This window comes from Vombatus ursinus, unplaced genomic scaffold, assembly GCF_900497805.2.
Source record: "Vombatus ursinus unplaced genomic scaffold, bare-nosed wombat genome assembly UNPS02014813.1, whole genome shotgun sequence".
Classification (NCBI taxonomy): Eukaryota; Metazoa; Chordata; class Mammalia; order Diprotodontia; family Vombatidae; genus Vombatus; species Vombatus ursinus.
In genome coordinates this window covers 2962251-3023198 of record NW_020954591.1, presented here as the reverse complement: position 1 = coordinate 3023198, position 60948 = coordinate 2962251, and the positions used below count along the sequence as shown (strand labels likewise).

Here is a 60948-nt window from a genome sequence, read left to right as displayed (position 1 = left end):
GGATACAAGTACGACATTTGGACTACTCACTTGGTATTTCTTACTTATATCTTATTAGAAAAGATGTTCTGAGAGTAAAACATGAGATCATGCCCCAGACCATTGGTGGATCCTGCTGCCAGACAAGGTTTCATAGCCTTTATCTAGGAAGGCAACTCCTATGGAGAAAGGGCCAGTCATCACCACTAACTGCTAGCCACCTGCCACCCACAGTGTAGATAAGCTGAAGCAGCAAGACATCCTAGAAGAAAGACAGGAGGCAGCATATGCTGAGTAGATAAGGCATCCACCACCACCTTGATCATCATCTCCCCTCAGACTCTGATGGGGGACCCCAACTCATGACACTTGGGAATGACAATGTTTCCATTCCAGTGCCCATAGCCTTCATCCTAGAAAATACCTGGGGAGATGCAGCTAGGCAACTGCTCCAGCAGGTCTTATCCTCAGATCTATTGAAGACTCCTAAAAAGAAAATTTTTGTCACCAAAGTCCTGTCAATCAGTTCAGTATCAGAAGCTGATAGGATTTTATCAATGGAAATGACATTAGAAAAGAAGTATTTCCATCTGCTTTGCCACTATATCCTAAGGATTATGGGACCTTTCCATGTGACTTACAGCTGAATCCTTCCATATATCTTTTCTTCCCCTATTAGAATGTAAGCTCTTTGAGAGCAGGGGCTGTCTTACCTTATTATCCAGAGCTTAGTATAGTGCTTTGCACATACTAAGTGCTTAGTAAATGCTTTATTCATTTAATCATATATATCCATGATATATTTTATTTGGCTTAACACTGGCAAGTCAGTTGATAATAAGCTATCATCTAATTAGACTCACCATGTTTTTTTCAATTCCCACTAGCTACCCATGAAATATGCAAAATGTTGTATCTAAATCATAATGAAACCCATACCCAGTTAGGACACTTAAACATGCTATGTTATAAGGCTTAAGAAAAAATATGTACACTTCTAAATATATGTATACCCATGCTTATGCCTAACTGACAATGAGGGGATGGTAGAAAAAAAAAATTTGTTTCTTTGGTAACTTCTTTATCAATGGGCATACTGGGCAAACATTAGCCATTATGCTACATTTTCTTTAATTCAATCATACACAACCAAAAAAGTCACTTTAATTTTATTTTCAAATTAATTACATTTCAATGATACACAAAAATGCCACTTGAGTTCAATTTCCATATTAACAACCTGCTATCTATCATACCATTTATTGTAGTAGTGATAGGCCTTATATAAAACCACCACATCACAGACACATTCTCAGACTCTAAACACATATAGCATTGTTAATGTGTTTGAGGACAAGATATGTGTTTCATTTATCTACAATCAGAGAATATTATTCATTCATAAAGTATAATCTTTGGACAGTTTCAAGTGAAGCTTAATAATCAAAGTAGTTTGAAGTCATTTTACTTGTATCACAGATTATGTCAAGATTATAATGGAATGTAGTTGTGAAAACCAGTAACAACCTCTGAAAATTAGCAGCTAATTATAAAATATTCTATAACTATATATTTTATAACCTAAAGATCTTAAAAGGCAATGGATACTTAACTCAGTACTATTAATTACAATCTGACATAAAAGAAACTAAATTATCTATTCTTTAAATTCCATTATTTTGAGCATGAAGATGACAATTTCTAATAACACGTATTCTAAATAATGAGTTAGACATTTAAGAGATTTAAATTTCAGTAGTAACAATGCCTAAAAACCAGTGTTTTACCCAATCTACTGCTGTTGTACAATTAAATTTCCAGAAAACAAAAGGAAAGAAAGGTTAAAATGAAGTTATAAAAGTGCAAGTGGTCAATAGTTAAATGAATATAAAATAAGTTTCAATAAATAAGCAAACATTTCAAATTGTCAATAATTTTCTTGAACTCCTGATCAGCTATCAATTTTTAAAACACAAAGTGTTTTAAAAATAAATACATTTTTATAACCATTTTCAACCATTGAGACAATGCCAGTTTCTATAAAAGATATAGCTTGTAGCCTGACAACTAGTTTCATGGAACCTTGCTTCTTTCAATAATTATTTCCTTTGTCAGAAAAATAGAACGTCTTAGAAAATGCTACCTGACAATTTGATTTTTTTAGTACTAATTCTATTAAGGTGCTTCAGATTTTAGCTTACCCACTGAAAATTTAGAAGAGAAATTTACAAATACATAGTGCAAAATAATCAGGAGGCAACTGACTTGGTTAATCCTTCTGATTACAAATTGAATTAGTTTACTATACTCCAAACTATGCATAGACATCTAATTTACTTCTTTGTTTTCTAAAATAGATCAGTTACAAAATTTAACGTTAGATTGAAGGTAGTTTTCAAAAATCTCAGCTTTACAATTGAAAAAATATTTTAAGTACATAAAACAAAACAACTTTATCCAACCTTTTTGATAATCTTTCTATAGGGGAGAAAGAAAAACGTTATTATTTTGTTATAAGGAGACTATACATACCTTAAATTTTGTGAAAAATACTTTTAGAAATAATTAGATTTTTATGATACAGGTTAATTTATAGGAGAGAAATATTACATTTTTGCTTAAATACTGACACTATATCCATTCAGTAAGGCTTTGGTGGAGTTAATCCATAGCATTGGTATCATTTACTTTTCTTCCCCAATTTGTCTTCCTTCTTGACTGTCTTAATATTAGTTTCTTTTTCATCTTTCTTCTCTGACTTGTCAATTACTTTATATTCCTCCAAGATGGCTTTTCCAGTTTGCTTTGCTGTTCTTGTCACCACCGCTTTGATACCAATGTTGTCAATATTAAATGCAGTGACACCAACATTGATGGCAGAATTCATTGCATTATCTGTAGCATGACCAGCATCAGCCCCATATCTTTAAGAAAAAATTAAGATACAGTTAAACTACAAATCTGAATTACAGCATTACAAAATAGAATAAAAAGAATAGGATAAGTTAACTTTGAAGAGAAAAATCTCAGTTTGTTTCAGTTTGATTGTTTTTAAAAGAGGATTAAATTACTTATATGAAGCCAAGCCATATTTTTTCCAAGAGTAAGGACATTCTGGGAAAATTAATTTCTTAAATGACAGCACTTTATTTTTGTGTGAAGTTATTTACCCTGACATTAAATGTAACAAAGCTTCACTACATTTTGAAACATGTTAATCAGTGAAGTTCCTTGGTTTCCTTCTCCTAACAGGTTACTGAATTCTCCCATTCTCAAAAAAGGAAGAAGTAACTTTTATTTATACTTCTTGTTCCTGCTAATACAGGCAAAATTTCAACTACAAATTGCTGTCAAATATCTGTAGTTCAACTATTTATTTCTCTGGGAAAATGCATTTTAATTTTAAACAATGTCATAAATGGTAAAACTCGTTTCTTTATCTTAAGCTCTGACATCTCCCAAGACAGAATCCCATATCCCATAACTGCCTGCTGCCCCTACTCTAGATAGAGCACTACACAGTGGAAAAACTCAAGCAAACCTAGCTTCACATCCTGTTTCTGAAAATTACCAGCTATGTGACAATGGGCAATCATTAGACTTCTCTGACTTTAAATTTCTTCATCTCCAACATAGTAATGATACTGCTTACAAATGATATCTTCCTCACAAGGATGTTTTGAAGCCTAAATGAGATAATAAATGTAAAACATTTGGCAGACATTTTTCTTTTAGCTAGATTCATGATTTCATTAGCATAGAGAGCTATCAGTGAGGAATGCTATCTGCCAATGCAGATCACCACCTATACTGCACCTTAGAATCTTAGAGAGCTGCCTGAGGATACTGAGCTCATGTGCCTTGCCCACAGTCAGCAAATCAGTATATGACAGAGATAGGGTTTGAACCCAGGTCTTCCTGACTTCAAGACCAGCTCTTTATCATTTTGCCAAATTTAACTTTCTTACAAGCTTTAAAGTTACGTGAGTCAGTTGTTAAAGACATTTCCCATTGGCATCTTAAGCTTAACTTGCCTAAAACTGAACTCATAACCATCCCTTCCAATTTTCCTTAGTACTTTTGATAGCACCAACTATCCTCTTACTCAATTCTGACACTCCTTCTCCTTTGTCTAATTATCTGCTAAGACCTAGTAATCCTACCTACATATGCCTTACATCTATCTTCTCTTTCTCACTCACGTTGCCACCATTCTAGTTCAGTTCTCATGACCTCTTGCCTGGATTATTCAAATAGCTTCTACACCAGTTTCCCTGCCTCATCTCTCTACTCCAATACATCCCTTACTCTGCTGTAAGAGTAGTATAGTCCTTCCAGTGCACAAACTTGACTGTTAATTTACTACTCAAAAGCTTTTAATGGCTCCCCACTGTTTACAGGATAAAATATAAACCCCTAAGCTGGCATTCTTGACTTTCCACAACATGGCTCCATCCGTATCTCATACTATTCCACATCATGTACTCATCATTGTAACCACATTAGACTATTTACCCTTTCCTAGAATTTACTCTTACAAGTATGCATTGGCACAGATTTCCTGCCTGGACTGGACACTCATATCTGCCTACTAAAATCCTTCTCTTCCTTTTAAGTTCAGTTTGGGTGTCATCTCTTCCAAGAAGCCTTCCTTCCCTGGTCTCTTTGCCTTGCTCAATGAATCTAATATCCTCCATTAAACTTTTCTTATGCACTATCAAGGTTTAATTTATACTTGTTTGTCTATGTGTCTTATCTCCTATTTATACTTTATGCTGTTTGAGAAGTCACTATTTCTCAATTTTCATTCTTGTATGTAACACATAGTACCTCACACAAAGGCACTTACTATTGGTTTAATTAAGCTTGTTTTTGTGGACAAGGATGTGTAGGGAAATGTGTAAGCTGAATAACTGCTAAAAAAAAAAAATGTGATAACAAATAGAGTACTGCCAACCTGGAAGGAGGTCTCTAAGCTCTGTCCTTGAACCTGTCTTGTTCAACACTATCTTTATCCATGTCACTGATAAAAGAGAAGGCAATTCAGTAGGCACATTGATACACTGAAGTAAAGCCAGAGTAGACTGACCATGGGGCTGGAAATCATATAACAAGAGAAACAAATCTCTAATAATGTTTTGCCTACACTGACCCTCCTCTGCAATGATGTTCTATTTTACAGTATCACGTTCACACTTAATCTCTTCTACTATATTGTAAGCTTCTTAAAAACAGAGACTGTCTTATGATCTTTGTATTTCCCAACATCCAATGTGGTACCCTGTCCATAAATGGCACTTAATAAATGTCTGTCCAATTTAATTGAATAAAAACCAATGTGCTGTAGGGGCTAGGAATGTTTAACCTGGAGAAGAGAAAGCAACAGGGAGAACAAGACAGATGCCTTCAAACATAAAAGACTCATGTGGAAGAAGGATATATTCTATATGGCTCCGGAAGACAAAACACTAAGAGGCAGAATATGGGACTACACAAAGGAAAGAACTTTCTAACAATGCACTCATTAAAACAGTAAAGCATGCTGCCTCAAAGTCAGAGTTCGTTGTCATTATAAATGTTCTAGCAGAGATTACATGACTAACTAGGATTCCAGCATTAATAGAAGACTGGACTAGAATACCTCTAAGGTTCTTTCCAACTTTAAGATCCTATGCTTCTCCAGTTTCCTGTCTTCTTCTTTCTTCAAAGATACTTCTAAGTGCTACACTGTCTGAGTCTAGATGACTAGGGACCTTCCTTGAGCTGGACACAGCTTCTCCATCCCTTACAAATATTGACAGAGTGTCTTCGGGCTCAGAAAGAAATCTGTTGAACTGAATTCAGAATACTAAAGAGTAGGTGGAAAATAGGAAGTATGCAGTTAACTATAAAGACTCCCTAGTCTATAATATGGTGATAATAGGGGTTGACTCTTGTTTCCCCAGCTAGAACTTGCCAATTTACCAAAGGCGATTCAGTCTACTTATCTGACAAAGTGGTTATCATAAACTGTGCAATATCACTGTGTAATAGGTAGAGTATTTGAAGGTCTCTCCAACAGCAAAGATGTATCTGAATATTGTTAATTCAATGAATTCTATAATTTATTTTATTTTTTTTAGGCAATTAGGGTTAAGTGACTTGCCCAGGATCACACAGCTAGTAAATGTCAAGTGTTTGATCTGAGGCCGGATTTCAACACAGGTCCTCCTGACTTCAGGGCTGGTGCTCTATCCACTGTACCACCTAGTGGCCCCCTGAATTCTATAATTTAAACACATCTTTCTCCATTAATATGGCATTACTCTTATGACCATATGCTTGTAATAAAGATAGCACTATAAAAATATTACAGAATCTCAGAGGCAATTTAGTTTAGTCCATTATCTTGTAAACGTATCCATTCTATGACATCCCAGCTTAAAGATTTGTAGTGATGGAGAATTCGATAACACCCAATGTAGCCTGTTCTACTCTGGAACAGCTCTAATTATTAAGATTTTTTTTTTCTTACATTAAGCTAAAATATGTTTCTCTGAAACTTCTACCTGTTGCTCCTTGTTCTGGCTTCTAGGGCCAACAGAACAACTTCCACAAGTCAGCCCTTCAGATACCTGAAGACAAGACATCTATCACATCTGCTCCCTGAGTCTTCTCCTTACCTGTTCCTTCATCTGATTCTCATATAGCATGGATTCCAGAACACTTATCATCCTGGTCATACCACAGCAGCTCAGACAAAATCCAATCAAAATTTAAGGAGAATCCAATGAAAATTTAAGGAGAATCTTAATTAATTTATTAATCAATCAAACAACGCTATACTTCCTACAGAAAGGTATTTTTTCATTAAACTTACACTTCATAAAAATGTATTTTGCTACCATGAAATCTTACTGAGTGGAAAAAAATGGCCTGGCTGCATCTCTTTGAAGAATTTAAGTGGAAAAAAGAAGCCTGACAGAGAAATTTAGAAGCTGTGCAAAAGACTGAGGTGAATTATTTGACAGATATTGTACTACAATTAACTGTGTCAGATTTAAGTTACTTATTGCTTTTCATGGTTGCTGTAGATCTTCAAGTTCCTATATCTAAAATAAGACAAAAATATCACCGTAACTGAGAAAGTAAACTAGTCATTCAATATTATTCTCTGAAAAACTGTTACAATAATCATCATTATAATACAATTGAGTATACTAGACAATAGGTAAAAAAAAACAAAAATAGCTGAAATGATTAACATAATAATCATAACATCATAAACCTGTATAAGTCAAATATAGTCCAATACCATAATCAAAACTGTAAAATCACAGAAAGTTTCCTTTAACATAGGTGACTTTTTCAGTCATATTTTTGTCAAAAAAATAAAAGATAATCTTGTTTGTTAGCTGAGTAGAACACTGGCAATCAGATTAAAAAAAAGCCTACACTTTATGTATTTTTCTCTTTTTTAGAGGTATAATGCATATGCAATTTTTAAAATGTTCATTTTTTTTATCTTGAGCTCCAAATTCTTTCCCTCCCCCTGGTTCGTCTCCCACCCGTTGAAAAGACAAGCAATATGATACCTATTATACATGTGGAGTCATGCAAAACATTTCCATATTATCCATATAACACATACAATTAGTGCAGTTTTATGAAGAGCTACTTCCGATTATGTTTTTATTTTTTCATGGGGTTGTGGTGATGGTGGTACAGGGTTTAGGGTAGAGAAATGAGCTAGCAATAGCGCTGTCAAAAATAAAAAGAAGAAAAGAGGATCAGGAAAAGCTACCTGTAGAAGAAGGTACATAAACTGAGCCTGGGAGAAAGCTACAAATTGTGAGAGCAGGAGGTGAGGAAGGGGTGCATTCCATGCAGAGGAGTTAAGCCTATGCAAAGGCATGGAGGTAGGAGATGTTGTACTAAATACAGGTAACAGCAATTAGGACAGCTGGATTGTAACACAGCACATGAAGAGTAGTGAGATGAAACAAGCAGAAACCAGATCGTGGTGGCCTTTAAATGCCCAATGGAGGGGTTTATATTTTATGCTAGTGGTAAGAGGAAGTCATTGAAGGTTCAGGGAGATGGAGGGGGTGTAGAAGGAAATGGGGTGATGGTGTGGATGACATGGTTACACTTGTCTTATTTTGACAACGTATATGTTGGTAGCACCCCCTTCCTTAACTTAAAATTGCTCTGGTTGGGAACTACTGATTTAGATGATCAAATCTGTTTCTCAGGCAATTTGCCAAAACAATTTTATGGTGGGGTTTGGTTACAATATACTATAATGATAGCTATTACTGCAAAATGACAATGATCAGGGCAACATTATGTGAGGCTAGTTTTACATGTAATTCACACAGGTAAAGTTAAAGATATTCAAACCACAGAATGATAAGGCTGGAAGGATCTTAGAGATCACCTAGTCCAATCTGCTCATGTTGTAGATGAAGAAACTAAGGCCCATAAAAATTAAGTGACACAATTGTGTTTACACAGTTTTTTTCATCATAAATAAGTTATTGCCTCCCCATTGCTTGAAAAAAACAAAACAAAACAACCTTATACCAGTAGAAAATAAAATTCTGACCCCAATACTTAAAAATAGCCAGACAGTTGCTTTAATTCAAGATTATTATAAATGATATAAGAAGTTAACCAAGTGTTTCTGTTGTTAAAAATAAAAATAAAAATCAGACTTACTTGTGTTGAACTGTATGTACAGTTTCTGAAGTAACTTTTTTAACTATGCATTTAGCTGCACATTCCATTCCTTGCCATACAGTTGAAAACCCTGAAAGAATTATTTTTAAATAAGCTTAATTAGCCACAACTAAACAGACTGCTTTCCTAGTTTAAATATACCTGAATCTTTCTGTTACCTTGAAGACTACTTGCTGCTACAACCATGGCACCTTCCAAAGGGGATTTCCCATCTTTGTCTTTTTTAAGAGATTCTGGAACAAGTTTGCCTCCATGCTTCTTGACATGTGGGGCTAATTCTCTTCCAACACAGTTTGCTATGGAACATACTCCTTCCACTAATATGTGTACAAAAATAAATATTTAGAAATCATGTTAAAGATTTTAAAATTAAGCAATTATACATGACTAGCCTTCCTATTTGAAAATAAAAGGTACAGATGAGCACAGTGGTTATAATGTCCACTGTATGGTTTGAAACTTTTGGGGAGTCTATTAATATTTATAACCCTGCTTCTTTAATGCACCTTTATAGTTTTGTTTAAAAACAATCATTCTCATTTTTATTGCTATAGTGAACCAGTGAGTTTAAGTGTTTTCAAAACATTAACAAGCACACTATGACATAACATATTTATTTGTGCTTAATTATTTAAAAATAAAACATGAAAAAAAAATCAGAAAATGCCACAATGAACTTCCAAAAATAATTTTTACTAGAATTTCAGTAAAATAAGTAAGTCCAATAGAACGTAAACTCCTTGAGAGCAGGGACTACTTTTCATTTTGTGTCCATATCCCCAGAACCTGGCACTGGGTATTATACATAAATACTTTATAAAGTTCTTGTTGAAGTAAAAAACTATTTAGGTTAGAGGATTTTAGTTATTCAGCTACCAAAAGTTATATACACTTAAAACAGCAAATACCAGAAAATATTTTCAAGTGACAGATTTGACATTTCCTATTTCCTCAACAAAGCTGCTTCATCCCAAATGTTCATTAATAAAGTCAATCACTGCAGAAATGCTTTTGAATAACTGGTTTTTTTTTCTAAAACTGAAAAAAGAGAGTATAACATAGTTACCCAGGAACTGACTGACTTTCACTGCTCCTCCTGTGGCCTGCTTTGCTATATGAAGTCCCTTGGACACAGTTGGACTAACTTCCAGTGGCTTTTCTTCAGGCTCAATATGTTCACGAAGTTTGGAGGCTCCTTTTTGGATTACCTTTCCAGTAAGTTCAGCTCCTTTAACCAAACCCCAACTCACCCAGGATGCACCTTTTCAAAGAAAAAGAAAAGACATTGTATGTAACTGGGATACCAGCTATGCGTTTAAGCCTTACTTTATAAAACCAACCAATCAACCAACAAGTACTTATCAACCAATCACTATGTGTGAGGCACCTATGCTAGGGATGCAAGTACAAAGAATGATAAAATACCCACTCACAAGGAACACATGTCAAAAGAAAAACAGAAAAGTTCAGAAGACAGAGTCAGGATAGCCTGATACCTCTAGAATTTAAGACCAAGTAATTTCCGATATTTTTTTTTCAACTAAAGAATCCTATTGGCAAAGCACATGCTTATTAATACTAGAAGAGTATAGTCCTTAGATATATCTTGCTACTATGGTTAAAAATAAGTTTTTTTTAAAGTGTTCCTTAGATATTATTACCAAGACCCAAAAGAATTAGATTGATTATTTATCCTGGAATAGGATAGGATTCTATGAAAGGAGGCTACTTAGGCCACAGGTGGCTACTATTTACTGAAGACAGACAGAAGAATCAACAGTAGCAGTTACAATGTATTGGGTACAAGGGGAAACTTGGTTTATAAAGAGTTGAGAAACCTTGGATTTATTATTCTAGAAAATGTATAATCTAATTCTCAAGATATTTATGAAAAGGATAAGCCCTAGTAATGGATCTAAGCAGCCCCATGACTTGGAAACAAATTACTTGGCTTCTCTAGAATTCGAGAAGGTTGGACTAATGATATCTAAGGCCTATTCCAGATCCAAAAATGTTACTATTTTTTACAGATCTTTACATGTCAATATAATCCAATTAAATCTATTTTGGTATTTTGGGATAGTTTTGGTTTAAATACCTGTAGGATATATAAACAACATACTACACACAACGAAGGAGTTAAAAGAACATATACAATCCTAATCCCTTACAAGCTGCCAACACAGTTATATTATCCCCCAGATCTACTAATCTATTGTAATAAGTTCCTTGGATTTAAGTATTAGTAAACCCTAACATCTCACACTATATCTGCCTCCCAAAGAACCAGAGATGACTATATAGCTGATGTCTGATTATAATATAGTATCTTACAGAGAGGTTAGGTTCTAAAGTTAGTTACAAAGCAAAAATCTGATATTGTCAAAACTGTCCTTGAAAATCTGTTCCCATAAGGTATAGTTCAGTATCTTCAAACTGGAAAGCTGGAAAAGAGATAGTGTTTTTTTTAACGGAGAGCAAATTGTATCAGAGAAGAGATGGATCTGAAAGGGTTGCTATGGAAATAAATCAAAACTGAATATTGTTTTGGGACCCAACTTGGTCCCAAGTAAGAACCAGGAGAATATACTTCCCTCCTTTTTTGGCAGTTTGGAAGCTACAGGTGTGGGATGCCACATATACTCTTAGACTTAGTACATGCTTTGGTTAGTTCTGCTGTTCTGACTTTTCCTTTTTATTATTCTTTGTTAAAAAGTATGACTCAGAATATGAAAATAATAATAGCTATCATTTGTATATAGGGCTTTAAGGTTTGCAAAGCACTTGACATATTATCTTAATAATCCTGTGAGATAGGTGCAGTTTCCTCATTAAATGAAGAAACTGAAAGTAAGAAGTTAAGTGACTTGCTCAAGTTCACACAGCTGTATTAGGCAGGATATGTATTGTCTTCCGGACTTCAAGTCAGACACTAGGGTTTCCACCTCCAAGGAGAGAGGTTATGGACAACAGGAGTAGAATTTGACACACATTTTTGGATATGATCGACGTGTGATTTTGTTTTGCTTAGTTATTTGTTATAAGAGGGTTTTATAGTTTGGGGGTAGAGTTGTAGGGAGGAGGGAGACGGTTATTAAAAAAGAAAAGGTTTGAAGAAATATTTTTAAAAGGCACAGAATAGAGCAGAAGGAAGTTCAGAAGGGGAGCTTTATTCTCAACTTGTTGAAAAGAAAAAAAAAATTATCTGAGTCCTCCCTATTAATCTATCACTTTACTTCTGGTCACTTTGGAATTCAGTTTCTTTGACTTCTAAGAGTAGGTTGACTTAGTTAAGGTCTAATTTATTAAATACAAGCAAAACTTCAGATCTTTGGAACTCTTATGCAATGTGTCATTACAAATAGCAAAAGTTTCCAAATCTGTAAATACTAACCTTTTACATATAAACACAAATTTTTAATAGCTTTAAAAAATGCAACTTTTTCTAAAATATATACTTACTTTCTGGTTTTCTTAAGCAGGCTAAAGCACACCTTAATTAAATTTTTATTCCACTATTATAAGTATTAGTTATTAATAATAAATGACATCTATATGATACATTAAGATCATTATCACAGTATCAAAAAATTTGACACTGGGGCAGCTTAGTATCAAAAAACTTGACACTAGGGGCAGCTAGGTGGTCCAGTGGATAGAGCACTGGCCTTGGAGTCAGGAGGACCTAAGTTCAAATCTGCCCTCTGACCAAACACTTGACACTTACTAGCTGTGTGACCCTGTGCAACTCACTTAACCCCAATTGCCAAAAAAACACAAACAAAAAAAAAACATTTTTTTTGGGGGACCCTAGAATGTTCTGTAGTTCAACCTCTTCTTTGTAAAGATGAAGAAATTTGGGACCCACAGGGGTGACATGACTTGCTCAAAGTGACAAAAATAACAGTGGCAGGGCTGGGATTCCAATCCAGCTACCGTGACTCCAAATCCAACACTTTTCCCACTACTGTTGCCCAGCCTCTTTTACTGTGTGGCAGATACAGATTGTATGGAACATGAGGTTGAATGAAATCCATCCTTTCTCAATGGTCCTGAATTCTGTTATTTTGAAAAGGTACTTAATGTCAGATTACCTTGAAGGAAAGAAGGAAAGGTGAGTATTATCTCCTAAATAGCTTTCATACAAAATTAATTAATAAATAAAAGGTGAATAAAGTCTTTTCACAAGTGGTTTATTTGCCCTCTAGAAAAATAATCTTCTTTTCTGTGGCTACTGATATTCTTTGATTCCTCAGGACCCCTCAAAAACATGATCAATAGTTTTTGTATTACTAAAAGATAATACACACAGGGAACTACCTTTTAGGGCAGGTAAGTTACAAAAGTTGGCACAACCTAGATTTGTTCATGGGCTATGATGGGATATTCTTTTCTATTTAGAAATTTGTGTCAAACTATTTGAGGGGGGATAACTTCCATTTATAACTTTTTTATCATCATCCTAAGTTGCTTTTGTTGCAACTGGTTTTTCTTTCCTGAAAATTTTTTGACATAAATCTAGGCTTGAGTAAAAATTTTATGTTGTAAGATTAAAAGTCTTACACAGTAGATGCATGATGAAACTATTTGCAAATGAATTCTCTTTTGTAACATCACTTTGACTAACACTGATGCATAGGCTGAATCAACAAGTGGACAATCAGAAGACAGCAAAAATTTCCCTCAAATCAACCCCTGCCTTCATAGACTAAGTACTACCACCATCTATTAATAAAATAGGTTTGGTATATTTTAAAAATTGTAAGCATCAAAGGACATCTTACTACAAGAAAGATGAAAGAATAGTAAGAAGAATGATTCACTCTTGTTCTCTGTAAACAGGAAAAAACCCCTACACATTTGAAAGCTCTAGAACAATTTTCAAATGGCCAGGTATTTTCTGAGAACACTGGCAAGTGCAATAATAGTCACTCTTTCCTTTTGCTGTTTCAGACTATTAGGGTTTAATTCACTGACACCTGAGCCAACAAGTTAGGAAGCATCACCGAAACAGACCAATGCCATTAATGTAATAAAACTGCTGCAGTAACAGACTGAGCTAGAAAGAGATTCTCTGGAATATCATAAAGTTCTACAGTCATAACTAGCTTTTTTTTTTTTTTATACATCCCAAGAGTATATTTAATGGGCAGCTAGGTGGTGCTCTGGATAGAGTGCCAGGCCTGGAGGCAGGAAAACTCATCTTCCTGAGTTGAAATCCAGCCTCAGACATGTACTTGCTGGGTCACCTTGGTCAAGTCACTTAGTCCTGTTTGCCTCAGTTTCATCATCTGTAAAATGAACTGGAGAAGGAAATAGCGAACCACTCTACTTAGTATCTTTGCCAAGAAAACTCCAAATGAGGTCATGAAGAGTAGGACATGACTGAAATGACTGAACAACAACAAAACAGTATACTTTCTATACATTCATATCTTTCTATGCCCCCTCCTTCCAAAACTATTCCTGATCCTCACTGTGGACTTCAGCCATTCTTTCCTTCATTGTTCTCCCAGTCCATTACTCCCATCTTACTCTTACTTTTCTTCCCATCTCAATCTTGACTCTATGATTAACCAATTCAATTACAAAATGTCCTCAAGTCTTGAATTTTGTTGCCCTACTGGGCAACTGTTCTATTCACTAAATCAATACTTATTAAAAGCCTCCAGATGATTCTGGGAAGATGACAAAGTAGGTCAGAACACTTTTGGCTCTCCAAATTTCCTCCACAAAAAAAGACTGGACGTCACCTCAGAGAAGCAGAAATAAAGCCCAGGGTAAAGCAGTAGTTGGCCTAAGACAACTTGCAAATACTTCAGGAAAGACCTGACCCCCAGGGGCAGAGATTCAGCAGGACTGAAGTACAAATACCTCCAGGCCAGTTCTGCAGAATCAACAGCAACAAGCGCTGGGGGCAGCTGGAGTTCAGAAGCAGCCTCAGCCATAGGAACTTTCATCTCCCAGATAGGGTCAGGGGTCTGAGAGCTGAGTAGGAGATTGAAAAGAGATTGAAAAGCCTTCCACAAATGCTAGCACAGCTGGGCTGACCCAGATGCCTCTGGGGCTGAGTGGCCAACTGAGAGGAGGGGGAAGGAAAGAAGGAGCTAGCACACACCTGGTGAGTGCAGCAGCAGAGGGGCGGGGACCCTCGTGGCACTTGCAGGAGAGCAGAGCTCCTGGTTTCAGTTCCAGAGCAGAGAAGACAGCTGTGGTTTGCAGCCCCTGGAGGGACGGCAGAGAGTAAGATCATTTGCCAGACATTGTGACTAGGGGCTCTAGCCCTGGGACAGAGATCAGAAAATAACAGTAAGGAGAAACTGAGGCTTGGGGCATTACACCCCATACCTTGAACTAGATCACACTAATAGCTGCTAAAATAATAATAATAAAACAAAAAAATAAAAATGAACAAGGAGAAAGAACCCAACAACAGATAGTTACTATGGGGATAGAGAAGATCTGGGTTCATATTCAGAGGAAGATAATGGAGCTAAAAAAGCTACTCCTTTTTCAATGAGAAACATCAAATGGTCCCAGCATAAAAGGATTTCCTGGAAGAACTTAAAAAGGACTTTAAAAATCAAATAAGAAAGAACAAGGAAAAATCAGAAAAAAAAAAAAAAAGGAGCAGTCCAAGAAAACCAAGAAAATTATGAAAAGAAAAGCAACCTACTCAAAACAGAGAATCAAAATCTTAAGGAAGAAAATAATTACTTGAAAACTAGAACTGGGCAAAGGGAAGCTAATGACGTTCTAAAACACAAAGAAATAATAAAGCAAAATAAAAAGAATGAAAAAATAGACAAGAATGTGAAATATCTCATCAGAAAGACAGCTGATCTAGAGAACACATCAAGGAGAAATAATATAAGAATAGTTAGACTGCCTGAAAATTATGATTAAAAAAAATCTTCATATTATTATAAGAATTAAGGAAAATTGCCCTAAAGTTCTAGAACAAGAAGGCAAAGCAGAAATAGAAAAAATCCACCAATCACCCCCTGAAAGAGATCCAGGAGGAATAATAGGAGCATCATAGCCAAATTTCAGAGTTCCCAGGTTAAGGAGAAAATACTGGAAACAACAAGAAAAAAAATCTAAATATTGTAGAGTTACAATAAGGCCTAGCAGCTACTACATTGAAGGACCATAGGTCCTAGAATACTGTATTTTTAGAGTAAAAAGAGCTAGGGTTACAATCAAGGCTTACTTACCTAGAAAAGTTAAGAATAATACTGAATTTTTAAAAAAAGAGTATTTAACCAACTGAGAGATTTTCAGGTATTTGTTACAAAACAGAGCTGAAGGGAAAATTCAATATACAATATATTCAGGACAAATATAAAGTAAACATTAAGGATCAATTATAAGGGACACAGCAAGGTCAAATTGTTTATTTTTTATATATGAAAATATTATAAGTTCTTTTATGACTCATTTTTATTTGGATAGTCTTAAAGAAAGGCTTGAGTTGAGCTGAGTATGACGGAGTCTTAAAATAAAACGGTATAGTGAAAGATAAAAAAGAGCAATTATTTCATAAAAATGAAGCAGAAAAAGGAAAAAAATAAAGAAGAAGCTAGTAGGGGGAGGACAGGTAGTGCTGAAACTCTACGCTCATTGGGAATGTGTTAAAGAGGGAACATAGATAATCTAGAAGGGTATGAGAGTCTTCTAAATTCATAAAGAAACAAGAGGGTAAGGGGCAGCTAGGTGGCACAGTGGATAGAGCACCGGCCCTGAAGTCAGGAGGACCTGAGTTCAAATCCAGCCTCAGACCAAACACTTGACACTTACTAGCTGTGTGACCCTGGGCAAGTCACTTAACCCCAATTGCCTTAAAAAAAACAAAAACAAAAACAAAAAAAAACAAAAACAAAGAAACAAGAGGGTAAGGGGATAGGGTAGAGTGAGAGGATAAGGAAGGGATTCTTGGAGAAGGAGGTAGGTAAAGGAATAGGAGGGCAAGGCAGTGAGTAGAAGAAAAGGAGAGGAGAGAGGAAGGACAGGAATAGGGTGAGAAGGGCAGTGAGAGAAAATAGGAAGAAGGGATATATATATAACAAATAATTATAGTTTACAATGTGGATAGATTCAAAACCTTAGAATCAGACTCAATTCTTTCTTCTTTTTCACTTCCCTATATCCAAAAGCTACTAAGTTTTCGTTATTTTATCTCCGTAATAACTCCCACTTCTGTTCCTTTCTCTCTATTCACATAGTCACCACCTTAGTTCAGATCCTCACCAGCTGTCATTTAGACTACTACCATAGCCTCCTAATTGGTCTCTTTAATTCCAATTTCTCCCCTCTCCAATCCATCCTCTATGCATCTGCCAAAAAATCTTCCCAAAGCATAACCCTGACCCTGTCACTCTCTTTCTCAAGAAGCTATAGTAGCTTCCTACTACTTCTGAGATAAAACGTAGACTCCTCTAATTTGGCATTTAAAGCCCTTCACAATCTGACTCCAGCCAACCTTTCCTGACTCACTGCACATTACTCTCCTCCAGTTATTCTACATTCAAGTCAAACTGACCTATTTGATATTAAAAACAAAAACTTCACAAGAGCAAAATGGGATAGGTATGACGAGACAAGTTAGAGTAAAAAAAGATATAGAGGTTTTAGTAGACTACTAGTTCAATGAGTCAATAGTGTGATAAGGCAGCCAAAAAGGCTAACTCAGTTTCAGGTTGGATTATCAGAGGCACAGAGTCAAATGTGAAGGAAGTGATAGATTTGCTGAACTATTCCTTGGTTAGACCTGATCTGAAGTATTGTGTTAAGTTCTGGATATTACAATTTAGAATGGACACTGAAAGAATTATTTCTTGATCCTGTATTTTATATTTGATTTTTCTCCGTGATTTTATTCTGTAATTATATTCTGTATTCTATGTAACAAAGTTATAAAGTCTCTTCTCTGTTTCTGAGTAAAGAAGCTCATGTGTGCAAAAGTTTGGTCTCTTTTCTCTTTAAAGATAGATACCAAAGACCTAAAGTTCCTCACAATGACTGTTAAAGAAAACCTCTGTTCTTATTACTTTCATAAAACATTAAATCAGCATTTCCTGCAAGGTTTGTGTGTTATCCTTGAGAAGCTGGATTCACTGACCTTGTACCATCTGTAGAAACCTCCAAATGCCAGTGTATACCTGAGTCCCTATCAGTAACTTCAGGTTGTAGTTGGGACCCATTAAATTCACAAAAGCATTCCTTAGAGACAGAGAGAGGCAGTCTAGATCTCATGTGGGGGCTATGCCCACTTTCTTTGATATAACCAAAAATGATCCTTCATCCCTGTGACGCTAACCAATGATATGATTTCTCTTCTTTGTTCTACGCTTATAAAAATAAGTATCTGAAAGGCTATCTCAAAGAAGAAGGATTACATTTGTTTGCTTATTCTCAGAGTCTTGAAGAAAGAGTAATTAATGTGGTTCACAGTAGGTGTTTAATAATATTCATTGACTGAAAGTTGCAGAGAGGTAGATTTGGACTCTGCATAGAGAAATACCTCCTAACAATTCGGAAAGGCTGAAGGTTCCAGATGATTCTTCTATAGATTGCTAAGGTTTTACTTTATACCACCTCTCAACTCCCTGTGGTCAACTGGAAGCAATCAACCAGCAAGATTATATTAAGTATCTACTGTAAGCCAGGTAATATGTAAGGCAATGAGAATACAAAGATTAAAAAAATGGTTTCTTCTCTTATATTCGATCAAGGGAAACAATATGTACACTTACAAGTACATTTAAAATATAAACAAAGTAAATAGAAGGTAATATTTTTAGGGGAGAGGAAAGGGTAGAGAGAAAGTACTAAGTGGGAAGGTTAGTGTCAAATAGGAAACAGTGATTAAGCTGAGATTCAAAGGAAGCTAGAGAGTCTACCAACAAGACAAGCTTAGAAGAACATTAAACTGAAGTGAAAAGAGAGGTCTTTAATATAAGAAAATAATGTTTAGCTAGAACTTTGTACATCGATACATATTTGTATATTAACCCTTTATTGTTCTATTAGGAAAGCTTTATGCTTCTGACAGGTGTCATTCAAAAACGATGTTTCTTGGACACTCCCACACATTTTTCCAACTGATTGAGAAAAGATAATTAAATTTTTTTTTAAATGGCATTATCCCTAGTACCTGATAAAATATTCTGAGATACTTTCTCACTCCATTCAGGTAACACTCTCACATTTTCTTCAGGAACTGGTTGGAAGGGTACAACCTGACTCAGATTAATTTCTTCACTTGAAGTACCCGTGGCCTAAAGATAAGAAAATATTTAAGGAAACGAAACAATTAATTATGAGAAAAACTGTTTAAGTTCTCTAATATTCAGAGTAAGGCAAATTAAAAGCAATTCCTAAATACCACCTTATACCAACATATTTTTAACAATAATTAGAAATATTAAAATCAATGCTGTCAGGCTATGGAAAAACAGGAACACTATTATACTATTGGCAGAGATGCAAAGTGGTAAAATTCTTTTGATAAGCAATAAAATATGAGTTGGGAAACTATGTCTTAATTATCCTACTACTTGAGTTATATACTAAAATGTCATTGAATGAAAAAAGTTCCATTCATGTAAAACTATTCATAACAGCATTATTTTTTAAATTTTTATTTATTTAATTTTTAATTTATGGAATAAAACAAGTCTTTCTATAACACAGTATAATTTTTAAAAAGATTATTACATATGAAATTGCAAATCTATTACGTGTAACTTGCTATTCCTTTTAAATATATAATAAAGTTATCACGTAAATTTTTTTTCCTACCCTCCCACTACCCTACAGATGGCTACTATTAGACACAAATATATATACATATGTAAAATCACACATACTTCTATTTATTAGTTCTTTCTCTGGATGCAGATAGTGTCTTCCTTCATATGTCCTTTGTAGTTAATTTGGGTATTTATAATAGTCAAAATAGCTTATTCGCTCAAAGTTGTTCTTAAAATTGCTGTTACATTCTCTTGGTTCTGCTCATTTCATTTCTCATTATTTTGTTCAAGTCTATTCACGTTTTTCTAAGATCACTGAGCTCATCATTTCTTATAGCACAGTAGCATTCCATCACAATCATAAGCCACAACTTGTTCAGTCATTCTCAAATTGACGGGCATCCCTGCATTTTTCAGTTCTTGGCATCACAAAGAGAGCCGCTATAAATATTTTAGAACATATAAGTCCTTTTCAAATCTTTGGAAACAGACCTAGTAATGGTATTGCTGAGTCAAAGGATAGCCAGTTTAATGTAATAACAGTAATAATAATCATACAAGTTTAATTTAATAATAATGACAAAACCTGATTCACCTGCTTCAAATGAATGCAGTATATTTGAACAGGTATCACATTTAGACTTAAAGATGAAGAATACACAGAGTACTACAATCACTAAATATTATGAAGTACCTGTTACATACTGTGCTAAGTGCTGAAAATACAAAGAAAGGCAAAAGAAAGTCCCAGCTCTCAAGAAGCTCACAGTCTACTGGGAGAAGGTAAGACATAAAAAGGAGATAAAAAAAGCGGGGAGTAGCTAGGTGGGGTATAAGAATAATGTTGCAAAGATGGGCTTGTATTCTGGGAGCATTCTGGGAGGGCTCAAAGTCATACACACTTTTCCAAAAATTATTCCAACCTATTATTCTCTTACTTGGCTCGGGGTCCAATTCATTGTGATTCTTCACTGCCTGTCCATTGTACATGTGCTGCCAGATGACTCAATGAGTTATTCATCATGTCATAATCTCGAAAATACTCTTCTTAATTTTTCCTACACGGATTCCTAGGTAACTCTCTTTGGAGGAGGCCCTATGATATGGATTGGACTAGAAGGCCAGTAAGGTATGTTCACACTTTCAAATTCTGTAATTCTGTGCAGGGAGGACGATTTTACTGACACAGTATTATCCATGAACATGAATCTAGACCAGGGATTTTTTAACTTGGAGTCCATGAACTCTAAAAAATTTGTTTTGATAACTATTTCAACATAGCTGATTCCCTTTGAAATCTTATGTATTTTATATTTTATGCATTTAAAACTATTATTCTGAGATGGGAACCAAAATTTCAGGAGACCTACAAAATGGTCCATGACCCAAAAAAGGTTAAAAACCACTGAAGTGGATAATATTACCATGGATATGGAATCCCCATTCCATTGGGACTCTACCACTATCATAGTGGATGTCCTGTACAAACACCTCTGACAAGTATACATCTCTTCTTCTAAGTCATGCCTGATCATGAGGGAATCAGTGAAAAAATTTTCTGTGGCTGCAACCATCAAGGAATATTTTATTATATTAATATATACATGGTAGATATTTTATTGAATGAAAACCATAAAAGTTTTATTTTGTAGTACTGAACTAAATGTTGTTGTATTCAATAAACAGTGAGATTTTGTATATTCTGTACCTTTCAGTTAATTGTGTCATTATGAAGATATAATCTGCTACCATAAACTCTGTGAAAATCTCCTTGTTCTTTTTGTATTTTGACCAAGAACAACCTTGACATGTACATATACTTTTCTCCTAAGGACTTGAGAAAGATGAGAAAACATAACTCATAAGATGGTATCTTGTGAATTTCCTTTTTTTTTTGGTAATGGAATCATTGATTTTTTTATTCCTTAGGAATATTCCTGATATATTAAAAATTAATCTGAGTACCTTCAAAAATGGTCACCTCTAGCTTAGATTTCTTTTGTAAATATTTTGTCATATTCAGACATTCTCTGTAACTTCATCTTGTCAAGTGACATTTTTACTTCTTCATATACTACATATGGTACTAAAGTTCACTGTAGAAATGACAGCAAATCTGTTTGAGTATCTAACTGTTGTCTTTCCAGTTTCGTATATAAATCTTTTGAGATCTTGTTTATTTAGACCTCCTACCATGCTTTCTAGGGAACCTGTTTTCCCTTGTTTCACAAAGCAATACTTTTCCTATTTCCCACCATCCTCATATACTCAAATGGATCTATGATCTCATCAGTCCAGAGGCTTCCTCCAATGCCTGACCATTCTGTGTGACTCATATCCATTTTCTTCCCAAAAGTCAAACACAAGGGGTCCACCTTCACCTTCTCCTGACATTAAGTTGGAACTAGTGGAGCATTCTGGCTGTGCAACTGTCATCACTGCTACGTGACCAGCTCATTTTCTCTTTCCGTCATACAAATCCTCAATGACATCCTTCACTTTTGTTTTTTATTGGAATGTTTCATGTATATTGCAGTTTGCTCACACCCACCATGAACTTTTCTCATCTTTCTCACCTTGCTCATTTTGAGTTCTCCGGAGGTCATATCATCTCATATCTTGCGGCCATATAGCAACACCACCAAAAAAAATTTTTTTTTTAAATTAAAAAGACAATTCTTTGCAGTTATGGCAACCTGGGATCAGTAAAAGTGCTTTGCAGTTAATTTCTAGATTGTTCTCTTCTTTTTTAACTCTGGACCTACTTCACTGTCTATCTATATTGTCTGGCCCAGATATATATGATGCTGGACATAGGATGTTCATTCACATGCATTCTGAAATCTGAGCAATAGATTAACTTCATCCATTTAGTCTTCATGTGTAGATGGACAGGTCAAATTCTTTTGAATAAGGACAGAGCTCTTCTAGGAAACTGTAATGGTGTTGGATTCTTCCACTTGCAATTTTACATGGATTGTAACATTGGAAATAAAGATTTATGAAGAGATTTATGTGTATGTATGTATAAATAGGAATCAACATGGTATGATGGAAAATTGTGAATTTGTAGCCAAGAGACCTCATTTATTAAAAATAATTGTAATGAACATATTTACATTTATATAGTGCTATCCTCATAGCAATCCTTTGATGTAGGTACAGAAACTATTATTATACCCATTGTAGACAAGGTAAGGCAGACTAAGAGATGTTAAGTGACTTGTTCAGGGTCAAACAGATAGTAAAGAAGAAAGGTAGGATTTTAGCTCATATCTTCCCACTACAAATCCAGTATTTTCTACTACCCTCTTCCGATTTTGACAGTTATCTTAAACGAGTAAGTTCCTTTACCTTCATTTTCCTCATTGGTTAAAATAAAAACATCACTTAAACTACCTACTTCCCAAGACTGTTATGAGGAAAACACTTAATAAATATTGCAGGTGTTATATAATGTGAGTTATTTTTATATTTTACAATACATAAAAATGTGGGATGAATTTAATCAAATACAAACACTTATATAGATAAGATGAACAAAAACAGAATTGTATATTAAATAGGACCTTTCTATGCACAAGTTTTTTTTAAAGAATATATTAAACAAGTTAGTAACAAAATTGTCCTGTTTATGTCCTTTTCTGAACTTCCGTGAATTTAAATTTTTTAAAATTGATGTTCTTTTCTTTCTTAGGTTCCTTCTTTTTAAACTGATTTAAAAATTTCTTCCAATTTTATCTCATTTTTACTAAATTCTGCTCTCTCTTCCATCCCTTTATCGAGAAGGCAAGAAAAACAACACCCGCTGCAAATATGTATAATCATGCAAATATCCAAAAAAGAAGATATGCTTCTATCTGCACTCTGAGTCCATCAGCTCTATCTGGAGGTAGGTAGCATGTTTCATTATGAGTCTTTTGGAATTATGGTTGGTCATTGCATTGATCAAAGTTGCTAATTCTTTCAGAGTTGATTGTCTTCACAATATTGTTGTTACTTTATAAATTGTGCCCCTAGTTTTGCTTACTTATCCTGCATCAGTTCATACTCCCTCTACCAATGCAGTTTAGTGCCTTTATAGTCTTAGACAACTGTCTATAGCACTGAGAAGCCGAGGCAATTGCCCAGAGTCACCTGTATGTATCAGAGGCAGGACCTGATGTAAGATTTTCTTAACTCCAAGGCCAGTTCTCTGTCCAATCCACCGTTATACAGCCTCTAGTGCTCTTTTATATTTGTATTATTTCTTTAGGATATATTTCTACCATGTTAATTATGAGCTGGAAAAGTTTAAACTGATCCATATTACTTGGTCCCTTAATCCTTTAAAGTCTTCCCCATAAAATTTCCTAAATTTAAAATCTAGACACAACACCTCATTTAATATTATGTTCTTTCTACATTAGCTGCTGCACTCTCTCCCCTCTTCTTCTCCTCCCCGCTTTCTGTCTCTCTCTCTCTCACACACACACACACACTCCATTACTTAAGCAAATCATCTTCTGCTTTGTGTGATAGTGTACTGGCAGCCTGCATTCATTTATTTTTTTCCACAACTCACAGCAACAAAAAAAGCTTTGTTTTCTTTGGTTTTCTTTGGGAGATTACAAAAAAACAAAAACCTCCCTGTTATTCTTTTATTCAATAAATGTATCACCAGAAAGCCTGGCCATCACAAAATAGTAAACAAACCTTATGCAACTTCAATGTATGCTCACATTGAAGGCATTTTATATAATACATACCTCAAGTACAAAAATATGCAAATAAACAATTAAAATTCAAACATGTGTGTACATACAGTCTTCTAGCAGTCTAAAACATCTGGTTCCCATCCTTCAATAATACTTATAAAATAAGAAACAAAATATAATGCAATGAAAAAAAAAAAAATACCCAAAATATAATCCTAATATAGCAGGCCCCTGGGGTGCAGGTGGATATAAGAGATAGGAATTACATTTTTTAAAAGCTAAAATGTTCTACAAATGGCTAAACTAAAGAAGCAGGTATTAATCTATAAATCTTTTTATAGAAGAAAATAAGATCTATCAGGTACACAAAAGAAAAAGCACCTAGCTTTAAAAAAATTTATTTTGTTTTCCTTTGTAAAAATAGGAATTCTTCCAAACTCTCCTCCCATAAAAATCTATGACAATGGATCATTAAAAGGTTTTACTGTTTCCCTGAATTCTTCCCCAGCTCTGGGATCCCTCCAGAAGTCTCTACCATTTGGCAATAACATTTTACTTTGTTTTTCTTTGTTAAAAGCAAATATTTTATTGTCAGATTCCTTTCAGAGAAAGAAGACAGGCAAGAACTGTAAAGCAAAGGAAAATTAAATTTTGTTTCAAATGGTAGAGAAGACAGGTTTAAGGCATCAAAAAGGGAAATGATTCATAATGATTCTCTTATTCTACTAAATTTTTTCACCTTCCTGTATACTATCTCTCCATTAAGAGAAGGAAAAAGCCTCCCTCCTTCCTTTTTTGTTTTGCAACTTTTGCTAACCAACATATGTCTAAAAAAGGAATATATTTATCTTAGGGAAAGCCTCAGAAAGTTGAATCAAAGCATTCAGAAGCAAGTCAGTCCTCACTGTCTGAATGAATGCCCACCCTAGCACAGTATGCATTAGTATCTCTCCTATCCCTACAAGGCTGTCAGCCTAACAATGTACCTACATAGTCTTATGAGGAGATATGAAGAGTCAAGGATACAGTAAAGACTCAATCCTTCTACTTGTGAACCAAGATATGTTTAAGACATTAATGTGATTTCTTTAAACAAAGAAATACTAAAGGAAAAAATCTTTCAAAACGTCTGAAAAACCATGTTCCTCTCTCATAAATATGCAGAGCCTTACCTAAAACTGTTATTTTGCTTTACCTAGATTTAAAATGAAAGTAGAAATGTTAGACATTTTAATTACCAGTGATTATTTTATAACTATAGGTGAATTATTTTTTATTAAATGGAGATGAAAATGTCAAAGATTAATGAAAACTACTTTGTGTCCCTGCAATAGGACTAAATTCCTCAAATAATTCTTTATGCCTCCCCTCAATCTATTTTAGAACACCAGGAAAAGCAAAACATAAAAATAAATGTAATATTCTCTCTCCTGAAATTATGACTATATTACTCCAAATTTTGTGTGCCTTATAGTAGTTACCATAAGAATCTATTAGCCAGTAGTGATTACAAAGGCACAGTCCTCCTATGGGATGGATTCACAGGACTTCCATTACCTTGTTTTTTATGTTTCTTCCTTTCAACTTTTAATTAAATGTTTCTACTTGTCCATATTTTGTAACCACCTCTTTCTAGGTAATTTTTCTATAGCAGACCAATCCTACTCCTTTAATTTACTTACTTTTGTCCCACTTCCTTCTTTCCGGTCACCATCCTTAATGCCCTGTTCACAAGGGACCAATTTCCTCAAATTCTTGCTAGGCTGTTCCTTCAATTGAACAAATGGTATTCTTACTCCTCCAGGGATTTGTACTTCTTCTCTGTTTTCCCTGTTCCCGCTGGCCTAGAGAATAAAGGATCAAACTTACCACGAACTAGCATGTATTTTTTCAGTCCTTTCCTTGAGCAGTATTAAATTGTGCCACACTTGTCAAAAGTAACAGACAATAGGCATGACATAGACTCAAGTTCCTTTTGTTTTCCTTCCGTCTGATTTTGTTGCATTCCTAAATGTACTTCCCTGATATTTTATTGTAACATTTGTCGACCTTAGGTTCTCAAAGGCTCAATCAGGGGATGCAAGCATTAAAAGATTCTACCAGTTTGTAAAGGCTTCAGTTATGGTCCCAGCAAGGACTGCTGTCAAATTCATAACAACTAATAGGCAGACCACTAAATGATGAATTATTTGGCTCTGGCAAACAGTTTTATTCCCTGTGTTTCTGGAAAATTCAAACCTCAAATTTTGGTGTTCACACTACTTCCTTAGGAGCAGCCATGTAACTTTACAGCCATGTCAACTAAAAAAAAAAAAAATCTCACCCCAAGACAAGCCCATGAAAGTTTTTAATAAATAAAATTAAATGCTTTGAAATTTTAGTTGAACTATCTCCCCCAGAATCAATAACAATGTACTGTACATAGTAAGAACTCAAATGTATCCTACACTAAGGTACATAATATACTTTGAAATTCAGAGAACTTACTCACTTAAAGCACATTATCTTTCTTTTCAATTTAATGGCAGCACCCAAGGAACACTAAAATGGTACTAATCTAAATTGTAGAGATTTAGGAATTTGTTTCTACCTAATACTAAGGATATTTCTCCAAAACAGACTAAATGATGCTATGAACTAATCCAATAAATAAGGGATAAACCTTACAAGTAAGAGCCAAATTTGATATTCAACTTCCTGGAAGATAAAGATGAAAAACAGGGAAAGGAAAAGGTATTAATAAGTATCTGTGTCACTGAAAAGAAAAATTTAAGAGAATTTAGGCTAAGGTCTCAGTTATCACCCTTCCCTAATTATACTAACAAAAGATTAGTACCTGAGCTTACAAAATAAAATACAGATTAAGAAAAAAGGGCAAGGAAAATTTCCAAATTTCTGGGGAACCTCTTAATGAATTAACCCTGTGGCCAAATGTATGCCAAGAAAATTCCCTTTATTCATATGTGAAAAATGAATTTGAAAAAAACATAAAATGAAGTATTCCCTTAAGTTATAATATTAAGATCAGAAAGCAGAAAGGGTATAATTATGAAGGGAATCAGAGCAATATATCAACATATTAATCCAATTGTCTTCTCTGTCCTATAGCATTCAATATAGTAAAAGCTATATGTTTAAGATAAAGAGGACTATACCAACTTCATTTTTGGTGTTGATTTGTATCATTTTATATTTTATATTCATACACAAAGAACTTGAGATTTCATTAGTCTCTGCAGCAATACAGATCTCAGCCTATGACTCAGTGCATAAATCTTTAGAAGTTGCCTGAGGCACAAAGAGGTTAAAATGACTTGGCCAGCTAATGAGTATTAAGAGGCAGGATTTCAACCCAGATCTCTCTGATTTCATACCTAGCACTCGCTACCTTTTTTATACCCCAAATGATGCATACTTATTTGTATATTCATTTGGGAACCTGGAACCCTTGGAGAATGAGTCATTCTCAAGAGCAGTGTTTTTGAGATTAATTAGGGCCTACCCTATTATAATTATACTGAATATAATTTAACTGCTTTAGGATGACTACAGATCACCAACTACAAACAACAATAATTACACCTGTAAAATATTATTAGTCATGACTTAGGGTTATTTGCTCCTACACTAAATGACTGAAGATTGCTATAATTGAATTCTTATGCCTACTTTTTCTGTTACTTTCATTGCTGTTAAAAATTTTTTTCAGGTCAATATTTCTGTCTGCAGCATCTTCTCATCCCTTTCTAACATTCTGAGGAGAATGGATATACATGGGAATGAATATACTCTGAGGAAGGGGCCCTTTTATGAATAAAATGCAAAGGCTATATATCAGATAGATTTTGCTACATTTGTTTTTGTTTAAGCCCTTTTGTTTATTTTCAAATTGACAGTTGCATTTTGCTATATTCTGGATGGATGAGGTAGCACTTTCAATTTACAATTTTGGACAGCTCCAGTTTTTGGGGAAGTTTTCGCTCACATTGACCTTGGTCAGGGCTATAATGTGCATTTTTCTAGAAATATATAAAGGATATTCAAATACAGACTCAAATAAGTATAAAGAATTCTTTCATGGTTATCTGAAATTTACTCAACCAAAAAGTATTTAGTCATATGATACCCACTTGACTCTTGATGTTTCTGCTTCCATTATCAGAGCTAGCATAAGGAAACTCCGTCATTACAACCTCTATGTTTAACTGTTTATAGGAGGTTTTGAGCCTTCATTGTTAACATATGCAGCTTAATTTTTCACATGTACTTGCCATGGGAAATATAATTTTCTGGCATAAAAATATATATATTAGAAACTAGTAGGAGTTGGTCCAATGTTCTCCTTACTATTCAACCAATAAATAAATATATACTGAATATTTAATATATACCTAGTTTTAAAAGTATGATCATAGTCCATGGCATAGAAATATACTTTATTCGAAATATCTGAGTCTGCTTAATTGGACAAATTCAGTCTAGCAGGAGTACAATAAGAATGGGGGAGTAGTCAGAATGCAACTGGGTAAAAGGTAATTCATTGCAGTACTCATTCTTTGATCATTACTATCAGGAATGAAGATGAAGGAAAAAAAAAACCTTTAGGAATACTGTCTGTTAAAGAAGCCACTGGAGACTATTACCGATGAGAAATTGATTATAGTAATGATATTAACTCCTTGGGAAGATTAAAAAAAAAACCAGTGCTGGACAAAAACTGATTTTTTTGTTCCTGTGTCATCTCAACACGTGCCCTTTTCTTCCTTCTCCAATATCAGAAATGATTTGTAGCTATCACTAAGTTGCAACCATCTTTTTTGTGTATCTTTATGTTAATAGGCTATTTATATAAACAACACACACACACAAAACAGGGTGTTCCAAAAGTCTTAGAACAGTTTTAAGCTTGGTTTATAAAGAAAATAGTCATCTAACAATGACTTGGTTTATGAAATGTAGAAACTAAAGCTCAGAGATGTCAAGTGAAATATTCACATTGTGTAGCTATTAAATGATGAAAACGGAAGTTGACCAGACATCCTGGTTCTGGGCCTTCCAAGTTTTCTGCTCCAACATGCTGCCTTTCATCTGATGTTAGTAAGATTTATATATGTAGTATTCATTACTGATTTGGGCATAGAATGGCATCTGTTACCAGACATATCACAGAATCATAGAATAATGATAGAACTTTATATTTGGAGTTCATTGGTCATCTAGTCCAACTCACAACTGAATAGGAATGAGGTAACCAGAAGACACTGGCAAGTGGCATCCAGAGGAGACTGGTAGACACAGATTTTTCCAGGCCAAAGTAAGATTTTGATATAGTGGAAGGGAGGCCAGGGATATTACCCATAAAGGTCAAGAGGATCAACCTAGTTGTGGGAAGTTCATTCATTATAGGTTTATCCTAGAATTAGGAAGTATGCTATTCACTCAAGAAAAAAATTACAAAGTTCCCATCTTTAAGAAGATTATGGTCAAACTGGAGCCACAAAGTTTACAGAAGTTAAAAACAGCAGCAATTGATTATTGGATGGCCTAAACATATGGTACTAAGTATATACATAATAGTTCAGAAAATAGGAGATCAAAGGATCTCGGAATTGAAAGAAACAACATTTGGTCCAATCCATACCTTAAGAAAATCACAACTAATTTCATCTAGCCTCTATTTAAAGACTTCGAGCAATAGGGAATTCACAAACTCCTAATATGAGTCACCTTGAACTGAATTCAATACACCAAGTGTGATGTGATTTCAGCAGAGTACAATACTTACTGGCTAGGTACAAAATATACATTAAAAAAGGCCACAGAGAACTTAAAGATGCAGAGACACAAAAATATTTGTCCTGCAGTACTTTTTGCTGTAGCAAAGAACTGGCAACAGTAGATGTACATCAATTGGCGAATGGCTGAACAAATTATGGCACAGAAATGTATGGAATACTGTTGTACTTCAAGAAATGATCAAAGGAGTAAATTTCAGAGAAACCTAGGAAGACTTGCATGAACTGATGCAATGTAAAGTGAACAGAACCAGTAATAGTATCATTGGGTTGAAGTTTAGTGTCAAAGTTTAATGACTTTTTGGTTATAATTTTGAATTATTTTTATAATATTTGCTTCAATTCAGGATGCTACCAAAGTACATTTACACAACAACTACAAAATTATAAAGGAAAAACAATTAAGAACTTAAGAACTCTGATTAATGCTTTGACTGATCACAACTCTAGAAAACTAATCATTTATCCTATCTCTTGGAAAAGAAGTGAGAGAGTAAAGTCACAGAATGAAACATGTATTTGCTGACGTGGCCAATATGTGGAATTGCTCTGCATGATTATACTTACTTGTTACAACAGAGGGTGAGACTTATGGGAGGGAGTGATGGGTATTACCATAATGAAAAAAAAGAAAGAAAGAAAGGAAAGCATGTCAATGAAATATTTTAAAAATACACAGAAGAGAACAGAAGGAAATTCAAGACTGGATGTATAGAGTTAGGAAAACAAGAAAACACTGAAATTATGAATTTGGGTAACTAACTAGAAGAATGGTAATGTCTTCAACAGAAATAGAGAAGTTTGGTGGAGAGATGGGTTTGGAAGGAGGAGACAATGGATTCAAGTTTAGATATGTTGAGTCTGAGATGTCTAATAGGTAGCTGTTGATATGGGATAAAAGCTCACGGAGCAGACTAGAGCTGGATATAGAGATCTGAGAGTTTATGTACAGAGATAATTAATTCATGGGAGCTGATGAGGTCACTATGTGAGAGGGTATAGAAAGAACAGAAGAGTTCCTAGAGTAGAGACTTGAGGGAGTCCCACAGACAGGGGATATTTCATGGATGATGAGCCAGCAAAAGGAACTTTCTTTCTCTAATTTAATTATCTAATTCTTCTCTTTATCCTTCCCCCCCCCCCACAGTTAAGTAGTTAATTAAAATCTTCCCTTTTTCTTAAAAGAGATTTCTTTACCCTATCCCTTCATTAATTCTTTTGCTGTTCTGTCTGTTCTAAACTTTTATTCTTTATCATCTTTATACTTATTCATTCCTTCTTTAGTCTCTTTGTATTCCTCATAGAAACAAAAATTCTGAAATACCAATTTTGAGTCCTGCCTTTTAAACAATTTTTATGTTTTGTCTTATAGATTTTAGCCTCTTCCTCCCCTTTTTTGTCTCACTCTTAGAAGTGGCAATCACTTTTAGAAGGACTTGGAGAAGTAGTGAGGCTGTAAGTATCACCCCCATGGTAGAAATCTGCCTGAGTCTCTGATAGTTCAGTCCACTTCTACCTTTAGTCTTCTCCAAAACCATTTTCTTTCCCATACACAATGGAATGTCCTCTATGGATTCATTACCTTCCCTCTCTTCCGGATCCTGATTGTACCCAGGAACTCTGATTTCCCTTCTTCTAAGACATGACATTACCTGTGAAGCCACAACAACCTTTCTGAAGTGGCACTCTCCAAGCATTAAATTCCTGTAGATTCTATCCACTGTCAACAAAAAGAAACTGTGGAGAGGTCAGAGAGAGAAGAGAAGAACCAGGAGAAATGAGTGTCAGGAAAACCCAGGGAGGAGACAATATCCAGAAGAGGCCTGTCAAAAGTGTCAAATGCAGAGAGGTCATGAGGACTAAGAAAAGACCATCAGATATGGCAACTAAGAGATTGGCAGTAAGTCTGGAGAGAATAATTTCAGTTAAGAGGCTGGAATGAAAACTATAAAGGTTTGAGGAGTAAGAAAAAAGGAGCTGAAGCATCAATTGATGATGGCTTTTTCAAGGAGTCTGGCTGAAAAGGAGAGGAAAGAAACAATAATAGTATGAAGAGACAGTAGGGTCTAGTAAAAGCTCTTTAAGAATGGAGAAAACTTGGGCATGTTTATGGGCAGTAAGGATGGGAAAAGTTGATGGGGAGAGGGAAGAGGCGAGGTTGAAGATGATAAGGTGAAGGTGACGAACGTGAGAGGGAGATGAGAGCGAGAGAGCAATCTGCTGGAAAAGGCAGAAGGGGAAAAGATGAAGAGGGGTTGATCTTGCCAAGGAGGACTACCTTATTATCAGAGCCTGAAAGAAAGAAGGAGAAAGTCCAGGCATCTTGAGATGGAGAATCAGAGGAGATCAGTTTCAACATTGATAATGTCACTGAAATAATCATCTACTTTCAAGACTGTGACCCGGCCAATATGGTCTGAGAAATGGAGAGAATCTATAGTTCATAAAAGAAAGCATATTTTGGGTGTAAGAAAAGACAGAATTATTACATTATAGAAAACACTGTTAGAAGAGGAATAATATAGCTTAACAGTAAGAGTAGAGTTACTATTATGGGATGTTGTTGCTGGGCTCCATTTTCCCACATGACTGGGAAAGGAAGGCACTAGCAAAGTAGATGTTTTAAGTATCTAGGTAAACCACAGAGATCATCTACTCCAATTCTTTCATTTATAAATGAGGAAACAAGCCTAGAGAGGTTTACATAGGTTATAAATATTATTTCTCTACCACACTTTAGGGGGGCATATATTTATTCTGTACATACTTACACATGTATGTGATAGAACATAAGCTCTTTGAGAGTTGAGATTGTTTCCTTCTTTGTTTTTGTATTCCTAAAGCCTTAGAAAGTTACTGATATAATAGGTGGTTAATCAATATTTGTTAAATGATATAAATACTATTTCAGTTTCCTCACTAAGGAGGCAGGGGAAATGACAAACATGGTAGGGGAAAAAACCTCACAAGGTAATATTAAAAACCAGTCGTATTTCTTTCCTGTTTTTGATCCCTAAATTCTATACGACTGTATTAAAAACAGTCCTCCGTAACAATACTTCTTCCTTCAGCAGAGATTGGAGGGGTGGGGAGGGGCGTGACAAGGAAGTATTTCATTTGGAGTCAGAGGGCTAGGTTTGAATTCCAGTTCTGCCATTTACTTATTTAGACAAGTCACTTAACCTCTGTTGGTTTATTTCCTTATTTATCAAATAAAAGAGATTGACTAAATGACCTTTAAGATCTCTTCCAGCTCTAACTTTGTGACTCAATGGTCTTCTCCAAGTTTCTACCCATGCTAGTACCTAGCCATCCCGTTAAACCAACTATCATTGCTCCTATTAACCTCACTTTAAACATTTGGACCCAATAAGGTACTGTATCCAATAAAAGAAGCTGAGCAGGAATGGAGTCTTTGTGTACTGTATAACAACTTTTTAGTTTAAAAAAAGTTTCCAGATGTAGACAGAAAATAAAAGTGAATTGTCCTATTCAAACTTATGCCTGGCTTCCCACTCTTATGACACAAAAGCAGTTTGCACTGGATACCAGAACACTTTTACGTTAACGTACATATTGACTTTGACACACAAGTTACCTGGACTCGAAGGTCAGACATTTGTTTCAATAGATCCTCAAAGAGCTCTCGATCTTCTTCAGGTAGTTCAGAAGATAAGACTACACCTACACAGGATCCTGACATCTGTAACGTTGCATCTGGAAACATATAGACTCCACTACTGCAGCTCAGCACGGGAGACTGATTAGGCATCAGAGGATACAGCCAATCACAAACCTAAAGTGATTGTGAAACATGAGTTCTATTGGTAGGACAATAACAGAAATAACAATAAGTAACAGAAAATTAACATTTCAAAGACAAGTTTTTGACATGACATTGAAGAAAGCTTAAGACCTATCACTAAACACTAAAGATAAAATTTTAGTTTGCTAGAATGATCAGTATAGTGAATGGCTAAGTTTATTAAAAAGTTAAAATATATGTATTCTTAGCCAATGCTGAGAAAAGTTAAATTTTACTAGCAAAGGGAATAGCTTAAAACGATGAGTATTCCTAGTAAGCTAAGCTTTTTATTATTCAAACCATCTCTTTGAGTAAAGTGTAAACCTTGAAGTAAGCCAGTTTATCAACAAACTACTGGTATTGTGGTACAATCATTTTATGTGGCCTCATCTAATGGATCAAATTTGGAGCTAGAACAGAAAAACTATGTCACTGGTTATGAAATCACAGCTCAAATTAAAAGTGTGAATTCATTATTGAATAGTACAGTTTTATTGCTGTGAGATATCCAAAGATTAGTAAACTTCATTCCTAAAATCCCTCTCCTTAAAAAGCAGATTATCATTATTAAATTATTCTACAAACTATCCCATTTTCTTTTATATTATTATGAATACATTTACAATTACAAAAGAGAAGATATAAAAAATCTTTTGGGACAAACTTTTCAGAAGAAAAAATTCCAAATAATTAACAACACAGACAAGATCTGCTATGGGTTAAGCTTAGATAAAAAGCACTGGGAAACCTTTAGTAAGGTCCTATTGTTTACTTACCACAAACAAAATTTACTTCATAAGCCAAGATCTTCATAAGCCAAGAAGGAAAGCTATCACTTTATAACCAAATTCAACAGTATAAGAAGAACAACTTTAGTAGTTTTTGAGACACAAGAAACTAATTTGAGCTCTAACTTCTGAACATTAATTGGGGGTGGGATGTGAGAGAAAAAAAACTGTACTCCTTTAAATTGTATTTTCCATAAATACTTGAATATGCTCCCTTTAAAAAAAACCCACCAGTCAAAACGAAGTTTGGGGCACAATTTTAAGAATACCAAAGGATAAGATCAAGGGTAGAATTTATTAGGAAAAAAAGAGTGGTGGTGGTAGTAATCATGATCTCAGACAAAGTTAAAAGTAAAATAGATTTAGTCAAAAGAGAAAAATAGGGAAACTACACTATATGTCATCTATATTAATCAGTATTGTTTTAGACTATTTAAAATAACTAGATAGTATAAGGTTGAAATATTACCGCGGTATAGGAAAGATGAGTTGGTAGACTTAGAAAAATATGAAAAAACTTGGACTTATGAAGATGTCATCCACCCTCAGAGAAACAGAGAACAAACAAGTATAGTATATTCTTACATAGATGAATATGAATGTATATGTCTATATATGAATATGATTATACCTACCTAACTATATGGACAATTCTGTACACAATGTGTAGCATGTATTTCATAGGTTTTCTTGAAATGGAAATTTATTGCTGTATATTTGGAATCTTTCTTACATTCTGCTGTGCACATGGCAATGCTTTTTTTCTTTTCTTATTTTGTACTTGACTTTTAGTACTTAAGTTCATAATATGTTTCTTTTTCTTTTCTTATTGTACATTTAAGTTTTAGTTTTTAAGTTTAAAATAAATTAATTAAAAAAAGAATACCAAAGGAAGGATTAAAAAAGAATGCATGACATGGCTAGGCAAATAAACAGAGATACATCCTATGTAAGGAATTTAAATTTTTACTAAAAGAGCTAATTTTAGAATATAGGCTCCTGTAATTAAGTATAATATTCACAAGATGACCTTACTTCACTATTACTATGTGCAAATTATCTTGTTTTCCTTCATAGCTGATACATGAAAATTGGTTCTCCCATTATTTTACAATACAGAAGCACTCTAAACTGATCACCAAAAAGTGTTTGAGACAGCCATCTTTCTTTTCTATCCCAGAGTTCATAAATATTTATTTCAGATGAAACATTTACTAAGCATAAAGTACTGGGGCCACAAAAACAAACACAAACCCCAATGACTTAAAAAAAAAAAAAAAAAAAAAAAGAATCTTTGCCTTGGTCTTTCTTAAGACCTCTTCACTGAGGCAACCTTTCCTACATTCACTATTATAGTCTCTCTCAGTTTTACTTTAGCTGTTTATTTCTTTTAATTATATTCTAATTGCAGCTTAAGTATATGTGCACATACATAGTCTGTTAATAACAATTCTTTAACTCAATGCTGATGTTAAAGTTGTACTCAGTCTCACTGAGTTTATTCATAGAAAGGACTGGACACATTTCTTAAGATCAGTAATGGGTTTTCTAGAAAAAGCAGAATCATACAATGATTTCAACTTTGTAAAGAAAGAAAACATCACATAGCAGCAAAAGTCATGATAAATAGAATAGACAGTGTCAGTGCTCCCTAGTTGAAATAATTTTCTGATGAAAGGAAGATTTAATAAAGTTGCACGGACACTTAATTGGAACCACCATTTTTTTGTGTGACTTAGCACAGTGTCTAGCACATAGGAGGTGCTTAATAAATGTTTACTGAGTAACTGGTAGTTTTGTTTCTTCTAGGATGAATGACCATCTTAAAAAAAAATCTCCCAAACAAACCAAATGCACTTCTGACTCATCCTAACCCTCTAAATTTCATGTGGTAGAGCTCAAAGGAACTAGAACTTCCAAAGTACCTTCTGTGACTATTAGCCTAGATACAGCATAAAACATAAGCAACAAAAGATAACATTGTGTCAGGTGGCTTTCCACTTTTAAAATTTTTTCTACTAGTTACCTGAAGAAATCCAGGGGGCCGATTTCGAGCCGCTTCACTGGTAGTGTCCAAGAATTTCACAATTCGAAGATATCCGGGATATGAGGGTGCACTAACTTCCCCTGTAGGAGTTACAAAAAAAATCTGCACTCCACTGGGTATTAAAATTAACTCTTCTACATCTACTCCTAGAGTCTCAAGAGGAGGTGGTCGAGTAGAAATCGAATAGTAGTCTTCACCGACAGATGAAAATTCCCCAGATTCTGTTCCATAGGAGAGAGTATAGTGCCCATCTGTAGCACAGGGTGTATAAGCAGGTGGTGCTTCCAAAGATACAGGACTAACCACAGAAGGCTGCTCCATGCTTGTGGAGGGAGAATTTCCATTAATTTCCGTTTGTACAGATGGTGAAATCAAAGATGGAGGCACAGAAGGCTTTTCTGGCTTTCCATTAGGGGGCAACACAGCAGATAATTGGGAATCTTCGGGAAGATTACTTGGAACAAAAGAGGAAGGATTTTGCTCCAGGATTCCCAACCTAGTATTGACATTTTTCAATGTTTCTTGCATCTTCTGTTGCATCTGTCTAGCAGATTCCCAATCAGAACCTGTGCATTTAGGCCCAGATGCTGAAATCTTAACTCCTTGGAGTAGATGTTCTCTTCCTTTATTGTAGTAATCCTTTGCTTTTTCCTTTTGCCCCATTTCATCTGCATTCAGTCCCTTATTAACAAATACAAAGGCCTGCTTGTATGCTTCTTTTATGATCTTAATATTTGGAGGTTCTTCACTATGTGGTTCTTGCTTTTGTGCCATCACTGCAAAACAAGAAATGTTATTATGACTTAATATGCCTGAAAGTGCTGGATACAACATATAGCTGTCTTTATTAATTGATAACTAGAATACATTTGCTGGCTAAGCATTTTATTACTGGTTTTTAAATCATGTGGTTCCTAATGGGAGAAATAAAGCAAACAGCTGCTGACCTATATGCTCAGTCAGTCAGGCAGTCAATAAACATTTGTCAAATGAGTGCTATAGGCCAGGCAGAGTGCTAAGTAGGAATACAAAGAAAGGTAAAAGACAAGTCCCTGCACTCAAGGAACTCCATCTAATGGGGGAGAAAACATGCAAACAACTGTTTACAAACAAGCTGTATAAAAGATACTTGGACATGATCAATAGAATTATAATATTAGGCCTGGTGGTCTTGAGACCATCATGACAGTCTCCTTTTAAGGAAGGCTATAGCTTATAGAATCTATGCATGGAAATCACTGTTATAAGGTAAGGTCTGATGATCTTGAGATCATCCTGATAATCTCCTCTTAAGGGAGGCTGTAAGCTTATAGAATACATTCATAGAAAAATACTGACAATATTTTTGAAGTTTAGTATAGCTGTGTACCCCAAATAATATTTTGTCTACCACGTTTCTTTTTCTCCCTGACATGAAAACACCCAAAATAATATTTTGCCTACCACTAGCTTATTTTTCTCCCTGATAACAAACCCCCAAAATATTTTGTCCTGATAAGCAAATGAGCCAGCTCCAAGGGGGCCACCCAAAGTCAGAATATAAGAACCTCAGTCTCAGAAGTATACTTTGGAAAATACCCTCCCCTCCAGTGGGAGCAACACCTTCCCACTGAATGGACCCATGTCTCTATGCTTCCCAATGCCATGTGGCTCTTACATGAGTTATACTCTATATTAGTGTGTATATGAGTTGTATATTAGTTCACCTTCACTATCTCCTTCCCCCTCCCATTTCCATTCCCCTCCCCCCTTGCAATAAAGCTTTGCACTGAACTGATGTCCTTTGTTTTACATGTTATTCTCAGCATTGGAACTCATTAAGTGGTTGTTTTCCCCTAATTTCTCTGGCTGGCCTGAAGGCCTCTCCTTAGATATGATCTGGGCACTTAGCTTATAGACAGCCACAACTACAATGGAGAAGAGTGACACTGTGAGCCCAGCTGTACAAAGCAAAGGTCAACAGAGGAACCCTACCTCTTCCACAGGAGGGATTCTCTTACGCCAGAGGACTATCACAAAACAAAGGGGAAGGCACTAAAATTAAGAGGGAATCAGTAAAGAATTTGCTGTAGGAGATGGAATTTTAGCTGGAACTTGAAGGAAGCCAAGAAAGCCAGGAGGTGGAGATGAGGAAGGAGACATGGTGGGAGAATCAGTGAAATGACTAAGAGATGGGACATGGCTTATCCTAATATCTGATTGAACAAAGATGTAGTTTTTATTTTAGATACATTATTATGAACAAAATCATGCAAAAACAGATAAAATACATTTAAAAAAATGAAGCTTCAAAGAAACTCAATTTACTTTTTGGGATGCCTCAGCCTACTGTATACATCCTTTAAAGGTTTCTTGAGAAGCATTTACAACTATAGCTTGATGTGTGTCTATAAGCTTATTAAGTCACACCATGACCAAAAATATAAGGAATGCACTTGCTTTAACAATCTAATCTAAAAACAATCTAATCAGATGACCGACTGAGAGACATGACCAAAGGATAGCCCATAACTTTGAACAATAACAGAAAATAGCATATTTTTTTCCTGTGGTTAAACAGATATTTCTTTAGCTATAAAACAAGGAAATCAATATTCATCTCAATTATGCTGTTATTGCTTTATGATAAATATTAAAGTGCAAGTAATCCCCAATTTATACTGCTCCCCAGAATTCTCAAGCAGAACCCACTTCAAACTCAGAAATCTAATGACTTTAGCAACAGTATGACTTAGCATAGTGTGTTCTCTTCTTACATACTTTTTCTGTCTTCTCCTTTCCTTCTTCCTTGAAAATAGGACTAATTATTTATTAGAGAATTAAGTACACAATGAGTACTACAAGAAGATTTTTTTAAGTCAATCTATAAAATTCTCTATATGCATGTGGAATTTTTTCCTTTAACACAAAATTCTAATCATCTATATATACCAAAGACTACATGCATATGAGGATATGGAAAGGAATGATCATGTCCTATGCTCATGGAGGCTGAAAGAAAGGGAGTCTTGGGGTAAGGAGAGACCTGGTGATGAGCCACCTCTGACAATTCTAAGTCTTGTAACAATGGGCAAGCCAATTAACGTCTATACCTCCATTTTCCCACCTATATAGTACCTATTTAGTATAGTACCGATCTCATAGGGTTGTGGGGGTCTAATGAGTTAATATATGTGAAAAGAATGTTTTGTAAACCTTAACTTTAAAGTGCTACTAAGTGCTATAAAGTCAGCTATTATTATTCTCCACGAATCAGTTCCAGCAGTATGGAAGACCCTACCCTCCCTGGCCTCTAGCTTTGTATCTCCTTTATTCTTCTGACTTTCAACTCAAAAGTCAATCATCTTTGAACTCAAAGTTCACATCATTTCCCCTACCTGGTGATACTACTGAAGGAGAGTTTGGAGGGGGGAGGCGGAGGCGGAGGCAAGAGAATAAGAGAAAGCTGCTCGGCTCTTTCCTGTGTCTTGAGAATGAATTATAATTATCTCATATTTCATGCTTCCTTCAGAAAATCCTATGAACCACAGCTATTACGTGTCTAAGACTGCATCTGGACTCAGGTCCTCCTGACTGTAACCCAGCGCTCCATCTACTGCACCACCTAGCTGCCAGTTTCCATTAAACTAGGGGTTCTTAAACTTGTTTGTGCGTCATAAGCCCCTTTAGCAGTTTGGGGAAACCCTCTTCACAATGTTTTATTGGCTACATTCGTAATTGAAGGAAATGTTTAGTTTTAGTGAGATGTTAATGAAAATGATGAAACCTAACACTTGGACTCTGTGGGGGGGTCCATGGTCCCAGATTAAGATACCTTGAACTAACCCAGGCTGCTCCTTAATGATTTTGGTTAGAACGTATATGCCATCCACTGGAAAACTTAATAATTTTTTTTCTTTTTAGGCAATTGGAGTTAAGTGACTTGCCCAGGGTCCCACAGCTAGTGTCAAATGTTTGGTCTGAAGCTGGATTTGAACTCAAATCCTCCTGACTTTAGGCCAGTGCTCCATCCACTGCCACCTAGCTGCCCCTAACACTTAATATTTTTTAACGCGCTGTAATATTGAATGACATTTGCTTAATTTTTTTTCTACAACTTTACCAAATATTCTGAATTGGGAAAATGAAAGACAAGCTTGAAAAAACTGAAGAGTTATTAAAAAAACAAAAACAAAAAACAAACCTCAACCCATATATTTTGCCTGTTAAGAGGTTCAATTTCAATTTGGAATCATGCAAGAAAAGTCACTAAATTATTTACATCCTTCGATTCAGAGATTCTCCTACTGTTCTATTTACCTCAAGAAGATTTTTGATAGAAAGACCCATAGGCACAAAAATATTCTGGAAGAGAGATGTTTGTAATAGTAAAAAGCTGGAAACAAAATATGTGCCCAACAATGACTAATGGCTCTTAGGAGATAATGTAGAATAAAGAAAGCAAAGTCAAAAGAATAATGACTACCTAAAAGGTGACAGTGAGAGGCACTAAAAATGCTCAATGTTACATACACAGTTTGGTTCAATTTGAAGGCTCCATCCCTCCTGTTTGTTTTTTTTAAACTCACGTTTTCAGCAAATTTGCTGGGTAATATATGTAAAAAGCTTTGAAAATGTTAACATACTCTTTAAATGCCATTATTAAGATTGTTTGTTGGGATGTGATAAGTGGAAACAAAATGTATAAATAAAAAATAAATTTATATAGCACTTTAAGTTTTACAAAGTGCTTTTCCATCAAGGCAGCAACCCTGTAATGTACTATTAGTCCAATCAGCCCCATTTTACAGATAGATAAATTTAGGCTTTAGGGAAGCCAATTTGCTCAAGATCACTCAGCTAATAAGTAGCAGGGCTAGGTCTTAAAACCAGGTCCTCTAACTCTAAATCCAGTGCTCTTTCCACATCCCTGAAGCTTCAAATAGATTTTGCTTAAATACTCATTTCAATATTAACAGCAGCAAAAGTTTCTCTGCTTGCTCCCACTTCAAGTTTTTCATAAAATCAATACTTTTGTTTCATTTTAATGACTAAAAGGCAGGAATGATACCTTGGAGATTCATGATATTGCATCCTCAAAATCATTTTTTCCACTGAGATTCAAATTATTTCTTAAAAGTATATATTATATGAGTACATATCTACTTATATTTTTGAGGTTTCTACTTCAAACAAAATGCAGAGCCTCAAACATAGTGAAGAAATGGAGTCATAAGTAAAGGAATGGAAGGGCACAAAGACTTAGGTACCTTATTTAAACATTCAAAATCAAAGGGGGGCTATTAGCCATGCATTGACTACAGACACAGATAAGTTGCAAGATAAATAGCACCATACTCACTAATTATGATCCAGAAAGACACAAATGTGTTAACATAAATATGAGGAAAGTATTAATTCCTGACATTTCCACTAGTTTTGCTGATGGTAATTATGCCTTTTATTTTGCTGGTGCCCTGTCCTGCAATTTTCCCCTACCAGTTATAACAATCACCAGATTGTATCCATTAGATTGTAAACTCCCTGAAGACAGAGACTGTCTCAGGCTTCTTTTTGTATTCCTACAGCTTAGCTAGGTGCCTGCAAGTTTATTTGTTGTTGTTGTTCGTCCTTTGTTCTCCAAGAGAACATCAGGAAGATGATGACATGACTTGCAAATGAATTGGATTTACGTGAGGGAGGGCTGCGCAAAGTCACCAAAGTCACTTTCTCCTCTGGAGCCATCTGGGTCTAGCGGCAAGATAAAGATCAGGAGGACTGGAGATAACCCAGAGCCAAAAAAAGTTTATTTAATTAAATCACCAAGATCAAAGTGGGAGGGGGTTTGTGAGGTTGGAGGTGGGGGGACTAATTCTTTTTTGTGGGACTCCAGGTCTCTAACGAAGAGTCAGACACGACTGAACAACAACAAAGGATCCTACTGGGCCAAAATAGGGTTTTTCTTTAAATGTGGGGTGGAGGGGGGGGGGCGGTTAGAGAGGCGGGGGAGGAAATCAGCCTGATCTCCACTGGTGCGACAGACCAGAAAGCAGTCTCCCAACTTGCTGACTACACCAGAATGGATCCGATTTCCACAATGTATTCTGCCTAAAGAGATGCCTTTGGACAGCGAGCTCAACTGCACATTCCTGGCTTCCCGACCCTGCGGGGTGGGGAGGGGGGCTGGGGCTGGGGGTGGGGGCAGGCAGCGATACGCTGACTCAGCAGTTCGGCACGCCCCTTTCTCTGCTCCCCCCTCCCCCCAACACACAGACACAGACACACACAGACACATACATACATACATACACACACACCCCCCGCCCGAGTCTCTTTCCCGCTGACTCGGCACGTGCCCGCACCGGGGGCTCTACGCCGGGAAAGCCGACAGTCTCCGGGCTGCACTCGGAACTCGCCCCGCTTTTACCTGTCAAACCTCTGGCTCCTCAGCGCCAGCTCTCAGAGAGACGGAGATACCAGCTGGATGCCGGCGGGCACTGACCGTCCAGGGCCACCTGACCCGACCAGCCCGTACCCCGCACTCTCGGGGTGGGGGTGGGGGGAATTCCTTAGTTCTCCGCGCCCCGCTCCCCCGCCTCTCGGTCAGGCGAGGCTCGTGACATCAGCCCAACAAGCGTCCTAGGGAGGGGGGAGGACAGGCTCAATCCCTCCCCTCGACACCCCGACGCCCGCGGCCCGGCCGGCCCTCTCCCAACGGCCGAGCTCGAACCCTCTCCCTCACCCAGGGCCCGCGGCTTGGCGGCCAGCTCCCCGAAACTTGAGCTTTCCTCTCGGGTGTCACCCACCCGGCGGGATTTCCCACTCGGCCATCGCCCGATTACCTCCGCCCCCTCTTGTAGCCTTTCTCCTCTCCAAGCCCTTCACCCCCAAGGACGTCTAAAACCTTCACCCCCGGCTGCTCGGGACGAGGGTGAAGACCGAGACCAGAGAGCGCGTGACTGGAATCTCCGCGCGAGAACTAGAGCCAAAGCCGGCCAGTGGCTTCGGCTTTATTTACTACTGACTCGGCCTAGGCCGCCTACAACCCCGCCCCCTCCTTTCCTATGTCCGTTTCCCCTCCTCCCGCTCCCCCCGCCACCTCCACCCCCGCGCAGGCGCCCTGGAGACTGCTGAGCCTAGCTGCGGGGCGGAGTCGTTCTGGACCGCTTAGTCCCGGGCGCTTTGAACTTGGAGTGTTAGAAATAAAACAGTGAGCGACCGCCTCGGGCCACTAGAGGGCACACTTGAGGTAGTTGTCCGTCTCCCGCTTCTCCGTTAGGGGGTGGTATTTTTAAAATAGTATTTGCTATTATTTGCTTCTTGGGTTGTATTATTATTATAATAGCTTGCATTTATATAGCGCTTTAAAATTTGGAATGCTCTTTAATCTGCTTAATACGAATTACCTATTATTGTATATAAGTTATATATATAATTTAGAAATATTCGTGTTGTATTACTATTGCTATAAATATTTTGTATTTTTAAGAGGAAATTGTCAAGTTCTAATGCCCTGCAGATTTTCTGAATGGATAATTACAACATTAAATAAAACATTTCCCTGGAAAGATCCCACAAGGTGTAGTTTCTTTTGGGGACATCAGTGCACCCACTGATATAGCTTTGTGGCTATGGAAGTGACAACCTCCCTGGGGCCCAATTTTTTCCTTCTTGTGAAATAGGTATATAAACATTATACACTTTATAAACATTAAAGTACTATGTAAATGTCAATTATCTTTACAGAAATTAAAGGTAAACTAGGTTGTGTAAATTAAGAGTATTGCCTATACATCCTACCTATCTCCTGATAGAGAAGTAATGGATTCAGGGTAGTGAATGAAATGTATATTTTTTTGGACATGGCCATTAAGAGGGTTTTTGGTTTTTGTTTTTTGCCCCGGGGAAGGGAGGTATTATTTATTTATTTATTTATTTATTTATTCATTTATTTTTTTTTTTAGTGAGGCAATCTGGGTTAAGTGACTTGCCCAAGGTCACACAGCTAGTACATGTCAAGTGTTTGGTCTGAGGCCGGATTTGAACTCAGGTCCTCCTGACTTCACGGCTGGTGCTCTATCCACTGCGCCACCTAGCTGCCCCTATAATTGATTTTTGTTTATTAAAAAAATAAAAAATTTTAAGTGGTATCTTCAGAGAGTGTCGAGGAATCTTAGTAAATGAAAAATTAGGTAATTTTTTCTAATAATTTAAAAAAATTGTAATGTCATTTGGCTAGGAAGGAGAAAGAGTAGAATTTACATCCCTCCCTCAAAATTATCTATTTCTTCAAAGTGCCTCAAAATCTGCAATAAACTTTAGATAAAAGATAGGCCTCAGTGTCCTACAGAGAAAAATTAATCTTCTACCATTGATCAAAACATTTTCAGATTCAGTCTTTTAAAGAGATATTTTAAAATTGTGTTTGAAAAACATAGCAATATAAGGCTTTTTTAAAGGGCAAAGATGAGGCTTGATTGAGTCACTTAATTACCCTGTCTCACTTGACAGGATGTTACCTGCTATGTTACCTGTTACTTTTGACAGATGAGAACAAGCAACCAGAGGTCTGAATATGGTAAAACCTATTGGAAGTTGCAGGAATGTAGAAAGAGCAGTGGATTTAGAATTAAAAGACCTGGTTTTGAGACCTAGCCCTGCTGCTTATAAGCTAGGTAACCTTAGATGAGTCAGGCTTTTATTTATCTATAAAATGGGGCATATAGGACATTAGAGGACTGCTGCCATGATGAAAAAGCACTTTGTAAAACTTTAAAGTGCTATAAAAATTTATTTTGTCAGTTGACAAAACTTTTTCTTTTTTTTGTTAAAGGTTTCTTGATACATTTTGTTTCCCTTTATGATATCCCACAAACACTCCTAATGATGACATTTGTATAATATTTTAATGTTTTCAAAGCATTTTATATATATTTACATATATATAGCAAAAATGATGAAAACAGGAGGGATGGATTCTTCAAATTTGAACCATACTATAGTTCTAACATTGAGCACTGTATTTGACTAGAGTTTGGGTGCCTCTCACTGTTAACCTTTTTAAACATTGTAGTCTTTGAACTTTTGACTTTGATTCCTTTACTGTGAATTATCTCGTAAAAACATTAGCCATTTTTAAGCAAATTTTGTTTTAAGCAAAATTTGTTAAGCAAATTCACAGATATTGCTGTTCTGGAATGGTTTTGTGTCTGTGGGTCTTTTCTTTCTGTCAATAATCTTCTTGAGGTAAATAGTCCCAGTAGTTGAATCTCTGTGCAAAGGGATATAAATAATTTAGTGACTTTTCTTTGTAATTCCAAATCAACCATAACCTTTAGTCTAGGTGCGAAAATTCCTTGATCAGTGTAGAAGTCATTAAAAGCCATTAATTAAAGGGAATATCTTTATACTGAAAGTATTGCTAGTCTTTCTTTTTTTAAAAATACATACATACAAGGCAGAGCCAAGATGTCAGAGTAAAAGCAGTGACTTGCTTGAGCTCCTCCAAATACCTGTAAAAAATGACTCTAAACAAATTCTAAAGCATCAGAACCCACAAAAAGACAGAGTGAAACAAATTTCTAGCCCAAGACAACCTGGGTGGTTGATTGGAAAGGTCTATTATGCCAGGCTGGGAGAGGAAGAGCTTGGGTGGTCAGGCAAAACAGGCCTTGGTGTACCTGGAGCAGGCCTCAGAGGACTGAATCACAGGCAGTTGTGGTGGTTTCCAGACTTCTCAACCACTAATGCCAAAGACAACTTAGAAGGTCAGTAGGAAAAATCTGTGACCATGGTGAGAGAGAAACTAGGTCCCAGCCCCAGTCCTGGCACAGCCCTGGGGTGGCGGCTGCTTCCCAAGCTCTGGGCCCACAGACTGAGGGGGAAATTGAGTGGCTGATCAGAGGGGGATTGCAGGCATCTCTTTGCTGGTGCTGAGGCAGGAATCTCTTACTTTGCCCTTGCTTAGATCTGGGTCACAGTTCTGAGTGGTGATCCTGGGGTGAGGAGGAGCACTGGTGTGGTGGAGCTTGTAGTAGCAGTGGAGAAGGAATCCTCCTCACAGTTCCAAGGCAGAAGAGTGCTTATGGTCACTCATAGACCAGAGAACAGGCCAGGAAAGGAGTAAACACCTCGCCCCTGATCATACCACCTTGGAAGAACTAAAAATTTACAGGTCTGTAGAATTTCTGAAAACAGCTACACAGAACCCCCCCAAGCTTGGGACAGTACATTCTCCACACTGGAAGCAGACCCCTGCCTTAACAAAGAGTTTAATAGTCAAGTAATTGTCTGGGAACACGAGCAAACTGTGCAAAAAAGTCAGACCATAGAATCGTTCTTTGGTGACAAAGAAAATCAAAACATTCAACCAGAAGAAGACAACAAAGTCAAAGCTCCTACATCCAAAGCCTCCAAGAAAAATATGAATCAGTCACAAGCCATGGAAGAGCTCAAAAAGGATCTTGAGAAACAAATGAGAGTAGAGGAAAAACTGGGAAGAGAAATGAGAGTGATGCAAGAAAATCATGAAAAACAAGTTAACAGCTTGCTAAAGGAGACCCAAAAAATACTGAAGAAAATACCACCTTAAAAAGTAGCCTAGCCCAAATAGCAAAAGAGGTCCAAAAAGCCAATAAGGAGAAGAATGCCTTCAAAAACAGAATTGGCCAGATGGAAAAGGAAGTCCAAAAGCTCACTGAAGAAAATACTTCCTTAAAAATTAAAATGGAACCAAATGGAAGCTAGTGATTTCATGAGAAATCAAGACGTTGTAAAACAAAACCAAAAGAATGAAAAAATAGAAAACAATGTGAAATATCTCATTGGAAAAACAACTGACCTGGAAAATAGATACAGGAGAGATAATTTAAAAATTATTGGACTAACCTGAAAACCAATGATTTAAAAAAAGAGCCTAGACATCATCTTTCAAGAAATGATCAAGGAAAACTGCCCTGATATTCTAGAGCTAGAGGGTAAAATAGAAATGGAAAGAATCCACTGATCACCTCTTGAAAGAGATCCCCAAAGGAAAACTCCTAGGAATATTGTAGCCAAATTCCAGAGTTCCCAGGTCAAGGAGAAAATATTGCAAGCAGCTAGAAAGAAATAATTCAAGTATCGTGGAAACACAATCAGGATAACACAAGATTTAGCAACTTCTACATTAAGGGATCAGAGGGCTTGGAATATAATATTCCAAAGTGCAAAGGAGATAGGATTACAACCAAGAATCACGTACCCAGCAAAACTGAGTATAATCCTGCAGAGGAAATAGCAGACTTGCAAGCATTCTTGATGAAAAGACCAGAGCTGAATAGAAAATTTGACTTTCAAATCCAATACTCAAGAGAAACATGAAGAGGTAAATAGGAAAGAGAAATCATAAGGGACTTACTAATGTTGAACTGTGTACATTCCTGCATGGAAAGACAATATTTGTAACTCATGAGACTTTTGTCAGTATTAGGGTAATTGAAGGGAAAAAAATTATATGTATGTATATATAGATAGATAAATAGAAGGCATAGGGTGAGTTGAAGATGAAGAGTTGATATCTGGAGAATAAAATTAAGGGTTGAGAGAGGATTATATTGGGAGAAGGAGAAAGGGAGAGGTAGAATGGGGTAAATCATCTCACCTAAAACAGACAAGAAAAGGCTTTTACAGTGGAGGGGAATTGGGGGAAGGTAAGAGGGAATGAGTCAATCTTATTCTCATAGGATTTGGCTTAAGGAGGGAATAGCATATACACTCACTTGGATATGGAAATCTATCTTACCCTACAGAAAAATAGGGGGGAAAGGGGACAAGAGAGCAGGGGGATGAGAGAGGGGAGGGCATAATGGAGGAGGGGGTAATCAGAAGCAAACACTTCTAAGGAGTGTCAGGGTCAAAACAGAGAATAGAATAAATGGGAGGGCGGGATAGGATGAAGGGAAATATACTTAGTTTTTCACAACATGACTACTATGGAAGTGTTTTGCATGACTATACATGTATAACCTGTATTGAGTTGCTTGCCTTCTCAATGAGGGTGTGTGGGGAGGGAGGAAGGGAGAAAATTTGGAACCCAAAGTTTTAAAAACAAATTTTAAAAAATTGTTTTCAAATGCAACTGGGAAATAAGATATACAGGTAATGGGGTATAGAAATCTATCCTGTCCTACGGGAAAATTGAAGGGGAAGGGAATAAGAGAAGGGGGGGAGATAGAAGGGAAAGCAGATTAGGGGAAGGGGTATTCAGAATGCATGCTTTCTTGGGGTAGGAGGAGGGATGAGATGGCGAGAAAATTTGGAACTCACAAACTTGTGGAAGTGAATGTTGAAAACTAAAAATTAAATTTAAAAATTAAAAATTAAAAAAATACATACATGTATTTCCTTAAATACTTCCCAATCACATGTGAAAAGTTTTTTGACATTCATTTTTAAAAATTTTGAGTTCTGAATTCTTTCTTTCCCTCTCATCCCTCCTCTCTCCTTGAGAAGGCAAGAAATTTGATGTTGATTATACAAGTGAAGTCATGCGAAACACATTTCCATATTAGCCATTTTGCAAGAGCAAACACACACACACACCAAACAAGCAAAATAAATGAATGAAGTATGCTTCAATCCCTATTCAGAGTTCATCAGTTCTCCCTTTGGAGGTGAATAGCATTTTTTATCATGAGTGCTTTGGAATTGTCTTGGATCATTGTCTCTATCAGAATGTTACTGTGTACATTGTTCTTTTGGTTCTGCTTATTTTCTCTGAGTTCATATAAGTCTTCCCAGGTTTTTCTGAAATCATCCTCTTCATTATTTTCTATGGTACAATAGTATTCCATCACAATCATGTAACACAAAACGTTCAGCCATTTCCCAATTGATGGACATCCCATTAATTTCCAATTCTTTGCCACCACAAAAAGACTGACTATAAATATGTTTGTACATATAGATCCTTTTCTCTTTTCTTTGGGATACACAGCTAGTAGTGATGTTACTAGGTCACAGGGTATGCATATATACAGGGTAACCTTTCTGGAGAACAGTTTGGAACTATGCTAAAAAAAAGTCACTAAACTATGCATACCCTTTGACCCAGTGATACCTCTTCTAGGCCTGTACCTCAGAGAGATCAGAGAAGAAGGAAAATGTCCCAAATGTTTAAAAATACAGTAGCTCTTTTTGTAGTGAACAAGAACTGGAAACTAAGGATGTGCCCATCAAGTTGGGAATAGCTAAACTAATTATGGTATATGAATGTAATAAAATATTATTTTGCCTAAGAAATTATGAAGAGGATAGTTTCAGAGAAACCTGGAAGTAGTTTTATCAACTGACGTAGAGTGACGTGAGCAGAACCAGGAGAATAATTTATACAATAATGACAACATTGTAAAGAGAGGCAACTTTGAAAAACTTAAGAACTCTAATCAAAGTAATAACTCACCATAATTCTAGAAGACCAAAGAAGAAAACTGAATGAATGAAAGCATAAAATACTTACTATGTGCAAAGCACTATGCTAAACATTAGGGATACAAATAGAAAGATAATTCCTGCTCTCAAGGGGCTTACATTCTAATGGGGGAGGCAACATATATGGAAGGTCTCAGCTGCAAGTCAGATGGAAAGGTCCCATGATCCTTAGGGCACTGAAGCAAGGCATATGATAGTACCTTTTATTTAATGTTTCACTGACAAAATCATATCGGTTTCTGATGTAGAACCATTTAACAATGCCAAGGACTTCTGTGAAAAGAATTTTATTTTCTGGGTCTTCAGAAGCTATAGCTATAGCACCTACAGGAGCAGTTGCCTGGTTGTGTCTCCACAATGGTTTCTTCTCAGTATGGTGGCTCTGGTCATGGGACTGGAAGCATTGGTTTTCTAAAAGCTCTTGGGTTCTGGATCCTCAGCTATCTCCATCAGGGTTTGAGAGGAGATAGTACTTCACCATCTCCCAACAGAGAGGTGATGGACTCAGGATGCAGAATGAGACTTTTTTGGGGGGTGGGGGAGGAAGGCCAATCTTATAATTTGTTTTTCTTGACTATTTTATAAAACTATGCATATTTACTACAAGGGGTGGGGTTTTTTCCCTTTAAAATTGGGGGCAGGGTGAAGAAAGAAAATACTTGCCTGATAATTTTTGACTAAATTTTAAAATTCAAACTTAATTTAAATTAAAAAAAAATCCCAGGTATTTCAGGGGTCCAAAAAAAAGTATAGTGCTATTCAGAGATAACTTGTTCATGCCTTATGGGTGATCTATAAAATAGCAAGCCAATTCAGAACCTCGTAATTCAAGTGTATAACAATATCAAGGGGAGAGAGAGAGCTATTCTAATCTAGTCCCTGAGAAAGAATTGCTTTTTGGGGAATGGGGGGGATGGGGAAGGACTGTAGTCATCACTGTGAGCACTATACCACAAACTGATACCTGTAGTTATTTCTTAGTTGTTAGGAGATATTAGACTACTTCTCATTGTCAACAGGTCTGACTTCCACTGTATGTTCAGTTGCAGCATCCTGATTGGCTTATGTTATCATAGATCTTATCAGGGCAATAGATACTATTTTTTTTCCACTAGTTAGACTGCTAGAAGTTGTCTAGAAACCAAATGTTATTGGAGCAGGAGGTATATGTTTCACAGCTACGAAAGTAGCTGAGTAGCACTTCTACTTGTAAACTTCACTGCCTTCATTAATACATTATCCCTCCCTGCTCCTGCTTCATCCATAATGGATGATGCTAATAGTAGGAATTTCAAACACTAGAACAAACTAGAAGAGGAAAAAGATTTTAGTTTTGGGAGCTTTACAAATCATACTAGTTAAAAATCTTTATGCTCACTTGTGTTGTTGTTATTGTCAAAGAGATACTGGTTTGTTTGGTTTTTTTTCTTCCTGCTAAATTAGCCTGCTGAATAGCACAAAGACACCAGCAAGTCATGAATACTAGATAGATTCCCTGGGGTATGGCATAGTGGATGGAATGCTGTCAGTGAGGGACTTTTGTCTGTGTAGCCACAGAACTTAGCCCAGTGCTTGGGACATAGTAGGCATTTAATAAGTGCTTGTTGACTAATTGATAAACTACTTCAGCCACTTGATTCTTAACAAGTCACTTAACTCATTGTGCTTGTTTCCTTGTTTCACCTACCTCAGAGTTGTGAGGATCCAATGATATATGTAAAGTATTTTCTAAACCTTAAAGTGCCATGTAAACATGAACTACAGGGGGAAGAGAGGGGCAAGCCAAGATGCTGGAGTAGAGAAAACACTACAGCTGAGCTCTCCCAATATTTCCCTCCAAAAAACTAAAATAATGCCTCAAATTGAATTGGGGAGTGACAGAGCCAACAAAAAGTCAAGGTGAGACATTCTTCTAACCCAAGACATCGTAGGAGGTGGGAAGGAGAGATCTGTGACACAAAGGTGGAGGCTGGTGTGAAGCTCGTGTGGATGCAGCACCAGTGGTAGGACTTTGTGGTAGCAACAGCGGCAGCAGCAGCAGCATTAGGAGCTCTCAAGTCAGAGATGGTAAGGGAATTGGGCTACTGGTTAGAAAGAGATTATAGGGGACCTGTGTGCTAACACTTAGGGCAGGACCGGATGCTGTTTGGCAACTCCATGGCCTATACCCACGTCTGGGTTATGGTTTAAGGGCAGAGAAGAACACTTTTGGTCATGAAGGAGCAAGGACCCTGAGGAGCAATGTAGCTTGCTCTGCAAAGGGAGCGGGGGCTCTGAGAGGCAGTATCATTTCTGGTCCCAAGGGAGTTGGGACCCTGAGAAGCAGTATTGATTGTGAGCCCAAAGGATCAGTGCACTTCCTGTGTAAGGACCAGAACTTAGACCAGGAGAGCAGTGACCACACCTACCTTGGAAGCACCAAAAACTTCCAAACCCCTGGAACTAGCTCTGAAAACAACCATTTGGAAAAAGCCTGAAGCTTGGGACAATCCCCCTCCTTGCTCCTCCCACATCAGGGACAGAACCCAACTTTAGCTTAAAGTTCAAAGTCAAGAAATAGGCTGGAAAAAATAAGGACACAACAACAACAACAAAAAAGAACCTGACCATAAAAAGCTTACTATGGTGACAGAGAAGATCAAAACACAAACTCAGAAGAAAACAATGATGTCAAAGCAGCTACAAGCAAAGCCTCAAAGAAAAAAAAAGTGAATGGGGAAAAGCTCAATAAGAATTCCTGAAAGAGCTAAAAATGATTTCCAAAATCAAATAAGAGCAGTATAGGAAAAAATTGTGTAAAGAACTAAGAGCAGACACAAGCTTTCGAGATGCCACAGGAGGCAGATGCATCCTTGGGCCCTCAGTCCTTGAGCCTCCCTCCCCCCACTGTGGTTGGGTCCCTCAAGGCCCCGGTTCCTACCCCCCAGGGCCTGCCTGGTGTGTGGGTTCCACAGACTAGCAGACCTGGCAGCAACTGTGGAGGTGGTCTCCATGCTGTGTCCTTGTCATGATATTGGAAAAACAGTCAACCAGGACCCTGTGTCTCTGACAGCCTGTCAGGCATCCCCAGACCTTGCAACTTTTGTGGCCCAGGATTGCTGAGCTTCAGAGGAACCCATAGAGATGTGGACAGCAACCTCTTCACCCCAGAAGACTCCTTCCCCAGTTTTCTCCCCACAGGACCAGACTGAACAATGGACCTGGGAGAAGCTTCTGGGACTTGATCTGCTTCCTATCCCTCCACTCTCTGGCAGACAACTCTGCCTCAGAAATTCTGAGGTCACTTGGCCACCACTAGTTTTAGTGGTCATGCCTTAAAAAAGGATTCCTTGCCATCTTCAGCCTTTAACTCAATAGTAAAAGCAAGCAGTAGAAAGAAGACCAGGCCTTCATGTTATGACTAGACCTGGAAGAAACTCCAGAGGAAAGACCCTTGCTCCTCCCCCCATAATAAACTTTGTTTTTACAAGGATTGTAGAGATTCTTTGGCACTTTGCACCATATTGGCCACCTGTTTGATATTATAGTGAGTTTGACTGCCTAGTAACAAAGCAAGATAAAAGAGACTTTTTATTCAAGTTCCTACTAATGAAACAAAATAAATGTTCTACACGTGGTGTGTAGAAAAAAAACTGGAGCCTGAATGGTCACTTAAAGAAAATTTTTTTTTTCAGTACCAAATCTTCTCCCCCCATTGAGAAGGCAAGAAATACAATGCTTGTTTATATATATGAAGTCATGCAAAACATTTCCATATTAGCTACTTTGTGGGGAAGAAAAACAAGAAAAAAATTAAAAATATGCTTCCCCTGGAATTGGATAACATTTTTCATCATAAAACAAAGAAAAAGAAAAAGAAATAAGATCAAGGGAAGAAAATTATGAAGACAATCAAGAGCTTGGCAAAAGAGGCACAAAAATTCATTGAAGAGAATTCCTTAAAAAGTAGAATTGGACAAATGGAAAAAGAGGTACAAAAGCTCACTGAAGAAAATCAGTCTTTAAAAATTAGAAATGGGAAAGTGGAAGTTAATAACTACACGAGACATCAAGAAACAATAAAACAAAGTAAAAAGAATGAAAAAAATAGAAGGAAAGGTGAAATATCTCTGATGAAGAACAACTGACCTAGAAAATAGATCCAGGAGAGATAATTTAAGAATTATTGGACTATGTGAAAGCTACAATCAAAGAAAGAGTCTAGACATCATATTTCAAGAAATTATGAAAAAAACTATCCTGATATCCTAATATCAGATGGTAAAATAGAAATTAAAAGACTCTGATGATCACCTCCTGTAAGAGATCACAAAGTGAAAACTGCCAGGAATATTTATAGCTCAATTCCAGAGCTCCCAGGTCAAAGAGAAAATACTGCAAGCAGCCAGAAAGAAATCATTCAAATAGTGTGGAGCCATAGTCAGGATCACACAAGATTTAGCAGCTACCATGTTAAAGAAGCTTGTAATATGATATTCTGGAAGGCAAAAAGAGCTAGGAATAACCTACCCAGCAAAACTGAGTGTAATCCTTCAGGGGAAAAACAGATATTTAATGAAATAGAGGGTTTTCAAGCATCCCTGATGCAAAGACTGGAACTAAGTAAAAAATTTGACTTTCAAATAAGAGATTCAAGAAGCATAAAAAAGTAAATATGAAAGAATCATAAGGGATTCAATAAGGCTAAATTGTTTACATTCTTATATGGGAAGATGATACATGTAACCCCTAACAACTTTGTCATTATTAGGTCAGTTAAAAGAATTCTATATAGAAAGAATCTAACAAAGTGGATAGGGTGAGAAAGAAGGATGCACAGGGAAAAAGGAGAAGAGACAGGAAGAATGAGAAAAATTATTTCACATCAAAAAAGCACACAAGGAAGAGCTTTCACAATGGAGGGGAAAATGGTGGGGAGAGCAGGCAGTGCTCGAACCTCACTCTCATCTAAATTGGTTCAAAGAGAAAAAATGTATCTATATGTGTATATATATTAAGCATATGTATTCATATATGTGTGCATATACATACATATAGATACATACATGCATGATTGGATATAGAAATTACCAATAGGTAAGTGGGAGGGAAAGGAGATAAGGTAAGGGGAAGGTGATAAAAATGAGGGCAAATAAAGGAAGGCTGTAGTCAGAATCAAAACAGACTTTAGAAGAGGGACTAGATAAAAAGGAAGAGAAGAATAAAATAGAAAATAGGATAGAAGCAAATGCACAGTTAGTAATCATAATTATGAATGTGAATGGGATAAATTCACCCATAAAATGGAAGCAGATAGCAGAATGGATTAGAAAACAGAATCCAACAGTATGTAGCTTACCAAAAACACTCTTGAAACAGAGAGTAATTCACAGAGTTAAAATAAAGGGATAGAGCAGAATCTATTATGCTTCAATGGAAATAAAGGGGCAGGGGTAGCAATCATAATCTCAGACAAAGAGAAAGCAAAAAATAGACCTAATTGAAAGAGATAAGCAGGGTAACTACATCTTGCTTTTTCATCATTGTAGACAATAATATAATATCAGTACTAAACATATATGCTCCAAATGACATAGCATTCAAATTCTTAAATAAAAAGTTAAATGAATTACAAGAGTAAAGAGACAGCAAAACTATATTAGTGGGGACCTCAACTTTACCTTCTCAGGGCTAGATAAATCTAATCTTCAAATATATAAGAAAGAATTTTAGATAAGTTAGATATGCTAGACCTCTAGAGAAAACTGAATGGAAATACAAATATACCATTTTCTCAGTTATATATGGTACCTTCACAAAAATTGACCATGTATTAGGGTATACAAAACCAAATGCAGAAATATTAAATGAACCCTCTTTAGACCATAATGCAGTAAAATTATATTCAATAAAAGTTCATGGAAACAAAGATTAAAAATTAATTGGAAACTAAATGATATAATCCTAATGAATGAGTGGGTCAAAGAACAAATAAATAGAAACAACAATTTCATTAAAGAGAATGACAACAATAACATAACATACCAGAATTTGTGGGATGCAGTCAAAGCAGTTGTTATGGGAAAATTTACATTTCTAAACATGTACCTCAATGCAAGAGAAAAAAAAAATAGAGCAAGGAATTGGGCATGTAACTAAAAAAAAAAAAAACCAAACCCTAGGAAAAGAACAAATTAAAAATCCTAAATTAAATAACAGAATGAAAATTCTGAAAATTAAAGGAGAGATTAATAAAATTGAAAGTTACAAAGAACCATTGAACTAATAAAACAAGGAACTGGTTTTATGGGGTGGGTAGGGGGAAACGCCAATAAAATAGACAAACTATTGGTTTATTTGATTAAAAAAATAAAACAAGAAAACCAAATTACCAGTCTCAAAAATGAAAAGGATGAATGCCCCATCAAATAAGATGAAATTAAAGCAATTTTTAGGAATTATTTTGCCCAATTATATGTCATTAAAACAATCTGCATGAAATGGATGAATATTTACAAAGATATGTTACAAATGTGATGGAGCAAAAATGCTCCAAATCACGTTTGATTAGAGAAATGCAAATTAAAAAATCTCTGAGGTATGACCTCACATCTATCAGATCAGCTAACAAGACACAAAAGGAAAATGACAAATGCTGGAAGGGCTGCCAAAAACTAGGGACACTAATGTACTGTTAGTGGAGTTGTGAACTGGTCCAACCATTCTAGAGAACAATTTGGAACCATAGCTATAAAATTGTGTATAGTCTTTGATCCAGCAATACCATTACTAAGTCTGTATCCCAAAGAGATCAAAGAAAAGGGAGAAGGACCTCTTTGTATAAAAAATATTTATAGCAGCTCTTTTTGTGGTGGCAAAGAATTGGAAATTGAGGGGATTCCCTTTAATTGGGAAATGGCTGAACAAGTTGTGGTATATGATTGTGATGGAATACTATTGTACCATGAGAAATAATGAGCAGGATGGTTTCAGAAAAACCTGGAAAAACTTATACGAACTCATGCAAAGTGAAGTGAGCACAACCAGGAGAACATTGTAAACAGTAACATTTTAACAATGATTAACTGTGAGACTTAGCTATTCTGATTAATACAGTGATCTAAGACAATTTTCAAAGGACCCATGAGAAAAAATGCTATCTATTTCCAGAGAGAGAACTGATGAATACTGAGTGCAGATTGAAGCATACTTTTCTTCACTTTATTTTGCTTGTTTGGTTTGTGTGTATGTGTGTGTGTGTGTGTGTGTGTGTGTGTGTGTATGTTTCTTTTGCAACATGGCTAATATGGAAATGTTTTACATGACTTCACACATATAATTGATATCATACTGCTTTCTTTCTCTAGGGATAGGGCATGAGCAGGAGGGAGGGAGCAAATTTGGAACTTAAAATTTTTAAAAGTAGTGTTAAAAATTTTTTTGAATGTAATTGGGAAATATTTGATGAAATAAATACAAATATATTTAAGAAATAAATGTGAGCAACCAATACATTTCTTAGCCTTTATATATATATATATATATATATATGTATATACACCTTATTATTTGTATGATTCCATCAGAAAAAAATTAGAATAAGAAAATATGTGTGTATGTGTTCTTCTATATTAATAGAAGTTTTTCTGACTGAAATTTTATGTACACATAATTATATGCAATGCAATTGTGTATGCATATTGATATAATAATTTTTTGAGAATTCACTAGTATCCTAGGATTGGTAGCTCAGAGAGAAAAAAACAAAAAATATTCTTTCAGATTAAGAAAGATTTGTGACTATGTCAATCTTTAAACCAAAAGGCAGATTGTAGACATATCTGGGAATTTTTTAAAATTTTATTTTATTTTATTTTATTGTATTTCATACCTGGGAATTCTTAAAGAGACATACATACTCTATGACAAAGAGATTGAGAGTATGGAATCAGACTTCAAAAGCAGAGTGGTAGCAGCAGCAGAAGCAACAGCAAGTCAGCGAGTGTCAGCCTCCTTAACCCTGCCTGGTGATGCAGTTTAGGGGTTCAGGGGTCCTGGGACCCCAAAATCACAACACGTGGGTCCTGCCCAAAAGAATTCGACCCAAGCCTTCTTTCAGCCAAAGACAAGGTTTATTAGAACATTGTCATATTTGGCAGACTGTTAAGAAGTCTGAACATGAGTAAACAGTGATGGGGTTGGAATCTGGGCCCCAGAAAGGAAAAACCCTGGACTTTCACACATGGCCAAATCTCTGGGTTAACCTGAGGCTATAATCCCATCAATTGACCTTTCACTGTGACTACACTCAATCTCCCCTCCACTGTTTTACCTCCCTATGGCCCCAGGCCATTTCCCACCCTTAATCCTAGCTAGGCTCCATTCTCCCTTGGCCACAAGGTCCAGGTCCCAGGAGATCTGTTCACCCAGGTTTGCTGGCTACTCCTAGGTCCCTCCCACAGGCTTTCTGTATATAAGGTCCATCTTGTCTCCATTAAGATGCTTAGATTCTTAAAATCTAGCCACTGCTTAGATTCTTAAAATCTAGCTAATAGCTTACTAATGTTCAGACTCCTTAAGAGTCTGCCCAATATGATGCATGTTCTAATAAACCTTGCCTTTGGCTGAAAGAAGGCTTGGGTTGAATTCTTTCAGGAAGGATCTGCATGTTGTGATATTGGGGTCCCAGGACCCCTGAACCCCTAAATCATATCACCCGGGACATAAATGAGCTGAACTAGAAAGAATTGGTAGCGCAGGGGCAGCAAGTGAAAAGAGAAACTAAGAGACTGAATTTCAGAGAAAAGGAGAATTAGGGAAGAGAAGGGAGTTCAAGGAGAACTATATGTCCCATCTAGGCATTCTTCTGTTCTTTACATCTCTACTCCTGAGCTCCAGGGAAAAAATACTTAAAGCTTAGGCCTCAGGTCTAGGTGAAAAGGTATAATGTACACTATAGATCTGGTATAGGATAGTTATTTAATTTTCCCACATAAAAGAAATGCTTTAATGAAACACAGTGTGAGGAATGCTAACAGTTTGGTTCCCACAGCATTGATAAAAAAAAAAAAAACAGGACAGGGGGAGATTAGGTTATTGATTAATTGATTTCTTGGTATATTGGTTTACACAAATATGTAAACAAGGTATGGGAGTACATCAGGCCATGTCCCCGAAAGTATCTTGTTTGTCCAGGCTTTCCGACTCTTCCCTCCTTTTTCTTACTTTCCTGCTGAACCAACAGTTCCTTCTTTCACGCCTTTTTACAAACCTTGTTGCTGGGGAAAAGTTTCCGCACTTAGACTGTGAGCTCTGAAGCCCAGCCAATGGGAAGAGGATCTAGTGGGAGGGTGGGGGTTCTGCCTTAGGGTCTACATAAACTGGCTTTGAGCTGCACTCCCTTGCACACCCTGGCTGAGCCATCTGGAGTGGATGCTGGGTGTGTCCTTTCTCATGAGAAAGCAATAAAACTCCTTTTTGCCTTTCTTAAGAAAAAGTCTCTGATTTGATTATTTTGGGGGTCACAAACACCCCACACAACAGAGACTCACAGTGCACATTGACAAAATCAGCATTTTCCTGGGAGACTGATACTTAGCACACTAAGACACAATACAATTTACAGGAATGCCGAATTGGCATTTTACATCTCACTTCTGCACTCTCCAAAACGTTCCCTTCAGGTCAGGTCTTCCCAGAAGCCAGGCCAGTGGTTGTGCTCATTCTCCTGCAGATGCTTATCTACTCCAAGAAGCCTGTGGTGGATGTAGAGGGCACCTACTGCACAGTCTGAACATCCAGACCCTCCAGACTTCTCAAACTTGCAATGTTGCCTTTAGAAGTGGAAATATCCATTTTAGGATTGTTGCTCGGCCACCTTTGATCAGGAAAAGAAACCACAAAGCAGAAGAGGCGGCTCATGTTCAGAAATAAAATGCCAGGATCATGCATGTAGGACATAGGCCATGGGCTCAAAACCACCATGTGACTGGGATAGGGGAAAGGCACCAGCCTCCTCTCCCATTCCTCCAGGGAGAGGCTCCATAGTTATGTGAAATGAGAAGCGGGAGGGCAAGCCACTCCCAATTCAAACTCCACCTAATCTGTGGCTCTCCCTGCTTTAGTGGCTAAAGGGCTTTCAGTATTGAGTCACATTTGTTCCTGGAATTCCTCGAAGTTTCCAAAGGAGCTCTACTATAATGCAGTGCCTACTGCTTCCCCCTATTCATATGCATATATTATATATCATATATATATATAATATATATATACACACACACATATATATGTACAGCTATTATTGACTTATTAAAGTTCTGTTATTTCTAGTACATATTTTAATAAGTATTCCTATTTGGTTGTTACTCAGGTGAAGTAATCCTTAAACTTTCAAATTAAGCAACTTCTTCAAGGGACTGTCTTAGTTTACAGTAAGGCAGTTGATAATGTGAGAAATGAAAGAGTTAAGTTTCCACATAAGTAGATAAGAAATCAGCACAGACAGGCTAACTTCTCCATCCAGGAGGGGAGTGATAACACAATTCTAGGCACACAATGTATGTTAGGGGTGAGGCATATAAGGAAGATTGTAACCCAGAAAGATTAGGACCAATCCTGATCCAGAAGGGAGGAGTTAGGTAATTACTAACTATAAAGCTTGCCCTGGCTTCTTTTACCTTGTGCATTTTCTCTCCTCCCAAGAAAGTGCACCTGCTTCTCTCGATCGAAATGGCGCACTTCAACTTCTTTAATAAAAAGTCTTTGAGACACCAGTTTTCAGAACTGAGTCTGGGGTCATCTTTATAACAATAACCATTTCATTAGATGATTGTATCAGAGCAGGAGTTAATCTGGGTTCCAAGGACTTATTGTTTTTATATTTTGATAATTATATTTCAGTATAATTGGTTTTCTTTGTAATTCTATTTGCTTTA

At 36.4% G+C, this 60948-nt stretch overlaps 1 protein-coding gene across 6 annotated transcripts; it reads right to left on the bottom strand.

Moving 5' to 3' along the window:
- Positions 1-1123: 1123 nt before the first annotated feature.
- SPART (spartin) lies at positions 1124-43608 on the bottom strand. 6 transcript variants are annotated; one of them, XM_027835233.1, is made up of 10 exons: positions 43408-43608; positions 42993-43204; positions 36566-37362; positions 33545-33742; positions 25834-25995; positions 18857-18980; positions 9767-9961; positions 8859-9017; positions 8680-8770; positions 1124-2903 (listed from the first exon to the last, which is right to left on the bottom strand). In XM_027835233.1, exons 3-10 carry the CDS (start codon positions 37358-37360, stop codon positions 2660-2662), a joined length of 1968 nt encoding a protein of 655 aa, XP_027691034.1. In that variant the 5' UTR covers positions 37361-37362; positions 42993-43204; positions 43408-43608; the 3' UTR covers positions 1124-2659. The 6 variants fall into 6 exon arrangements, with proteins under 6 accessions (XP_027691034.1, XP_027691035.1, XP_027691033.1 ...); XM_027835237.1 differs by lacking the exon at positions 42993-43204 and adding an exon at positions 7028-7070 and having other exon boundaries at positions 2824-2903; positions 43372-43608; XM_027835234.1 differs by lacking the exon at positions 42993-43204 and having other exon boundaries at positions 43308-43608.
- Positions 43609-60948: the final 17340 nt, after the last annotated feature.

Coding starts and splice junctions, on each gene's coding strand:
- SPART (XM_027835232.1), bottom strand. CDS start 43,396: ATGGCCGAGTGGGAAATCCCGCCGG. Junction 25,996..33,544: donor TGTCTGACCTTCGAGTCCAG/GTAACTTGTGTG, acceptor TTTATTCTCTAG/GCCAGCGGGAACAGGGAAAA. Junction 9,962..18,856: donor ATCTCAGAATATTTTATCAG/GTACTAGGGATA, acceptor TTCTTTGAAAAG/GTGCATCCTGGGTGAGTTGG.